General features: G+C 34.4%; 2 non-coding genes and 1 pseudogene across 2 annotated transcripts; all 3 read left to right on the forward strand.

The window, feature by feature from the left end:
- The first annotated feature begins 7,703 nt into the window (after window positions 1–7,703).
- On the forward strand, window positions 7,704–7,805 carry LOC122121635. Its single transcript, XR_006149990.1, has one exon. It is a non-coding gene; the product is annotated as a U6 spliceosomal RNA (small nuclear RNA).
- A 16,368-nt stretch (window positions 7,806–24,173) lies between these two features.
- LOC122121634 lies at window positions 24,174–24,270 on the forward strand (annotated as a pseudogene).
- Window positions 24,271–40,201: 15,931 nt separating this feature from the next.
- On the forward strand, window positions 40,202–40,308 carry LOC122121629. Its single transcript, XR_006149986.1, has one exon. It is a non-coding gene; the product is annotated as a U6 spliceosomal RNA (small nuclear RNA).
- Window positions 40,309–72,089: the final 31,781 nt, after the last annotated feature.

Below are 72,089 nucleotides of genomic sequence, written 5' to 3' on the forward strand. Positions count from 1 at the left end.
GGAAGTTCAGAATTGCTAGTCTGTATCAAGATTAAATAAACCAAGAAACTATGGCTGGGCAATATAATACAAGCCTAGAATTCTAGCACTCAGACTAAGACAGGAGATTAGAGAGTGTAATTACATAGTGATACCTAACCTGGACCAGGTAGTATAATTCAGTCTTAATAAAACAATCAAACAAGAAAGTAATACACAGTCGGAAGTCTGGGCTAATTTTGACACTATGTTTTGAGAAGTCACCTTTCTTATTGAAATGCAACTCATATATAATCCTCAGTTGTGTTTTAAATGCTCTCTTCATTACAGAACATTCCTACATGCAAAATGGCTCATGATTCCAATCCAAAATTTGAAAAGTAAGTAATCATCATTCTGTTGATTCCAAAGAAATGATGAAGGATTACAAAAGCTTAAGCCTGGAGAAATAGCAAAGTTTGTCTAATGTAGGACTGTAGATCTTGCCAAATTAGAATTTAGATTTAAAATATTTTGGTTTTTATGTAATTTTATATTCTATAGGATACTACAAAATTCTTTTTAAGTAGAGGTTTAATTGACAAATTCAAAAATGATTCTTGCACTCTATTTGCTTAAGATATTCTTTCAAGTGAGTTATAATTAGAACTTAGTTAATAGATAACACCAACAGTTCATGTATAAAATGATAATGTGAATAATGTAGACAGAGTTGCCAATAAATATATAATATTAATTTATAAATTTAGAAAAAGAGCAAATTTTTGGACCTGGCCCTATGGCTCAATTGGTAGAGCACTCGATTTGAGCTGAAGAGTGCAGGGAACGCGCCCAAACCCAGAGTTCAAGCCCCATACCGACAAAGATAAAAGAAAAAAAAAGAGAATTTTTTTTTATTTTTGTTGGTCGTGGGGCTTGAACTCTGGGCCTGGGCACTGTCCCTCAGCTCTTCAGCTCAAGGCGAGCACTCTACCACTTGAGCTACAGCACCATTTTTGGTTTTCTGGTGGTTTATTGGAGATAAGAGTCTCATGGTCTCTCCTGCCTGGGCTGGCTTTGAACTGCGATCCTCAGATCTCAGCCTCCTGAGTAGCTAGGATTACAGGCGTGAGCCACCAGCGCCCGGCTAAAAAGAGCAATTTTTTGAGGCTTTGGTATAACATGGTATGAACAGGATAATTGTGTGACATCTTCTTTCTTCTACTTGTATGTAACACAGGAATCAGTTTCCTTAATTATGTACCTCCGTATACAATGAGAAAAAAGCTAGGTTTTGGGCTTGAACTCTGGGCCTGGACACTGTCTCTAAGCCTGTTTATGCTCAAGGCTTGTGCCCTAAAACTTCAACCTCAGTGCAACTTTTGTCTGGTTTTTGCTGAGAAGTTTATTGGAGATAAGAATTTGGGGAACCTTCCTGCCTGGGTAGGCTTTGTATTGTAATCTTCCGATCTTAACATCCTGAATATCTATGATAGTTAAAAAAGTATAAATATAAATAATATTTCCAAGTGTTGTGATCTCAGAAATACCAGTGGGGGAAAAATGATGCAACCCAGTTTATTGTTGTGTTCTTTCCAGAACACAGAGGGCATCACATTAGCAGAGGTGTAGTATATTTTTTCACAATAGAGATAAGCAATTCGTGATGTGAATTAAGGGAATTTTAAGGTGCACAATATAAGTTGAAAACTGTTGGACTATGATGACTTTATGGCATAAATCTTGATTGATGGTCTTAGAAATAATAGCTTGCTCTGATAAACAATTGCTTACTCTTGAAGAATTAATTATTACCGATGCTTCATAGTTTTATTCTCTACCAGAATGTGGCTATTATTCTGTTGACTACTCAATCTGTAACACCCCTTTGGAAACTGCATCTATAACATGCCAACAGGTACTGTTTTGAATCTCTCAGGTATGGAATGGTCAGAATTTGAAAATGAATAGTTAACAGCCATAGGAATTTTGAAGAACAAATACATATATTGTCCTCTTAACAACTTATTTACTTTTAAAAGTTGTGGGTTTCCATAGAATTAAAACTGTTTTCAGTTTTAATATGAGAAAGTACTAAATTTATTCTTTTTTCAAATTATTGGCAAGTATAATGTGAAAATATTGTCTAGTTAGATAGCATTCAAGTTGATTGTCCTCTATTAAAAATGGGTAATTAATTCAAATTAAATGTCAAATAGAATTTATTTTTTAAAAGTTACTACATAAAGAATAATATTTATTATACCAATACAGTGAAATTTTATTTCATGCAGCTTATTTTTTAATTTAATTTTATTTTCAATGTGATGTACAGTGGGGGTACAGTAATTGTAAGGTAGTGAATACATAACTTTTCAAACTTGTTACTCCCACTCTCATTTTTCTGTTTTCCTTCACCCCTTACTTGTGACAAGTTTTAATGTACATTTCCAGCATATTTTCTTATGAGTATTGCTATTACATTGGTTTTTCCTTGGTCGTTTGTCTTGCCATTTTGTTGTTCCTCTTCTCTTCCCGAATTAAGGTAAATATATACACAATACACAGGGTACCCAAATCAAATGCAGCAGGGGATAAACCATAAGGAAAAACACACAGAAAATAGAAATCACATAGTACATTAAAAACAACAACCGCAAATAAAAATCTGTTTCCATATCTTGAAGTTCATTTTGCTCAGCATCAGCATAGATGGTCATATATATGCATAACAAAGCAACTGGAAAATAGTAGTTTCATGGACACTATATCATGAAAAAAACATGTGAACTGTTTTTGATGATAAAGGTAGAATTAGGATTGGTGAATTCGCAATTCTGATAAGGGAATTTTAAAAAGTTTTAAAATTATGACAGGTAAATTTTAATTGTACAAACTTTTTTTTAACAACTTAGCCTATTAAGAAAATTTAAAATTGCCTGGGAAAATAGGCTTTCATGCAAACAAATACATGGAGACTTAGTGGATAGAGAGCAATGTGGGTGAAGGTGCCTCATTTTCATACTAAACAAACAAATCTCAGAAACCTTGCTATAAATCATGTAGGGTCCCTTGAGAATTGTCCTTACCCAGGAAATATACTCTCACTGTGTTAAACAAGGTTGTAGTGGAAGTTAAATTCCAAATTCTTAAAAAAAGACATCAAAATTTTTGAATTGACCTTTAATTACCAAACAGTAATTTCCTGAAAAAGATAATTTGATAAAAATATTTAGGGAGAAAGCGCCCTCCACAATGAAAGAAGGTATTGGGTTTACACTTTTCTGATTGTAATATTTTCCACAATATTTTTGCACGTGAAGCACTGAAACACAGAAAAAAATATGATTGGATAATTCAAACCAATGATTTCACATTTCTAAGTAGCTCACAAAATATGAGATAGTGAAGACTTCTCTTATTACATAAGCCAAAAAGTTTGTGGATCAGAAAAAAATTGAGCAAATTGAAAAGGTAAGAAAATGCGTTCTTTGAAGCCCTAGCTAAGCATATAGGCTTGAGCAGTGGAGGGAGGCCAAAACATTTTTATATACATGTGTTAATATTTTTGCTACCTAAAGTGATTTTTCAGAGCCTATTTGGCTCACTACAATGCAGGACAGATTGAATGAAGACATGAAAATAAATTCCACATCCAAATAAAAGAGAAACCATGAAGATAGAGCAGTGGGGGAGGCCTTATAGTCCGTCAGCTTCACTAGACTTGAAGCCAAGAAGATGTGATTAATTGGAAATCAGGCAAGAGCTAAGAGGAGGACATAGAAGTTGGACATAGAAGTATTATCCATTTTAACAGACTGTCATCCAAGGTATGGGTGATTTAACACTATTCTTCTCCATACATATTTTTGAGCAAATGCAAGACCAAGAGAAAAATAATCTATTGAAATAATTTTGTAAATAACAACTTCACTGTTCGAGATTTGGTATCTAAGGAGAGTCTTAAGAGAAGATAAAAGTGGAGTATTTTCAGTTTCCTCTAAGCATCTTGTTAGCAAATTATAACTTTGAGTTTAGAAGTGATTGAACCAAAAAGTTGAGGAGTACTTATTTTTGTGGGCATTTTAGACATAAGAAGACTTTCAAGGTAAAAGAAAAAAGTATAGCTAAATATTTGTGATTACAGCTTCTTGGACTGGTTTTTGGAGACAAAGTTTTACATTATACTTTGTCCTCATTAACATAGATGTTGGGATTTTGTGGCAACCAAATGCAAGGGGGAAGTTTAATGGACTCACTTGGACAAGTAAACAGCATGATAGACATAAAATGGCCAATAATATTTAGAGAATTAGTTTGACCAATTACTTTGCCAGAACAAAGAAGGAAAGATACAGTTCAAAATCACTTGACTTAAAAGTATGAAAAAAGAGTAGTGAAGAGAGATGAGAGAAAACCTAGAGGACTCTTTTCTCTCCAGTGTAGTAATGGGTTCTTGATCTTGTTTCTTCCATTCTATTCTCACAAGCTATAAACTGTGTCTCAGGACTGGAGTATCCAGTTCAGACAAATAAAACTCGCAGAAGAAAATATTTGCATTAGATGTAGGTGATTTATAACCTTAGGCAATGTATTTAAATTTGTTCAAAATTCTCCCCTAACCCAAACTGCCCAATTTGAACAGCTTTGGTTGCTTTTCCAAAAGACTGCCCTTCACCAACTATTTAAAATTTTGAGAGGTCATATACATACTCTCTAGAGATTTCCTTTTCGTTGTGATTTTTGTGTTTTTGTTGTGTTTTTTTCACTGAATTTCAAAAGGTCATGCAAGTGTGTTACAATTAAATATGTCCATATAATTGTCCAATGCTCCTGAATCAGAGTCACTTCTATCATTCTCAACCAATCCCTTCTCCACGATTTATTTGATTTACCACTTACTTTATCATATGTGTACATTGAGTATTCTAGCTGTACTTGCCCCTTGTTTCATTTTTCATTACTTCTGTATCTTTTCTATTATTCATTTCTTGTTTCAGTTTACTGATAGTCATTCTGTTAAACTATCTGGTAATAGTTTGAAAGGTTTATATACATACCATTGAGTTTCAATTCTGCATATACTTTAATAGATGTCAGCTTATATTTCCATAAATTATTCATCTGCCATAACAATTTGCAAGACTGGAGATGTGAAGCACCTAGACATGATTTTATTCTCATCCATTTGGAAGATTCATCTTAGTCAACAAGAAAGTTTAAAAATGTCTTAGAATGTATTCCTAACTACCAGTTTTTATAAATGGCTTTGTACAATGGTTTGTGATTATTTTATTTTACATGGGATAATATTTTCTACTACCTATAAGTTTGGGAAAAAGAAGAAAATTAAAATTTACTACTATATAGGAATATGATGGAAATAGATGACAGATTTCATGTTTGTCACATCTCTGATGAGTCCCCATATTCAAGACTTAAAGACATATTTCTTACTATGCTAGGCAGATTGAGAAAACATAAAACAACATATGATAAGGCAACTATTCGTGACTTTTTAAAATATATCTTATTATGTGATGAAATATTTTAGTTATTGTTTAGGTTTGACATTTGGGGGGCTGATCTACTTAACACATTTCTGGAAGCCACCTACTGAACAACACAAATGGTGGGTGGTATTATTTCTACACTTTTGTGAGTGGTTGAACCGGTTTGCCATTAGTGCTGGGTAAATAAATCAGCTCTATTGTAACTTGCAGCCTAGACTTGAAAAAGTTGCAATGTCACTAAGCATCATTTACTAGTCAAATGTTATTTTGGCGAATGTGATTTTTAAAAGTTTATTTGAAAAGAAATATATTTTCATGAGATTAAATGTAGGTTATCATTGGTTTGAGAATGACAACATTTTGATACAACAGAACCAAGTTTACTGAAGTACCAGTATTTTGAAGAACTAAGGATCGTCTCAATTAATGTTTTTCTGAATTATATTTGACCTCTAAGTCAAGTTTTTCTAGCCTTGGTAGACTGATTATGGATCTATCGTTCCAGCAACTATTTTTTGGCCTACTTATGCTAGACTGAAATCTTTCATTAATCATTAGTAGAGGGGCATTAAAAATAATTTTGTGACATTTGTGAACTTTTTCACTCATATGGGCTGGTCATCTGTAAATTGAAAGTTTGAATTACTGTACTTTCTCTCAGATTTTGTGATCTCATCTTTCATTTTAAGTTGCCTTGCAGTTCACAATTGCTTACTGCTAATTCATTTGTCATAAAGAAGTGGAGCCCTTAAATATTATAGGAAATGAGAAATTGAGATGGGTCTTCAATTACTTTCTGTTGGCATGTTGCATGGGCTTAGGTGAGAAGTCTTGCCCTCGTTATCTGATAATGTAGATAACTGGGACCTGGGACCCTAGGACCCGTGTGTCTTGCAGAAGAATAATACCTATTAGACGTTATATCAGCAAAATTTGGGTATGATCAGTAGGAATGCTTCAGAAATATGGAGAAAAACATTTTGGGACCAACGAGTTAAAACAATAAACAGAGCAACAGAGTAAAATCCCTTAGAGATTAGAGGAAAACAACATTTTCTTTTACTAGGGGAATTCAGAAGACCAAGTACACTTAGAAGGTATCACAAGTTTATACCAAAGACATTGCACTGATAATTTTTGTGTTCTAATATATATTCTAAGCCTAACTATTTATATTCCAATTTATTTATTGGAATAAATATCCATTTATTTGTCAAATTATCAAATAATTCTGGTAAGATTCACTGTGTGAAATATAAAATCAGCACATATAAATATAAAATATATAACTATATTTAATATAAGAAAATGTTTTGCATTTTTCTGTTGTGGTTACGGTATCAAAGGCTACTCTGTTTTAAAATAATACTCCATTATCTCTATCTCAGTGTTTGGTAGAGTTAGACCTAAAGCTTTACCATTTGTAGATTTACAGCCTAGAGGCAAATGGAAGCATTGTGATTAAAACGTTACCAATTTACGACCTAATGTACAGAAGAAACAAATAGACTTCTCCTGGAGATATGGAAATATTTGGTGATAGAAAGGCAATAGTGTAAGTTCCTGCTTGGTTGGAAGGTCGACAGGCCAGCACATTAGGTAATTATGCATATGAACAATTTTTGTACCTTCTTGGCTTTAGCTACTTTTGAAATGTTAGGCATAATAAACAATTATATTTTGATAAAATACCTTCTAGCCTGAACTGTTCTGTTTGAACTGTTCATGTCTCTATGATCCCTTGTAACTAAGATTAGTTTTGTTCCAGTAAGATAATCTATGCTGTCAAGGTAATATATCCTGGTTGGTCTGTTCCTACAAGGAAGAAGGGTAAAGGGTCAGAGAGACATATGTGCCAGTAAGACCTCATTTGGGAAATTTTAAGCTGCAGAAATTTAGAAGTAGCTCTTAAGCAAGGCTTACTTTGAATCCATTAGCTCCACAAAGCTAACTCAGTTGATAAAGCCATCACCTGTGGACCTAGCTATAAATGCTTCAAAGTATGATCAAAACTAAAATGAAAAACACTTAAAATAGTCATTGACAAAAAAAATTACAAATGTGAGCAATCAACCAAGCAATTTAAGTTTTTTCCAATATACTCAGAATTTTAGAGAAATATGATCAATAGCATTTTTAGGAACAATATGATATTCTTGTTGGAAATAGGCAAACAGGGGTATATGCCTGTATAAAGATTGCATCGTTAATTACTTAAATTTACAGGATACTATATTCTTCAGCAGTACGTCTACACATATTACAACAATAAAGAGATTAAGATGGCACTTGCAAAAAGATGTTATGAAAATTTGTGAAGTATTCCATATTTTTTTCTTCAGATGTAAGAAATGAAAAACTGGAGCTGGGAAGTTGGGTCAGTGGTAGAGCACTTGGCTTGCTTGCCTGAGGCCCTTGGTTCAATTCCTCAGCATCACATAAGAAAAAAGCCGGAAGTGACGCTGTGGCTCAAGTGGTAGAGCACTAGCATTGAGCTGAAGAGCTGAGGGACAGCGCCCAAGCACAGAGTTCAGGCCCCACGAGCGGACCCCCCCCAAAAAGAAAAAGAATTGAAAAACTGTTATTAAAAAATTGATGACAAAAATACAAGTCTAACAATGCACGTAATTAATTGAATTAAAAGTTAGTTTGACATCAGTGTGTTAAATCTACACCTTAGAAAGGCCTTTACATTGCATAACTTTTACAAAACTTTTGAAATTAGATAACATTGTCATTTTATCCCAGAGAAATAGTATAAGGACCTAGGGAAAAAGGAATCTTAAACTGTTTCTATATGGAATGCAATCTGAAAGGACACATTTATTAATGAACCTATGTATTATAAAACAATGTCGAATTCAAAGTATTATATTGAGGTGAGAATGAAATAGATTATGGACATTATACAAACAGAATACAGAATATTTTAAAATATATTTTTTCATACCAGCACCAGAAATATCTTTAATTTCTGTATTACTCATTTCAACAGATAAGTTTAAATTATCTCTGATTAGAAAGTCACAAACTCTGCAGAAATCATTATAGAGATATAGAAACAACTCTTGAATACATTCTGACATCAAAGTCAAGCAATTCACTTGGAAGAATACCATGGAATTCATGAATTTTTAAAGTAAGATATTGTTGTTGGTTTGTATTGTGAAAATATTTTGTATGGACACAAAGATTGACTGACATTTTTGAAATTTAAGAAACATAACCAAACCATTTTTGACTTAGAAGAACAATTTGTACAGCCTTCCACAACTTCAAAGAGGTAGTGATACGTAATTATCCTTTTGTCAATATCAAATGCAGTTTCTTCCAAATTTTTCTTCAGACCTGGGTTGATATAATGGATCAACAGAAGGAGATCCAGCGTATCTTTGGTATTTCTATTCCCAGCAGCAAGATGCAAGGGGGTCAAGAGAACTTTAGTTTCGGCATTGGTATCTGCATCATGATGAAGTAAAAAAGAAGCCACTCTGGTATTATTCCACATATAAGTACTGTGCAGGGGTGTCCTGCCATTCACAGTTATTGCATGAATATCTGCCTTGAGACACCTACTCATGGACAATGTCTACATGTCCACTGTAGGCTTCCCGATAAAGAGGGGTATACTCATCGTCATCCTTCGTATTCACATGAGTGGCCTTTTTGGAAAGTAATCTCCACACTGTAGTAAGCCGATTATTTTCGGCAGCCCAAAGAAGAAATTTGCTTGGATACTTCTCCATTTTTTCTTGCAAATGATAAAGTTCCTCACTTTTTCATCTTGTTCCTTGTCTTCATCAGAATTGCCTAATCAGAGACTTTGAGTACCAGTGGGAATGAGGTGTCCATGTATTTCCCCAATAGTTCACGTTGGTTGAACTGGTCAGAAAAATCCAGAGAATTTTCTGCATCTGTTTTTTTCACCATGATTTATTTTCTCTGTTTCCATTTTTACTATTCTAAATTATTCTAGCTGGAGAGTAGGGAATTGATGGAGAGCAGAGGAAAGATTTTCCTCAGTATTCAAAAGTACAGACTCAAAATGAGGGCCAGTGGTGTCTTCATGTGCAGGTTATTCTAGGAATGAGAAAATAGGAAATAATGCCTTCTATGTAAATGATTTGGGAAATGGCAGAGCAGAAATTGAAATGATGCAACCAAAAATATAAAAGCAAAATAAATTAGGATAATTACGGAACAGTCATATTATCTATGAGAAGCATGAAGGGGAGAGAGGAAGAGAAAGACAGATGTGCAATGACCTACCTGGCCACAAAATCCATCCCTCTTATCAATTTATAAAGCAAATAATTTTATTTTTAAAAAAAGATGGAAATGGAATTTATGTATTTACTTGAAAATAGTAAATATATTTTTAGTAGCCTACATGAAGAGGCATAGCTTTGACCAAATTACAGACAAAAATCCAAATCCTTGATAATTCTAGTAACAGATCTGACTGAAATCATTTGAATTACACTTTTCCTATACAATGAAGGAATAGGTCCAGGTTAGGAAAACAACTAGAGAAGGCAGGCCAATTGTATCTGTGACAAAACTTTGTGGAAAATGGTATTGAACATTACTTACTGGTGATCCATTTACGCTGGAAGTGTGATTCTGAACTATTATTGTTGTTGATTCTGAACTATTGCTTTAATCATTATATTCTCCAAGAAGAAAAGGTGAGATTTAATTGATAGCAAATACTACTAATGCACTTTGACTTCTCATTAAGCACCTTCAATCATCAAAATCACCCGAAGACAGTAGACAGGCCTATTTTTTTAGATGAAAACAAGTGTCTTTTAAAAAAAAAAAAAGAAGAAATTTAAGTATTCCTACAAAGGACTCCTATTTTACTACAGCATTATACATTTTTTCTAATGATGGATAACGATAAATAATGGATTGAGTAGAAAGCACTTAAAGCTCATATGTTCAATATTGAGTTCTCTTATATTATATCATGATATTTTTTCTTTATGGTCTTAAGAAGAAATTTCCTAGCTTAAATTTCTGACAGGACAATGTCATCACTGTACATCTTGCTTCTATATTCTCAGTTTTAAATTACTATCTAAGTATGTGCATTAGATAATTATAGAGGAAAATGTAGAAACCACACTGGTGGCTCATGTCTTTAATCCTAGCTAATCAGAAAGATGAAATCTGAGGATTGTGGTTTAAAACCAAACCAAGTAAAGAAAAAGTCCTTAGATTCTGATTTGAAAGTAACCAGCAAAAGCTAGAAATGGAGCTGTGGTACAAGCAGTAAAATGCTAGCCTTGAAGAAACTAAAACAAAAAAACCAACAAATTGTGGGACAGAGCCAGGCCCTGAGTTCAAGCCTTAGTATTAGCACCAAACAAATGAATTAATGAATTAATTAAAATAAATTAAGTGGTCACATGTGGCGAGGCAAGTAAAATGTAACACCCGTGGTGACGGGATTGTGTACTATTTTGTATTGAGGTAAATTATCATTGGTCCTAATCACTAATATTTAAGTTGAACCTTTTTTTACTAAACCCTGAATTTAGCATGCATGTATATGTGTGTGTACATGTGCCCACATGTGTGTATGTGTATATGTGTGCGTTTGCTATTGCAATATTGCTTGCCAATGTGGACAGGATGAGGCTGAAAAGAGCTAACTGTGTTGCAATGTTCTATTTATCAGTATTCTCTCATGTCATTTCAGTGGAACCACCCTTCAATAACATCATCATAATCGAGGCATTTACAACAATAAGTTAGATAAAAGAGATCACTTTCAGCTCTTATTGTATGTTAGGGAAGAAGATACAAACATAATTAGGTACTAAGTTATCACTGTAAGATGACTGTCAGTACAAAATATGTATTTGACCTCTTAAATTGGTTATACTTTTAACGTATACTCATGGAGTGAGTTTGACCGACTTGACCAAACAGGTATTTCTCTGTGTTTATTCCTGTGAAACACCAAGTGGATAAACTCTTTCCGGATTTCTGTTGAAAACAACTCTCTTTGTAAGATCGTATCTATTCTTTTCTTTTTTTTTTATTTTGAAAATACTGTACATAAGAGTTACAATTTCATGGGCAAGATAATGAGTACATTTCTTATCAAGCATTGTAGCCTCCTAATTTGTTTTCCCTTCCCATCACTTCCCACCCTCCCCCTGCTCCCCCACAATCCTCCCCCCCCACTCACGAAAGTTGTAAAGTTCGTTTTCGACCTAACGACTTGTACATCTCATTGTTGCAATGGGTCCACCTGTACCCCTATTTAAACCATTTGTTTTTCCCTATCCCCTCCACAAATTATACTGACATCAAATACAGTGAAGGCAGGGATTATACTGTGCGGGAGGGACATACAAAGCAACAAAGAAATTATCTTATAAATGTGTTAGAAACAATCGCATGAAAGAAAAAAAAAACCTTTGAATACATATCTTAGGGTTCATTTCCCTAACATCACCTTATCTGACCTTTTGTGCTTGACTCAGACATATACTAGATATTGCAAATAAGGGAAACCATGGGACCTATGTTTCTTTGGGCCTGGCTTACTTCACCTAATATAATTTTTTTCCAAGCCTTTCCATTTCCTATCAAATGGGGCAATCTGTAAACTTGTTCAACCACTTTGGAAAGTAGTATGGAGGATCCTCAAAAGACTCTACATAGAGCTCCCCTATGACGCAGCAATTCCACTTTTTGAATTTACCCAAATGTTTACAAACAAGACCACACTAAAGCTACCAGCACGAATATGTTTATTGCAACATTATTTACTATAGCTAAGATATGGAACCAACCCAGATGCCCCTCAGTAGATGAATGGATCAAGAAAATGTGGTATATATACACAATGGAATTCTATGCCTCCATCAGATCATATCTATTCTCACTAAGATAATGAACCCTGTTTTTTATTAGGTTTGAATATCCCATCATTTTGACTGAAAATCACTATTGTGGATATGCTTATTAGATATACATTTCAAAAACAAAAAAAAAGCATGTGTCACCTCCAGATTGTAGATGCATTTGAAGTTGTTTTGTAAATGCAAAGGGGTCTTCACTAACTGCCTTTTGTGGGAGTAACTTTCATAACTTTAACAAATAATGTTTTCAAATATCTTTTCCAGTATAAATAACATCCCAGAGAGAGTCTTGCAATTTCTCAAAACCCTTTGAATATTTTAGTATTATTTCAGTTCATTGACTATAGAGCTACAGACATTTCTGAAATAAATATTGTTAAAATCTGAAAATGTAAGTGGGTATATAGACTTTTTTATGCATCTTTTTATGAAAACCCAGTTTTTCTGAAACTAAATGAAACAGAATATAAGAACGTAATTTAATTAGGTAAGCTAATTATTAGTGTAGCTTTGTTTTCTATTAATACAGTAATTTGAATGTAGGTGATGTAGTTAAATTATTTCCTTTGTGTCACTGTGCTTCAGTTATTTTTAGAATTTTTCTAGTTGTAAGAGTGAATTTGTAGTATAAATAAAGGTCTTTAAAATGATTAGGATTAATCTTGTGTTTTGTGTCTTACTCCCAAGAAAATACGTTATTTTCAAGTGGGAATAGTTTGTCAATATCATTCTCATTATCATAAGGAATTTAAAAAATGTATTATTATTGTTGTCTTTTTAAACCAATTGTATTCACAAGTTAATTCATGCTTAGGTCTTGGTGTCTATGATTTTTAACCTCTCCTTCCTTACACTAATGATAGGTCAGATTGTATTTTTGAGTATATGAAAGGTAAAATATTTATCTGGGTCAAATGTGATTTTTATATCAGTCTTGCTTTAACAGCATGTTAAAGTAGTACCTTTCTCTCAAAATGTTGGGTATAAAAAGCAATCAAAATACTTCTAATGGTAACCAACTTAGGTGAGGTACAATGTGGAAATGATTGGTCCATAAGAGCTGCAGTGTGTTTCCATCAGGAATTGGGAAGGTCATTCTTTCAGTAAGACTGGTAAACAGATGGGGTAGAATATGATTTCTACTATTTTGAGCTAGCTGGATGCATTGGATCATTATCACCATCCTGCACTATCTACAGGCTAAGATTGGAAGGATTGCAGAATCCAGACCAGCCACGGGAGGAAGCTAGACGAGTTGGTGTGCAATTCTGATGCCATTGAAGATGGGAAGGCTTAAACGACAGATCAGGTGCATGTTCTTGTGGAAAGAGAACCCCTATCCTAAAATTAACCACTGATATGACACCAGCAAGAAAAATATCCCAAGTTGAAATCCTCATAATTTTCCACAACCAAAATAAGTATGTACATTTACATCCAAAAACTTAGTACAATCTGTACTTTGCACTAATATCAGCTTTATCTAATTATCATATGATGTGACAGAATAGTTTCTTTATTAAACGTAAGATATATTTGAAAAACCTAGAAAATTCTTTCTCACTTATTAAGTGCAATCGAATGTCAAATTGCCTCATTTCTTACATATTTGATGACCACTATAAATTCATGTTATGATTATTTTTAATAGTAATATATATATTTATTACTTTATTTGTATCAGTTTTTAAACTTTTTGCTTCTCTGCTGAAGCTAAAATATATTCAACATCAAAGTATACTCCTTGAGGTCTTAGGGCAGTTTTTTACAAAGTTTTTAACAATGGCTTCTAAGAATTCTTAATTGCTATATTATTTGGTTTATTATTAATTTCAATTTCATTTTATTTTAAAGGTAATGTACAGAGGAGTTATAGTTACATAAATAAGGTAATGAGTACATTTCTTATGGAAGGAACATTTTTATCTATTCCATTGATTTTTTTGTACACTCAAACTAAGAACTACTGATGCTTTTACTGTTGCTATTGATCAATGGGTGCTTTTATACCCATGTTAATTTATATTTTCATGATTTTTACACATGTAAATAATTCAGACATGTATATTTTCTTTTAAAATATTTAACATGTGAATATTTAAAAATTATTTTCATAATTTTTATTTGGTTTTGAACTTAAATAAATTTATTTTCTTCTAGTTATATACATAATTTTCCAGGTAGCAAATATTCACTGTATTTTCAAGAAGCACATATTTATTACGAAAGGCTTCATTGTCTGGTCACATTTTGAAAATATTTGTACTTGAATTAAAAAAAAGAATATTTGAGCTGGGCATAATGATTTCTGGCTTCCATTTTCTAGCTGTGCTGGGAAGTGTAAATAGGGTTTGTAATTTGAGAGAGCCTGAGAAACTATGAGACTTTATTATGAAAATATCCAGAGTGAAATGATTAGATAATACCCATCCCTAGCAAGATATAGAGCACCTGATTATTATATTCTAAATCTTGAGTTAAAACACCAGTAACATCAATCTTTTGTCAAAATAAAAGGATACGTGTTTCAAAATGTTCATTATTTAAAATTTATTTGCAAATGTTCTCATGTCTTCTATTTCTTAAGTCTCAGTTTACTTAATCTATAAGAATCCAAGTATATTGTGACTATTTTATTTCTACTAAACTTTTAAAAAGTATGAGCCATATTATGATTTCATATATTAACATACTTTTACTATTTGTGATATGTTCCTGTTTAATACGATAATATCAATATTACAAATGTGTGTATGTGGTGTGTGTGTATGTCTTTTTGTGTTTATGTGTTTGTGTGTGTGTGTGTGTGTGCTTTGTTTGTACTTTGTAATGCTTAGGAGATCACACAATTTTTTCACATGTGCTAGGCCAATGGTTTACCACTGAACTATACTGTATAGTTAGAATCCAAATAGTGTTTTAAATTATGACTTTTAAACTTTCATTTCTAGTGTACTTTTTCAAAATTATATATGATAAAATGTGGTGCATATTCTATCCACATTAGCAATTTTTATTGTTATTTAGAATATTTACACTGCCTTTCCACTTCCAATCTCTTGTGTTTGTTATTGACAAAGGTTATACTTTGCTTCTTTTCTCTCTTTGTTCTTTTTCCTTTTAGAGTTTACCTATTCTTTCTCTTAATTCTTTGGAAATTATCATATTTCTATTACAATTTCTTTACAGGTCTATACAGTGCATTATTTCCTATTTTATTTTTTCCCATTGTCTCTGACTTTCAGTCTAAACTATTAGGTGGATTAAAAAGAAACTTCATTCAGGACAGTTTATTTTTCTCCTTCTCTTCTCTTAAGACTTTCTGATGTTTGAAACACAATACCAATGACATACAGCTCCTATGTGGTCCATCATTCTTTCCCCTCTCACTCACCTCTGCTGTGCAGCTCAAGTTATCATTAAACTTTATTATGCTACAACGTTATCTAAATCTTCACTCATTCCTAAATTAATTTTAGTTGTTACAATAATTCTCTAAAAACATTTTTCTATATATGATATCTGGGATCTTGTGTTTTCACAAGGTGCAAAATATGAGTGATTATCAAACATCTAGATATCTCTGTAGAATATTGGTCCACCTGCTCAATAAACTCGAATGTAAATTCAAGGAATGCAGGTCAGTCAGAAAAATCTTGTAAAATGGTGTAATGAGACTTCATACTAACTTTGAATCTAATGACAATGTTTAGTAGTAATGACAACATATTTCTACTATAAGAACAGATGTATAGAGAATGTAACAGATTTGTCAAAAATAAATTCTTAGTTTTATGGTCAATAGATTTTGAAAAGTATGTCATGACATTATGAAATAAAAATAGAATCTTAAATGGATTTATTGACACTATAGCCTCTTTAGATTTAAAGAATGATCTTAGACTATTACCTCAAAGCTTTGTTTTGTTTTATTTTATTTTTTGTCGGTCATGGGGCTGGAACTCTGGCCTTAGGCGCTAAACTACAGCGTTTAAAACAAATATGTCATTTCTGTTTATTTTGAGGCTTTTTTTTCTGTTTATTTTGAGTTTATACAGAGATAACTCAATCAAAAAGGCGCTTTCAGTTCAAGGGAGTGCCCTACCGCTTAAGCCACAGCACCACTTCTGATTTTCTAGTGGTTTATTGGAGATAAGAGTCTCATGGACTTTCCTGCCTGGGCTGGCATTAAACTGTGATCCTCAGATCTCAGCTGCGTGAGTAGCTAGGATTACAGAGGTGAGCCACAAGCACCCGGCCTACATCAACCTTATACAAAAATTTGATATAAAAATTATTATCAAACTAAATGTGATAGGTAAAAACCAATAAAACATAAATGTAAAAATAATGACATTGGATTAGTAAAGGAGGAGAAGAAGTACACCAAATGCAAGATGCTGTCCACACATATATGTAAATATAAATCCTGTGTTTAAATAATGAATTTATGACTATCGTGGCCCACTCTGGGGATCAATGTCAGATCCTGGGAATGGCCTAACTCCTTAGTTGCTCACAGACTGGTGAATTCACCTTGAACTATTTACCAATTAGTCTCCTTCCATTTGGAGGTGGCAGGACCAGGATTCCAACTGTGGCCTCCAGCTCCCACCACTTAAAACTGATGATAGGGAACTCACCAGTCTGTCCAAGAACATCAGCAAGACCTATGATTAACCAGGCATAAGTGGCTCTCACCAGGCCTCCTTGGTACTTACAAGGCTGTGATAGGAGGGTCATGGTCAAAATCACCCTAGGCAGGAAAGTCCTTGAGACCCCTGTCCAACTTGTGCCAACAAAGCCAGAAGTAGAGCTCTGTGGCTCCAGTGGTAGAGAGCTAGCCACACAGGCCCATACTCCACGACCCTATATCCCCTCTCCTCCCAACCACTGGGACCCGTGCCTCCTCCATGCCCCATGGTCTGGCCCCGGCCCTTCCACAAATGCACCCCAGGGATGGGAGTGGGTGTTGGCCCGAAGATTCCACCCCCATATTTAGCACCCAGTGTCCCAGGAAATGGGGAGATGCAGGGTTGGGTGAGGAATAGGCACAGCAGAGCCCCTGGCCTGGAGTAGTGGGTGCCACACAGTGGCGTATCCGCACCCTTCCTCTCCCTGGTGGGAACATGGTATCTTTAGTCAGAGGTGGGGTGCAGAATGTTCACACCTACCTTCAGGGGTTTTTTCCTTATTACACGGGTGGAGGGTGTTGGATGCAGAAGATAGACCCCCCATGCTGTGTGAGCCTTCGTCTTCTGTGCTGGGTCACCCTTTCACTTGAAGAGGGTCCCAGAAAAGCCCAGTAGGGAGGTGAGGGTGCTGGTGGTCAGAATTCATGGGGAATATCTGGGAGGAACACTCCCCACACACACGCACATACACCCGGCCTGTCCCGCCCTCCTCAGCTGTCAACAGTTCTCATAGGGTGATCATATTTCCCAGCTCTGCCAGCTCTGGCTGATGCTCCCTGTCCATCTGGTCTCCAACAACTCCGGAGAGACACTGCTCTGAGTCTGTGTGTGTGTGTGTGTGTGTGTGTGTGTGTGTGTGTGAGAGAGAGAGAGAGAGAGAGAGAGAGAGAGAGAGAGAGAGGGAGAGGGAGAGAGAGAGAGGCAGAACGAGACAGAGAGAGACACAGAGAGAGAGACACAGAGAGACAGAGAGACAGAGACAGAGAGAAAGACAGAGAGATCACCTTTCTCCTTGTACAGCCCGACTGTGATCAGGTGAGTGATCAGTTAGCAAATTGCAGGTGCTGCATGGAACTCGGGCTGGCTATGAGCCATGATCCTCATGCCTCAGCTTCCTGTGTAGTTAGGAGTATAGGCCTGAGCCACTGGCACCTGCTTAAGTTTAATTCTGACCTTCTTTCTTTCTTTCTCTCTCTCTCTCTCACAGGAACTGATTTGAACGGGTGCTGGAGGAGATGGCCCAGAGTCCTCATGTGGCTAGAACCAAGGTGGCCCTCTCATTCTAGATGTGGGCTGAGGGTCAGGTGCTGTTTCACTTAGTCTGTTGTACCAGCTCCATGAGGTAAGCCCCTCTGTGCCTTGGCTAGACCGTGACAGTTATTCATTGTCCATCTAGCCTTACTCGACTTAGTATTGCATTACATGTACTTTTCTAGCAAAATTTTCTGGCCAATGTTATGATACATAGTTACCGAATGAAAATGTAATGCCATCTTAAGAAAGTCCTTTAGGGCTCTGGGAAAGTGGCTTCATGGTACGGTGATTGCCTAGCATGCATGAAACCCTGAGATCAATGCCTCAGTACCACATAAACAGAAAAAGAAACCATGAAAATGGTGCTGTGCCTCAAGTGGTACAGTGTTAGCCTTGAGAAAAAAAAAAAAAAAGCTGAGGAATTATTCTCTAGCCCTGAGTTTAAGCCCCAGGACTGGCAAAACAACAACAACAACAATAACAACATCAACAGCAACAACAAACATTTAGTTTGTAAATGCAAAATAAATAACCCATACTTGGAATATATAATTGCTCCTTCCATAATAATACCTAACAATAATCCTTAATTCATGTACTTTACCTACATTAGGATAGTGTGTTGAAAAAAAATGCTTTGTTCATTAGGTCATGGTAATTAATGCCAAGAATGTGCTTAGATGTCAGATGAAGATTAATTCTGGAAATTCAAAGATTCCAGGCTTTTGAGTGGTCACTGCTAATCACAATGAGAAGGGTAGTCTATGTGAGATTTGGAAACCTTTTTGGCCAGTCTTGGCACCAAAAGGCAGAGGCTAGTTAACGGTTGTGACAGAACGGAAGGAATAACTACAGAAGAAAAGTATAAGTGATAGTATCTAAGTTATAGCAGAAAGCGTTCTAGAGAGCCATTTTTGGTTATTGAAGAACTCGTTATCAACTAGTCTTATTCCTCATTGCCTTTAGCATTCTAAATCTCTTAAGCTAGTTCTTAACCTTTGTTTGATAACTGTATCTCTTTCTATGCTGTTCTTTCATACCTGATCTCCTTTGCTTTCTAATAATCTGTCTTTCTCTTTCCCTATGAACATTTCCTGATACTAAATACTCCTTCACAGATGGAAGAGGATGCTAATGCAAGGGTCCCATAGCTCATAAGTCATTAATATAACAAAATGGAAAAAGAATATATTTATTGCTACCTCAATTATTCTGAAAAGTTGCAATGCCATATAATTTGAGTCCGATTTCCATTCTTTGTCTAAGTAGTGTCATTAAGTGAACATAAATGCAAATATGAACTGGGTGTTGGTGGCTCATGCCTGTAATTCTAGCTACTCAGCAGGTTGAGACCAGAGGATTGTGGTTCAAATCCAGTCTGTTCAGGAAAGTCCATGAGACACTGATATTCAATTAACCACCAGAAACCAGGAAATAGTGCTGTAGCTAAAGTGGTAGAGTTCTCAATTTGACCTGAAGAGCTGAGGGACAGCACCCAGGGTCAGAGTTCAAGGCCCACAACCAACAAAAAAGTGCAAATATGACTGTAAGTTTCCCCAAAAGTAATGATGGCATCAATACTAATCTTCCCAAGCAGAGAAAAAATGCCAAAATGATTCAGTGCACCTATTTTTGCTGAGTTTTTTAATTTATAGATTCTTTGTTGGACATATTCTCTTCTTTAAAAATTGACAAATATTAGCTTTATAATAAATTTCATCTTTTATTTCTTGGTTCAAGAGAGAAGTCCATACAGTTGAGGTCACTTGGATATCTTGCTATCTTAGTTCAAAGCCAACCCAGACAGAAGAGTCTTTCAAACTCTTATCTATAATGAAACACCAAAAAAATCCAGAAGTGAAGTTTTGGTTCAAACAGTAGAGTACTAACCTTGGAAGCAGGTGGGCAGGAAAGACAACTAATCAGCGACAGGGTCCAGCCTCTGAGTTCAAGCCCCAGAACCAGCACAAACTAAACAAACAAGCAAATAAAACAAACCCCAGGTATTTCTTTGGGACCCTACTTAAAGTTGTACTGGTCTAAGAAGAGTCTGTTTTTGCTGATGATACTCACTGGATCCTGCTTTTTTGGAATCCTTTTTGCTCCAGGGAACTCAGGACCAGACTAAAGGAATTGATAACTGAATCCTACAACAAGAGAATCAGCTCAGGAGTGAAACATCTGTCCATAAGACACTTTAAAACCTCCATATCTTTGTTTCTTTGCAGTAGAACACTATTAAAACAACGTTATTTCCATTTTTTCTATGCTGGCCTTCAAATGGCACATTGTTTCCTTTTGTAATACTCTCAAATAGAACTTTACACACAAGTTTTATATGAGTAAAGAACACACTCAAAACAGTCAATATCCTTCAAGCCTTGTATTCTTTTCTTGTGCAGTAAAAAGGAAAGGAAAAGTTAAATTGAACTTTGTCATTCCTTTATGTTCAATTCCTCTCCTAGGATCAGTTTCCACATCCATTAACAATTACTTTCACTTACTTCCAGTTACAATCTATGGTAATGGGTTCTTGATCATGTTTCTTCCATACTATCTTCATAAACTGTCAAGTGTGGCTCAGGACTGGAGTATCCAGTTCAGACAAATACAACTTGAAGAAAAAAGATAATGTTTTCAGCAGATGTAGGTGATTTATAATATTAGACAATCTACTTAAATCTGTTGAAAATTCTCCAAACTGCCCTCTTTTAAAAGCTTTGTTTGCTTTTCCCAGGGCTGCCCTTCATTAACTGTTTTAAATTTTGAAGGGTCATATTCATACTCTCTAGAGATTGATGTTTGGTTTTGATTTTCGTGTGTTTCTGTTTTGTGCTTTTTTTGTTTTTTTCACTGTATTTCAAAAGGTTGTGCAAGTGTGTTACAATTAAATATATCCATCTAATTGTCCAATGTTCCTGGATGAGAGTCACTCCTTCTATCATTCTCAACCAACCCCTTCTCCAAGATTTATTTGATTTAACACTTCCTTTATCACATGTGTACATTGAGTATTCTAGCTGTATTTGCCCCTTGTTCCATTTTTCTTTTTTTATTGTGAAAATACTGTACAGAAGGGTTACAATTAGATGGGCAAGATAATGAGTACATTCCTTATCAAGCATTGTAGCCTCCTCCTTTGTTTCCCCTTCTTATCCCTTCCTATCCTCCCGCCACCCCCCCAGTCTTCCTCCGCGCCTCACCAAAGCTGCAATGTTTGTTTTTAACATAAGCACTTGTACATCTCCCTTGTTCCATTTTTCATTAATTCTATGTCTTTACTATTATTCCTCTCTGGTTTCAAATTTCTGATAGTCATTCTGTTAAAATGTCTGTTGATACTTTAAAAGGTTTATATACATTCCGTGGTATTTCAATGCTACATATACATGAACTGATGTCAGTTTTTATTTCCACAATTCATTCATCTGCAATAACAATTTGCAAGACTGGAGACATGAAACACCTAGATATGATTTTATTCTCATCCATTTAGAAGATTCACCTTTAGTCAACAAGAAAGTTTAAAAATGGCTTAGAATGTATTCCTAACTACAAATTTTTATAAATGGCTTTGTACTATAGTGTGTGATTATTTAACTTTACATTGGATAATACTTTATTCTACCTATGAGTTTTGGAAAAAGAAAAAGAAAACTAAAATTTACTACTATAGAGAAATGTGATAGAAATAGAAAACAGATTTTGTTTGTCACATCTCTGAAGAGTACCCATATTCAAGACTTAAAGTCATATTTCTTACTATGTTAGGCAGATAGGGAAAACATAAAACAAAATATGATAAGGCAATTATTTGTGACTTTTTAAAATGTACCTTACTAAGTAATGAAATTTACTTTATTAGTTAAAGTTTGGGTTTGGAATATGGGAGGATGATCTATTTAACACAATTCTGGAAGGCACATACTGAACAACACAAATGCTGTGTGGTACTATTTCTACACTTTAATGAATGGTTGAACCTGTTTGACATTAGTGCTGTGTAAATAAATCAATTCTATTTAACTTGCTCTCTACACTTGAAAAATTTGTAATGTCACTAATTATCATCTGCTTGTAAAATGTTATTTTGGCGAATGTGATTTTTAAAAGTTTATTTGAAAAGAAATACATTTTCAAATTAAATGTAGGTTAACATTGGTTTGAGAGTGACATTTTTATACCATAGAACCAAGTTGTACTGAAGTGCCAGTGTTTTGAAGCACTAAGGAGCTTTTCAATTAATGTTTTTCTGAAATACATTTGACCTCTAATCAAGCTTTCTGAAACTTGGTAGAACAATTATAGATCTACCCTTCCAGAAACTATTTTTTAACCAATTTATGCTGGACTGAAATCTTTCATTAATCATTAGAGGAGAGGTATTAAAAATAATCTTATAACACTTTATGATCTTGTTCACTCATATGGGCTGGTCATATGTAAATTGAAAGTTTGAATTACAGTACATTCTTTCAGATTTGTATCTCATCCTTCATTTTAAGTTGCCTTGCATTTCACAATTGCTTACTGCTAATTGCTGCATATCAAGAAATTGGGGCCCTGAAAAAAAGGAAATGAGAAATTGAGATGGGTCTTCAATTACTTTCTGTTGGCATGTTGCATGAGCAGCAGAGTAAAATCCCTTATAGATTAGAGGAAACATTGTTTTTTACCATGTGAATTCAGAAGACCAAGAATACTTAGAAAGTATCACAAGTTTATACTGAAGACATTGCATTGATAATTTTTATATTCTAATATATTTTCTAAACCTAATTATTCATATTCCAATTCTATTTATTGGAATAAATAAATATCAATTTATTTGTCAAATTATCAACAAACGCTAATAAGTTTCACTGTGTGAAGTATAAAATCAGCACATATAAATATAAAATAGATAACTAGGTATAATATAATAAAAAAGGAACATGTTTTGCATTGTTCTGTTGTGGTTAAGGTATCAAAGGCAACTATGTTTTAAAGTAGAATTCTATTATCTCTAACTCAGTGTTTGTTACAGTTAGACCTAACGCTTTACCATTTGTAAATTTAAAGCCTGTAAGCAACAGGAAACATGGTGATTAAAACATTACCAATTTGAGGCCTAATAAGGAGGAGAAACATAGGGACTTGTCCTGCAACTCTGAAAATATTTGATGATAGAAAGGCAGTAGTGAAAGTTCCTGCTTGGTTGGAAGGTAGACAGACCATGACATTAGGTAATCATGCATATGAACAATTTATTCTCCTCCTTGACTTTAGCTACTTTTGAAATGGTAGGTATAATAAACAATTATATTTTGGTAAAATACCTTCTAGTCTGAACAGTTCTGTCTGAAATGTTCATGTCTCTATGATCCCTTCCAACTAAGACTTGTTTTATTCAAGTAAGACAGTCTATGCTGTCAGGGTGAGATATTCTGTTTGGTCTGTTCCTACATGGAAAAAGGGTAAAGGGTCAGATAGACATTTGTGCTGTAAGACCTCATTTGGGAAAATTTCAGCTGCAGAAGTTTAGAAGTAGCTCTTAAGCAAGGCTTACTTGGAATCCATTAGCTCCACAAAGCTAACTCAGTTGGATAAATAAGTACTTGAAACAGCCATCACCTTTAGACCTACCTATAAATTCTTGAAAGTACAATCAAATCCCAAATTAAAAAGACTTAAAATAATGATTGACAAAAATATTGCAAATGTGAGCAATTGACTGAACAATATAATTTTTTCCAGTATTCACAGAATTATAGGGAAATAAGATCAATAGCATTGTTAGGAACAATAAGGTTTCTTTGTTACCAATAGGTACCCGATAATATAAGCCTGTATAAAGATTGCATCATTAACTACTTAAATTTAAAGGATATTACATGCTTTAGCAACACGTATACCCAAATTACAATACAGAGATTAACATGGCTCTTGCTCAAGAATGATATGAAAATTTGCGAAGTATTCCATATTTTTCATTCTTCAGATGCAAGAAATGAAAAACAGTTATTAAAAAGTTGATTACAAAATTACAAATGTAACAATAAATGTAATTAGTATAATTAAATGTTAGTTTGACATCAATGTTTAAAATCTTCACCTTAGAAAGGCCTTTACATAGCATAATCTTTACAAATCTTTTGAAATTAGACAACTTTGTCATTTTCTCCCAAAGAAATAAAATAGTATAAGGACGTATATATAAGTATAAGGAAAAAAAGGAATCTTAAACTGTTTCTATCTGGAATGCAATCTGAAAGGACACACTAAAGAACCTATATATTATAAAACAATATAGAATTCAGAGTATATCTAGGAAGAATAAAATAGATTATGGACGTTATACAAACATAGAATATAGAATATTTTATACTATACTATTTTCAGACAATGACCAGACATACTTTAGTTTCTGTACTACTCATTTCAACATATAAGTTAAATTATTTCTGATTAAAAAATCACCAACTCTGCAGAAATCATTATAGATGTATATAAAACTCTGGAATACATTTTGACATCAAAGGTAGGAAATTCACTTGGACGAATTCCACAGAATCCATGAATTTTTACAGTAAGATATTGCTGTTGCTGGGCGCCAGTGGCTCACTCCTATAATTCTAGTTACTCAGAAGGCTGAGATCTGAGGATCTCGGTTCAAAGCCAGCCCAAGCAGGAAAGTCCGTGAGACTCTTATCTCCATTAAACCACTAGGAAGCTGGAAGTGGAGCTGTGGTTCAAGTGGTAGAGCACTCTCCTTCAGCTGAAGATGGCAGGGATAGCACCCAGGCCTAGAGTTCAAGCCCCAGAACCAACCAAAAAAAGATTTATTTTATTTAGATTGTGAAAATATTTTGTGTGGACACAAAGGATGGTCTGGCAATTTTGAAATTTAAGAAACTTAACCAAACCATTAGGACTGAGGAGAACAATTTGTACAGCCTTCCACAACTTAAAAGAGGTAGTGATACATACTTATCCTTTGGCAACAAGTGTGTTCTTTTACTCTATATCATGGTATTTTTTGTGTATGGCCTTAAGAAGAAATGTACATTACTAACTTGAATTTCTGACAGGACAATATCATCACTGTACATCTTGCTTTTATAATCTAAGTTTTAAATTATTGTCTGAATATGTTCATTAGGTAAACATAAAAGAAAAAATAGAAGCCAAACTAAAGGCTCATGGCTTTAATCCTAGATAATCACAAAGATAAAATCTGAGGATTGAGGTTTGAAACCAGACCAAGAAAAAAAAAGTCCAGGGGCTGCGAAGGTGGCTCAGTGGTAGAGCTGTTGCCGTGCATGCATGAGGCCCTGGGTTAGATTCCCTGGCATCACATAAGAAAAAAGAAAAAAAAAGCCGGAAGTGGCGCTGTGGCTCAAGTTTTAGAGCACTAGCCTTGAGCTGAAGAGCTGAGGGACAGCACACTCCTGAGTTCAGTTCTCACGACCAGACCCCCCCCCCCCCAAACAAAAGAAAGAAAAGGAAAGTCCAGTAGATTCTGATTTGAAAGTAACTAGCAAAAGCTAGAAATGGAGTTGCGGTACAAGCAGTAAAATGTTGTCCTTGAGAAACTAAAACAAAAAAATAACAAATTCTGGGAGCCAGGCACTGAGTTCAAGCCCTAGTATTAGCATCAAAAATGGATTAATTAATTAGTTAATTAATTAAATATAAATAAATTATTTGGTCACATGTGGAGAGGCAGGTAAAATGTAACACCCGTGGTGATTGGATTATGTATTATTTTGTAATTATGCAAGCTATCATGTGTCCTAATCACTAATATTTTTTTGAACTTTTTTTGTACAATAAACCCTGAATTTAGCATTCATGTAATTGTGTGTGTACATGAGCGCACATGTGTGTTTGTGTATATGTATGCGTGTGCTGTTGCAATGTTGCTTGCCAATGTGGACAGTTTGAGGCTGAAAAGAGCTAACTGCGTTGCAATGTTTTCTTTATCAGCGTTCTGTCATTTCATTTCAGTGGTACCATCCTTCTGTACCTTTTATTTGTCAAATAATATCATCATAATCAAACCATTTACAACATTAAATTAGATAAAAGAGACTGCTTTCAACTCTTATTACATGTTAGGTGAGAAGATACAGACATAATTAGTAGTAAGTTATTTCTGTAAGATGATTGTCAGTACAAAATATGAATTTGACCTCTTAAATTGTTTATATATTTAAGATACACTCATGAAGTGAGTTTGACTGACTTGACCAAAAAGTATTACTCTCTGGTTATTCCTGTGAAACACAAGGTGGATAAACTGTTTCCGGATTTCTGTTGAAAATAAGTTACTTAGTAAGATCATACCTATTCTCACTAAGAGATAATCAACCCCATATTACATTTGAATATCCCATCTTATTGACTGAAAATAAGTATTATGGGTATGCTTGTTAGATATTTCTTTCAAAAACAAACAAGCAAAAATCATGTGTCATCTCCAGATTGTGGATGCATTTGAAGTTGATTTGTATATGCAATGGGATCTTCACAAATGGCTCTTTTGTGGGATTAACTATTGCAACCTTAACTAATAAGGCTTTTAAATATCTTTTCCAATATAAATAACGTCCCAGAGAGAGTCTTGCAATTTCTGAAAAGCCTTTGACTGTTTCTGTATTATTTCAGTTCATTGACTGTAGAGCTAAAGACATTTCTAAAATAAATATTGTTAAGATCTGAAAATGGAAGTATATAGGCTTTTTATGCATCATTTTATGAAAACCCAATTTTTATGAATGTAAATGAAATAGAATAAAAGAATGTAAGTGAATTTGGTAAGCTAATTGTTAGTATAACTTTGTTTTCTATTAACACAGTTCTTTGAATGTTGATGATGCAGTTAAATTATTTCCTTTGTGTCTCTGTACTTTAGTTGGTTTTAGAATCTTTATACTTATAAGAGTGAATTGTAGTATAAATAAAGTTCTTTAAAATGATTAGGATTAATCTTGTGTTTTGTGTCCTACTCCCAAGAAAATAAGTAATTTTCAAGTGTTAATAGTTTATCATCATCATTATCATTATCATAAGACATTTTGAAAAAATGCAGTAGTATTGATGTCTTTTTAAACCAATTGTATTCACAAGTTAGCCTTTAATTCATACGTAAGTCTTGGTGTCTATGAGTTTTAACCTCTCATTCCTAACATTAATGATACGTCAAACTGCATTCTGGGGTATATGAAAAGTAAAATATTTATCTGGGTTCAAATGTGATTTTCATATCAGTCTTGCTTTAAGAACATTTTAAAGTAATATATTTCCCTCAAAATGTTGGGTATAAAAAGCAATCAAAATGCTTCTAATGGTAACCAACTTAGGTGAGCTACAATGTGGAAATGATTGGTCCATAAGATCTGCAGTCTATTTCCATCAGGAATTGGACAGGTCATTCTTTTAGTATTACTGTGTTAAACAGAGATGTGGTACGCAGGCAGTGCAGAGTTGAGTCACGGGATAGAATATGATTTCTACTATTTTGAGCGAGAAATCAAGAATGTTATGGTTTAGCAGTTCCTTTCAGCAGGGAGGTATAAATTGATTATGATCATGGAGTTTTCATATTACAGTTACTTATTTTCTTTTCTTTTTTTTTCTTTTTTTGGTCAGTCGTGGGTCTTGAACTCTGGGCTTGGGCACTGTTCCTGTTCTCTTCCACTCAAGGTGAGTGCTCTACCTCTTGAGCCACAATCCCACTTCCGGCTTACTAGTGGTTTATTAGAGATAAGAGTCCAAAGGAGGAGGCTACAATGCTTGATAAGAAATGTACTCACTATCTTGCCCATGTAATTATAACCCCTCTTTACAGTATTTTCACAATAAAAAAAAAAGAAAAAGAAAAAAAAAAGGAGTCTCATGTTCATTTCTGGGTGTGCTGGATTTGAACCATGATCCTCAGATCTCAGCCTCTTGAGTAGGTAGGATTTCAGACGTGAGCCACCAGCACCCACCTTAGTTACCTATTTCCTAACAAAGTTAAAGTGAAATATTATTAGAGTGTGCACAACAATTTTGGGAAATTTTCTTAGAATTAGTAGTCTGAGTGCTGATATTTTAGTCATAAAATAGAATGAGGTTATTTGATATGGTGGGAATGGGCCTCAAGCTAACACTTACCATGTGTGCAATCTTGTACTAGTAATTCCAACTCAGAAGTCTTCAATATCATCATCTTAGAATTAAAAATAGAAGTAGTTCCACTTTATGGGATTATTGTGAGGACTAAATTAGATACCATAGGTAAAGTGCTTGGAAAAAGAAGCAGTATTTAATACTTTCTACCTGTTATTTTATCATGTGATGAATTCTAATATTTTTACTATGATTTTTATATTGTGTCTATTTAGGATATGCAATGTGCTGTATTAATATTCATTGCGTTGTTCACTTTTCTGTCATTTTGAGAAAAACACCTGCAAAGAAAATATCTGAGGAGGAAATTATTATATTGATTCATGGTTTAAGAGCACAAAGTTTAAGAGCAGATATCCCCATTGTTTTTAATTATATTTTATTAAATAGTTGTACGAAGGAATTTCCATTCAGCAAATCAGTTTGTAAGTACAATGGATCTTTACATAACTTTCCCACACCCTTCCAAACCTCACCCCACTTTTTTTTTTTTAGTTTCCTGCTATCTGCATTGAATATTATGCCTTAACTCTCTTCCTCCATAGCTCTCTTCATTCCTTCCCTTTGACTTCCTCTCACATCTTCCAAGTGATAGTTTTCTGGTATTCATTTTATAGGATTAAAAGTTCAATTTTATAAGAAATTACACCTTTTAACTTCTCTGCAAATAGCATGGTTTGGATAATACTGTTGTGTAAACTTGCGTAAAGTTCTAGCTTCCAAATACACAAAAGAAGTGGGTCCTTTGTGTGTCTGGCTCTGACGTAGTTTACTTAACATATTTTTAGATCTATCCATTTCTTCGCAAATGATGTAACAGTCTTCATAATGGATGGGTGCAATCCAATTGTGTATATGTGCCAAACATTCTCCAACCATTCCTCCCCAAAGGACATCTGGGTTGTTTCCATAACTTGGCTATGGTGAATAGTGCAACAGTGAACATATTTGTGAAAGTGATTTTACTGTAACCTTTTGGAAAAATTCATCACTATCTTTCTGGGAGCAATCGTCTAGCCAAGTTTACAGAATAAGCACATCACTCCCTTCATCTCTATCACAAAGTTTTGCAAGTCCTCAAAAACAAATTAACTCCTCCTAATGATCTCAATAAGGTAAAACCACACGGTGCCCATATTTTTTCAAAACATTTTTTCATAATTATTTAGTGAGAACCTGCTATGTACTTTACTAATGTGGGAATGAGGGAAATGACAATAAAGTAAAACATATGTAATTTAATTACCTATTATCATATTTAAAATCTTTTTCAGCTCTAACTCATAGCCTCACTTACTATTATTTTAATCTTTATTTGATTGCTTCATCTCTCCCCTAAATTATAACAGCTGATATAAATATAAAGGCAAAAAGTGTGGTTTGATTTTGACACTCATGTGCGAGGATGCACAATACGAGCAAATAAATGGATTGGAATTAATAATTATTATCCATTTTTTTAAAGTAAAGGTGGTTTCTCCAAACTGATTCTCGCAATACATATTCCATTCAATAAGAAACATGTGACAATTCCCTTTTTTTTGCTCCTCATTAACTTTTGTTTCCATTTTATTTTATATCGAAGGATGATTTCATAAATCTACTATAGATGCAATAGTAGATGTTAAAATATTTCTATCTGTATGCATTGATATATACATACACACATATACAGGACATAATGATAATTTATAACTTCTTAACTGTACAATTTACTAAATTATTAAAAACATAGATGACTTATGCCTGGAATCCTGGTTACTTGGGAAGCTGAGATCTGGTGATCATAGTTTGAAGCCATCCTGGGAAAGAGCCTCTTTTCTCCAAACAACCAACAGAAAATCAGAATTGGAACTGTGGCTCAAAGTAGTAGAGTGGTAGCGTTGAGAGAAAAAATTCAGGGACATTACCCAGGCTCTTAGTCCAAGAACTACAATCTACCTAAAAAAGTCTATTTAATTTATCCCTGGGTAATCGAGTATTTCCATCACCCAAATGTAGATCCATGCTCATTTACAAGGTAACACTGTTATGTCTGGAGTACCACATAACATTATCACTTAAGTAGAAAACATTGCAACCTGGGTTCATTCTATCTCTCTCATGGATTTTTCTCCACTCAAATACTCAAATGTTACAATTATTCCAATTATTTAAAGCCATAGCTTTTTTCTTTAATACCCATAATATTAGCGTTTGAATTGAGTGAATTGTTTCTCCTAAATGGGTGTTCGTATCATTTTGTCATGCTCCCAGACAAAAATTATCCTGATTAATTTTCAGATAGAATCTGGATTCTTACTTGTGTATGATCCTGGGCTCAGTCCACTTGGTGTTATTTTTCCTGGAATTTAGAATAACAGTTGCCTGGAATTGTGTACAGATTGTTCTGCCAGTCTGGACTTTAACCACTATCCTCACAACAGTACACTCCCATATAGTCAGGATTTTCATAAGCTTATCATAGCTGATTTTTAAAATATCTGTGCATTTCCTGCAGGTTCTTGAATACTGAATTAATTTGTGTTTTTTTTGTTGTTGTTTTCTTTCATTTGAAAGTATGTGTTGAGTTGCTCCTCTCTTTTTTTTTTTGTTTCTTCCACTCATGTTCTTACCTAAAGTGCTGAGAAACCAATTGTGCTTTCTCAAGATAGTGAAGGTGAACATTACTTAGTCCAAAGCAATCCAGTAATATTTAAACACCTTCATATCTATGAATGGTGTACATATGCTAAGTGCTGAGAAGAGTCTTTTTATTTTCACAGTTGTCTTTGGCATACACAGACAGATCATGAATTATATGAAGATAATAAAACTACAGATGTTTGCCTGGAGGAGAAAAACCTATTATTAATTGTTTGACAGTGGATTCTTTCTCGTGAAAGAAATATGCTGCTTTATGCAAGATTTCACAAAATCATATTGATAGGAAGAACCTAAACAATCATCTAACACTACAGAGTTGAGGGAGATGAATTGACCTCCTGAATAATTTACTTTTGGGTCAAATAAAAGCATAATGAGTTGTAGTAAATAGGTGCTTAGCTGAATTTGTCAGTTTGTGAACTAGTACAGGTAAATAAAGTACAGCAAGGTAAGAAATAAAAAACTCTGTATTGAAATACATATTTGTGTGTATGTGTGTGTATGCACACTTGTCATGTACACACACGCACATGTGCATGTGCTCATGCATGCATTCATTATTCCTGTGGCTGATAGTGCCTGAGCACTATCCCTAGGATTTTGTGACCAAGGATAGTGCTCTACCACTTGAGCCACTGCTGCACTTCTGGTTTTTTGGAGATAATTGCATGTATTTTCATGATTGGAAAGGCTTTGAACAGTGGTCTTCAGATCTCAGCCTCTCAAGTAGCTAGCTAAGCTGATTCAGCCTCTTAGTAGCTAGTTAAAATTCTGCCTGTCCTGTATGCTTCACTGCTCTTCTATTCTTTTCCTGCGATAATCACAAGCCTAAGTCATATATGTGTCTAATTTCTTTAAAAATACTGTTACTGCTCTGCACCAGAAGTTCCCATCTGTACTCTTAACTACTGAGGAGGCTTGAGAACAGAACCCAGGCCAAATTTTAGTGGCCTTCCTTCTCAATCTATAACTGGGTGCATTGGATCATTTCCACCATCCTGTACTATCCTAGAGACTAAGATTAAAGGACTGCAGGATCCAGGCCAGCCAAGGTAGGAAGCTAGACAAGATGATGTGCAATTCTGATGCTATTGATGATGAGAAGGCTCAAAGAACAGATAAGGTGCATGTTCTTGTGGAAAGGAAACCCCTATATTAAAATTAACCACTGATATGGTGCCATCCTAGCAAGAACAATATTCCAAGTGGAAATCCCCACAATTTATCACAATCAAAATAAGCATATACATTTACATCCAAAAACTTAGTACAATCTGTTCTTTGCTCTAATATCATCTTTATCTCATTATCATATAATGTGACAGAATAGTTTCTTCATTAAACTTGTGATATATTTAAAAGACCTAGAAAATTCTTTTTCACTAATTAAGTGCAAACGAATGGTATATTGCCTCATTTCTTAAATATTTGACTACCACTGAAAATTCATATAATGTTTATTATAGTAATATATTCTGATTTATTACTTTTCTTTGTAAAAGTTTTTAAATTTTTTCTTCTCTGATGAAATTTAAGTATTTAAATATTATCATCGAAGTATATTCTTTGAATACTTGGGGCAGTTTCCTACAACGTTTTTAACCAATATCTTCTAAGAATTTTTAATAGGTGTATTATTTGGTTTATTTTTAATTTCTATTTAATTTTATTGTAAAGGTAATGTACAGAGGGCTTACAGTTACTTAAGTAAGGTAATGAGTACAATTCTTATGGAAGGAACATTGATACCCCCTCATCGATTTTTGTTGTACACTCAAACAACTTCTGATGCTGTTGCTGTTGCTATTGATCAATGGGTACTTTTGCTTCTTTGTTCATGCGGTTTTTATTATAAAAATTTATATACAGAGGGTTTACTTTTACTTAAGTCAACTAAGTGTGCACTTCATTTCATTTTCTAAATGTCAAATTTTGAAAATAATTACTTATTTTCTTTTGTTTCTTTAATATAATTTTTTAAGAGTTGTAGGATTAGTTGATTTACTTTTGCGTGATTTTTACACATGTAAATTATTCAGACACATATATTTTGCTTTTAAAATATTTAATATGTGAATATTTAAAATTGTTTTCCTAATTTTATATGGTTGTTGAATTTAAATAAATCTATGTTCTTATAGTTATAAACACATTGTTCCAGGTAACAAATAGTTACTGTATTTTCAAGAAGCACATACTTTATTAAGAAAGGCTTCATTACCTGGTCACTCTTTTGTAAATATTTGTACTTGAATTAAAAATGTTTGAACTGGGCATGGTGATTTGTGGCTTCCATTTTCTAGCTATGGTAGGAACTGCAAAAAGGGTTTGTAATTCGGGAAAGCCTGAGAAACTAAGAGACCTTTTTATAAAAATATCCGGAGTAAAAGGATTAGCGATATATCCATCCATAGCGGGATATAGAGTGCCTGGATATAATATTCTAAATCTTGAGTTAAAACACCAGTAACATCAATCTTTTGTCAAAAGGATATATGTTTCACAATGTTTATTATTTAAAACTTGTTTGCAAAATTCTCATGTCTTCTATTTCTTAATTTTCAATTTACTTAATCCATCTGAATCCAAGTATATTGTGATTATTTTATTTCTACTAAACTTTTAAATAGTATAAGCAATATTATGATTTCATATATTAACCTAATTTTACTATTTGTGATAATTTCCTCTATTTAATATGATAATATCAATATTCCAAATGTGTGTATGTAGTGTGTATGTGTGTGTGTTTATGTGGTATTTTTGTGTATGTGCTTTCTGTGTACTTTGTAATGCTTGGGAGATCATACCATTGTTTCACATATGCTAGGCCAATGTTTTACCACTGAACTATATCGTATAGTTATAATGCACAAAGTTTTTTAATTATGACTTTTAAATTTTCATTGCTAGTATGTTTTTTCAAAATTATGTATAATAAAATGTGTACTATATTATATTCACGTTAGCAATTTTTAATGTTATTTTATTGTTATTTAGAATATTTCCACTGCCTTTCCTTTTCGATACTCTTGTGTTTGTTATTGATAAAGGTTTTACTTTGCTTATTTTCTCTCTTCATTGTATTTGCCTTCAGAGTTTACCTATTCTTTCTCTTATTTATTAGGAAATTAATTATCATATTCCTATTACAATTTCATTACATTATAAGAGGTCTAAAAATGTTTTACTTTCTATTTTATTTTTCCCACCTTCTCTGATTCTCAGTACACACTATTATGTGTATTCAAAAGAACCTTGATTTAGGTCACTTTGAATATTTTCCTCCTTCTTTTCTCTGAAGTCTTTTTGATTTTTGAAACACAATACCAATGACATACAGCTCCTATGTGGCCCATCATTCTTTCCCCTCTCACTCCCCAATGTCTTACAGCTCAAGTCTTTATCATTCAGATTTTTTAGGCTATAGTCTTATCTAAATCTGAATTCATTCCTAAATTAGTTTTAGTTGCTTGAAGCATTGCCTAAAGACATTTTTCTGTATATAATATCTGGGATCTTGTGTTTCACAAGCTACACAATATGAGTGACTATCAAACATCTAGATATCTCTGTAGAATATTGGTCCACCTGCTCAATAAACTCATATGTAAATTCAAAGAATACAGGTCAGTCAGAACAATCTTGTAAAATGGTGTAGCTTGAGCCCTCATATAAGATTTGAATCTTATTACCATGTTCAGTAGTGAAGACAACATATCTCTACTATAAGAACAGACACATAGAAAAGTGTAACAGATTTATTAGAAATAAATTCTTAGTTTTATGGTCAATAGATTTTGAAAAGGATGCCATGACTTTATGAAATAAAAATAGAATCTTAAATAGGTTTATTGGCACTATTGCCTCCATAGATTTAAAGAATGATTTTAGACTACTACATCAAACCTTATACAAAAATTTAAAATAAAAAGTGATTATCAAACTAAATGTGAGATGTAAAAACCTATAAACATTCATGAAATTAAATCAGTAAAGGTTTCTAAAAATTTGACATGGAAAGTATTAGTTGCTAAAGAAAAGCAATAATAAACTGGTTAATATCAACTGATAACCTTTCATAATTCTATGAAATAAGTGAAAACATATCCAACAGATAGAGGACACGTATTTTTCAATGCTACAATGTTAATACTACAATGGTCCTGAGTCTTAAGTACTTTTACACCTTCTAACACTATATAAGTTTTTCCCTGCAGGATAGCTTTTAAAAAACATATGTAAGTTAATAGTAAATAGGAGGAGCATATGAATTAAGCTCCTCATTAGGATCTAAGAACAAATATAAAAAACTCACTAGTATGATCATCATATAAAAAATGACAAAATATAGTAATGCATTTGTGGAGAAATTGATATACTCCACATATCAGAATGATTTGTATAATACTGCAATCATTTTAAGCAGCAAATTTTCGAGTCTTCAAAAGGTGAAAGAGAATTGGATGATCCAGCCATCACACTTCTATGTATGTATTAAAGAGAAGTAAAATCACTTCTTTGGACTGGGAATGTAGTTCATTGACAGTGCACTTGAATAGCATGTGTGAGACCCTGGAAATAATCCCCCAAAACAAACTTTCAAAAGACACACTATAGAGGATGTACTCTGCAAAAATTCCTGTAACTGAATTTTATATCTATTTTAATGTCTGTTCTAAAATTTACAACATTTCTATTTGAAGAAATGCAAGTTTGTGAAAATTAGGCTTGGAAAACCTGCGATTGTACAATTCACTTCCAAAGCACTAAAATGTATACAGTAAAAGGAGATAATACATTGCATATAAATTATATGAGAGCAAAAATAAAAACTATTGTTAAAAATACTTTACACAAATTGCAGAATATTTGAAAAGATATTTTCGGAGTTGGCTAAAAAAAACTACAGCTTTTAAAAAAAGATGATATTTCTGTTTATTTTTTGGTCTATCGTTTTGAGTTTATGCAGAGATAACTCAATCAAAAAGTGTATGTGATAAATGGAATATCTAGGAATTATGCATCACTTATGAGTAATTGATAACCTTTTCTGGAAGAAACTTTTAGCAAATGACAGAAGACCCAAATCTATGCATCTGCATTTTATGAAAGCCATATGTTACTTGTTCAATCCAATTGCTTTTCTCTACTTTGCTAGGAAGAAAAAGTATTCTCAGGTTAAGAGGCAATAGCAGTGAAAAGAAACAAAATAGACAATCATCTTGATTTATTTGTGAAAATATTAAATAAAACAATTCCACTCAATCGACTCCAAATTTGGTATCTATGAAGATGTTCCTGATTTCCAACATCCATTGAATTTTTGGAATTTTAATTTCTACCAACATATGAAAACTAGAACAAGAAAAAAATTACAGTCTTAGAGCAAACCAGCCTTGGAATAATTTTCTTAATTGTTGTGAAATTACAGAAGAATTGATACTGTTAAGAACATGATCCTTTCCTATGGAAATCAGTTAAAAATGGTTATCACTTATTATAATTCCAATACCAAACAAGAGTAATTTTATATAATCATTAAAATATCATTTCTTACTATTGTAAAATAGAATAAAAGACCAGTCTCAATACATTATCATTTTTCTTAATTTCTAATCATTATCTAAATATCTTAAACAATCTAAATATTCATGTCTTTAACATAGACGTAAATATTCTATACTTTCTTTTTTTTGGGGGGGCTGGGTCCGGTCGTCGGGCCTGAACTCTGGGCCTGGGCGCTGTTCCTCAGCTCTTCAGCTCAAGACTAGTGCTCTACAACTTGAGCCACAGCACCAATTTGGGCTTTTTTCTTTTTGCTAATGTGGTGCTGAGGAATCAAACCCAGGGCCTCATGCATGCAAGGCAAGCTCTCTAGCACTGAGCCACTTTCCCAGCACCAAATATTCTATAATTTTTACTTAACATTTTCCAGGTGCATGTATTCATGCTTCTAAGAAATGTTCATAGCAGTTAAAAGATGTTTTGTGAAATTAATGTGCTATATTTTGTTGTTTTTGTTGTTAGTGTTTGTAATTGTTGGCATTGTCCCTAAGCCTTTTAGTGCTCAAAGCCAGCACTCTACAACTTGAAGCACAGAGCTAATTCCTGTTTTTAGTGGTTAATTGGAGAAAGAATCTAACAAGTACTTTTCTGTCTAGGCTAGTTTCAACAAAATTCTAAGATCTCATTAGCCAGAATAGCTCGAATTATAGGCGTGAGTCACTGGCACTTGTTTTATGTGTTTTTAAATTTTTAATTATGTTTTATGATATTTGTTTCACTATATTGTATACTGTTCTACACATAAATTTAGATATATGTATATATTTCTGATGACAATGATCTCTAAAAATGTATGGTTTTCTTTTTTTTCTTTGATTGGAGCTTTAAAAAAAAAATTGGTAGAATACCGTACAGAGGAGTTACAATTACATGGGCAATATAACGAGTACATTTCTTATCAAGTATTGTTGCCTCCTCTTTGTTTCAACTTCTCATCCCTTCCCATACTCCTTCCACCTCCTTCCACCCAATCCTCCCCCCCACCATAGTTGTAAAGTTTGTTTTTCGAAACAACGACTTGTACATCTCATTGTTGCAATGGGTCCACCTGTATCCCTATTTATAAGATTTGTTTTTGCCCTTTCCCTCCAGAAATTTTACAAACATCAAATACAGTGAAAGCAGGGGGGAGGGACATTCAAATGAACAAAAAATCATCTTATGAATATGTTCTAAGCAATCTCAAGAAAGAAGAAAACATTTGAAGTCGAATCTTATCTCTTAAAACCTACCAGTTTTAAGAGATAAGACGAAGGACAAAATTTCTCTTAGAGACCAATATATCTTCAACATATTTGGTTCTAAGCATTCCGTCTAAGGCAAATTCAACAACTAGTGAAACTTGTGTTGGCTGTAACTATGTGTCTTTCTCCATGTGTTCATGTACACATGGGTATAAGTATGTGTGCATTTGTGTGTATAGTAACATACATGTGTACACATATAAGGGCTTATACACATATATGTATATATAAATAACTATACATTTAAAATATATGTGCACACACTAATATATATATATATATATATATATATGCACACACACACATATATCAGGTGTTTAGTGATTTAACCTACAGTTCCCAGCACATTGTCATTCTCACAAAGTGTACATGATAAACTGCTCTGAGGTTCTGTGGTATATAATGTGTATCACTTTGTACTCATTTCCCCCATTACCTTGTTTCTCATCCCTGTGAACAACTTCAGTCTATTTTCCATAGGACAGCTTTGTTTTCATTACATGTAGTTACTTACTGATAATAAAATAAAAAGGTTGTTTGTAAAAGAAAAAGAACTTTTAGGTCACAGGTTAAAAGTATCATATTCATCCCAATGTTTCCTATGAGATAAAATTTATAATTGTGGTAAAAGAGAAAAGGAATTCCTAGATCTGTTGTTTTGCCATTTAGAATGACAGAGAATAATATCACGTCACTATTATAACTCTTAAAGAATGCAAGGGTAACTGATGGTCCCTATCATGTTCCTACAAAACCAGTGGAACCTGAAAGATAATAGTAGACTAGCAGAAATTCTAAGTAGCAGGCATGCAACATGAAAGAGAAAGAGAGAAAATGAGAGTGAAAGAGAGAGAGAAATATCATAATACTGAAAGTGCATAACAAATAAACAAGAGCTGTATGAGAATACTCATACTGCTATCCTTAGATTCTACATGTACGTTTGAATGTATTTGATGTATGATAACCCATCAACATAAAATATAAAGTAATTTTGATAAAACATAAAAATGACTCAGAACAAATTATAAATGCTAAAACAATCTTCACAGAAGTAAACTCTCAGAGATATTTCATGACTTTGAAAAGAATAAAGTAGCTTTGGTTAATAAAAATTTAGAAATATGACAATTCACAAAAATATAAAATGATATTCATATATTTCATTATATAACCCAAAGTAGAAAACAAATGTTGTTTAGATGATTTTTTAAAACACAGTATCTCAGGTGCTGGGAAGGTGGCGTAGTGGTAGAGTGCTTGCTTTGAATGCATGAGGCCCTGGGTTTGATTACTCAGCACCACATAAGCAGAAAAAGATGGAAGTGATACTGTGCATCAAGTGGTATCGCTTGATAAAATTTTTAATCAATATTTTGTTTTAATTTTGTTCTTTGTAAATTCATGTGCACCTATAAAAAAATGCTGTGACAATCCCATTAACATCCTCAAAGTACCTCTTAATGATGACTTAAAACGTTGTATTATAGTACAAGAAAAAGAATGCTACAAATAAAGAAAACCAATAATTAAATATTAATGATTAATAAAGTAAAAAAAATTACCAGTGTTTCCAGGACTTGAAGTGTATTACATATTAGATTTTTACTATTTTCTCGTATTCCTGTACATTTAAAACTGGCTAAGTTTATGATGTTCAACAAGAGTTTTATAGGCGATGAGTAGGCGATGATTAGTACATATGGCTAATTTTATCGTTTGTACATGGCTTATATCATCATTTGTTCTTCACTAACATAAAAAGTATGGAAGCCCTAAAGTTTTAACAGAAACTGTGTAATTAACAAAGTCTTAACTCTTCATTCTGCTTCTTTAGACAAAGACTTTGCAACTTCTCAGTAAAGTTTCTATAAACTCTGAAATGTATATATTTAGTAGTATATGTCTGCTAATATAAATCTTAAATAGTTTATGGAAAAGTATTTTCACCTGCCAGACTTCATTTTGGCATATATAAGCAAATTCTCAAAATTAAATGTTTAAACAGTAAAACTTTAACAAATCTTTACACTTGCTGCAGTGTTCATTATGGCAGGTGCCTTGTATACAATAATTGAATTCCTCCTCCTACAATTTCTTGAACAACAAATATCTGGAATTATTTTGTTGTGGACAGGTTAATCTTGACTTTATTCTTAATTGTGTGCTTATGGAAGAAATACATGATTCTAAAATTTCACGACAATTCTTTTGAACTTACTTTTTCTTTAATTGTCTAGTTTAAGAAAATCAGTTGCACTTTAGAGATTAAAAAAAAAAACTGTTCTGTGCTCAATTTGGCAGGACATACACTAAAATTGGAACAATATAGACAACATTAGCATGGCAGCAGTGCAAGGATTACAAATGCAAATTACTGAAGCATTCCATTTTTACAACAACAGCTGGAGGCGATGTGGCCAGAAGGGAACCCTACTGCATTATTTGTGGGACTGTAAACTTGTCCAACCACTTTGGAAATTAGTGTGCAGGTTCCTCAAAAGAGTCCATATAGAGCTCTCCTATAACCTAGCAATCCCACTTTTGTGCATTCACCCAAATCACCACACGCAAGACCATATTAAAACTACCAGCACAACTATGTTTATTGCAGCATCATTTAACATAGCTAAGATATGGAACCAAACTCAATTCCCCTCAGTAGATTAATGGATCCAGAAAATGTGTGTGTTTGTGTGTGTGTGTGTGTGTGTGTGTGTGTGTGTGCATGCGTGTGTGTACATGAATTGTATGCCTACATCAGAAAGAATGGCATCACCCAATTTGTTAGGAAATGGAAATACTTGGAAAAAATTATATTAAATGAAGTAAGCCAAGTCTCAAGGAACATATTTCCCATGGTATCCCTTATTTGCAATAATTAATATATGTCTGGGATAAGCAGAAAAGATCATAAGCTATGTGCATAGGACTAGATAAGATGATATTAAGATAAATGAACCCCAAGATAAGAACGTAAGTTGTTTTTTCTTTCTTGCTGTTGTTTCTAATGTATTTATAATGTACAATGTGATTTTTTTTCCTTTTTTTTAATATAATCCTCCCTCATAGTATAACCCTTGTTTTCACTGTATTCAATGTTGGTGCTCCTGCATCTTGTATATTTACTTCGCTAATTTGGGGAGGGAAAGAGAAAAAACAAAATGCTTAGATAGAGATGCAGGTTGACCCATTGTAACAATGAGATGCACAAGACACTATGTTGAAAAACAAACTTCACAATTTAGGAGGGCAGGGGGTAGTGAGGGGTGGAGGGCTTGGGGAGTGTATTGTGGAGGTGTGAGGGAAGGGATGGTGGGAAAAACATTTAAATAAAAAAATAAAATACATGAGAGCAGTAACACAAGAGATGGGAGTGGGGGAAATACTGTACTATACAAAGAAGAGTAGAACAGCTGTGGAGAGCAGTAATTTTGCTTTAACATAGGAGGAATAAACTAGCATACAAATTTTCAGCCTCATGTCAGTCACTAAGAAGAGCGGAAAAATGCACAATCAGTAAACCAATACCGATAAAATAGAACACTAAACAATGAAGAGGAACAGATGACTTGGAACAAGAATAACAAATGACACAATTAGGAAACAAATAACAAGCTGGTAAGTTTTAAAAAATTAACCATACTTCTATCAAATCTTTTTTACCTCATAATTTGTTAGAACTATAACTTAAATCACAGATTAATAGCATATTATTTTAATAATAAGTTACTTATTATTGATTTCATAAGTTTAATGTTTAATATATAATTTAAATTTTAGTATCTATGGCAACGAAGAAAGTGAAATTAAGTTTAATAAGTTTAATAATATATTTCATGAATTGTAAAATTGAGAAACATTAGAATTTAAACAAATAATATATCATTGTTGTTTCAATTCTGTGAATTATGTAATAATTATGTAATAATTCAAAGTGTATTCTTAATGTTAAATAATAAATTATTGCACATGACTCTTGGTATTAGGCAGAAGGGTTCAGCACCGTGGTAAAATTCACACAATACTATACATGAGCATATGACTCCTCTCTAGCTTATATTGTGGAAATTTGATTTCTACATGCATGTTAAATTCCTGTCTAGGTGACAGCTATACAATTATATATGTGAGGAGTATTTCAGATGATACTTAAAAGTCATATTCATTAATTAAATTTTTATTATTTTGTACTAAATAAATATTTATTGACAGACTGAATTTCTGAGTAGATGATGGTGTATGTGTGCCAGATTACATGTATTGAGGATTATTTAATATTTCTGACATTGTTTCTAGAGTTAGATTTAATTTTCCATAAGGGGTTAAGTGTATTACACTGGATATATGAAAGTAAACTGAATGTTTATTCCATTAATCCTTTGCCACTTGTCTAATCCCAATATAAATTATCCATGTGTTTGAAGTAATGAAAATAACAACAGATATAAGCAAGATAAATCAGTCATACTAGACAAGTATTTTCACCTTTATTTTGATAGTTGGTCCTCTTTTACACTACAGAATATTCTTGGGAAAATGTGCTCCAGGCTGACTACAACTGCAGAATATTTTGGTTTGATCTGTCATAAGAGTAGGAAAGAAGGTGAACCTTCCTTCCAAAAATCAGCTCCCAAGGATGTGATCTGTTTTATGGTGGTGACTTGGAAATGAACATTTTTCACAGTTAATCTTTAAAAGCAATCTTGATAGACCATTTCTGTACATGGTTACAAGGATTATTCATGGCTTTTCAAGGATGCCAAATTGCCTCATTTTGAGACAATTAAAACAGGAATTTAGTTAGCTGTTCTTTGTATCTTTAGGAGATAAAACCATTGACTCTAGGCCAGAGAAATCAATGAGGCCCAGAGAAGCTACTACCTTGAATAGTAATCCTAGACATCTAAAAACAAACAAACAAACAGTAAAACCTCCAGTAAGCACAGCCAGTCAGGGCTGCTATCACAGTCTACATGAAGTCAGTCAAAAAAAAAAAAAAAAAAAAAAACAAAAAAACCAGAAGCTGAGAATCAGTTAGCTGATAACTAATATATTTTTATGAGGGAGAATGAAATGAGATTCCAGTGAGAGGGTCAGAAAGACTGATCAGAGAGACTAAAATTGGTCACACGAAGATTGGAAAATAGAATTCCTTGTAGAAGAAATAAATCATACAAAGCCTGTGCATGTAAGTACAAGACAGCAGACCAAATTTCAGAAACGCACAATTTCTTAGAGGTCAGCTTAATGAATTATCCAAGGAAATCTTTCAATTCTTAAAAATTTACCACATGTGGGAGAAGGCCAATTGCTGAAGAGAAAGAAAATGGCATCACTCTGATAGGAGGTCCAATATCACATTAGGAAGCAATCGAGCACAGATTTGTAATAAAAAGAGAAAAAACATTATTCCAAATGAGGGTTTCATTTCTTATGATGTAATAGTTCCTGATTTAGGTGCTAGAGATTACCGTACAATTGATCCAGTCTCACAACTCAGTTAATATTGACTGCAATATTCCCACATGTAGGAAGGAGAAAATTTACAAATGTCTGATGACTGAGTTGAGGGAGAAGTGTTCTAATAGTGATATCTGAAGTTTAAACCCAATATAAGAGACGGATTTTCTTCTTTTATAAAAAAACAAAAAGAACCATTTTTAGCCTGGTGCCAGTGGCTCACAGCTGTAATCGTAGCTACTCAGGAAGCTGAGATCTGAGGACTTCTGTTCAAAGCCAGCCTGGGTAGTAAAGTCCCTGAAATTCTTATCTCCATTTAATCACCAGAAAACCAGAAGTGACACTGTCGCTCAAGATGAAGAGCACTTACCTTGAGTTGAAGAGCTCAAGGTCAGTGCCCAAGTCCACTCTTCAAGCCCCTTGACCAACAACAACAACAAAAATCTCCCTTTTCTTGGACTGCCTACATCTTTTCCTAATATTCAACAAAGAAGGCATTTTATCACCCAGTATATTTAAGTCCTATCCTAGCTACTGCAAATAGAATGATTTGGTATCTTATGTCAAGAGATTCGTATTTGGGGAAACAAATACCAGCAGTAGTAACTTTCTTTCCAGTCCTTGAACTCTGGGTCTGGGCTCTGAACATGATTATGCTAGCAGCTTTAACATGAGCTTGTTTGTTATTTATTGGATTACTGTCCATGAGGAGTATTACTGAGTCATAAGGGAGATCTAGGTTTAGTCTTTTGAGGAATCTCCATACTGCATTCCAGAGAGGTTGAAAAGTTTAATTTCCCACCAACAGTGTAATAGACTTCCCAATTTACTACATCCATGCCAGCATTTGCTATTGTTAGTTTTCTTGATAATGGCCATCCTAAATTAGACGAGGTAGAATTTGTCTTGTTTACTTGTAGATTTGTAGGCACTTTCTTGCTACCCTAAATGAATCAATGAAACCTATATTTCTCTGAGTCTGTATTCCTTTCTCTTAGTATAATTTCCCCAACCTTTCATTTTCCTTAAGACTGGTGAAAAGTCATCCTTTTTGATGAGTGAATAGAATTCCATTTTGTGTGTGTGTGTGTGTGTGTGTTCATGATGCCTATAGGCCCATGAGTTCATTTCTAAGCCTTCTGTTTCATCTGTCATTTTGTAATTCCATATTAAATTTGGATTGCTTTCAAGACTGCGTTGAAGAATATTATTGGGATTTTGATGGGTATTGCAATGTCAATTGTTTGGTGGCAGTATTTTTCCAATGCTCCTGTTTGGAAGAATTAACATCCTTAAAATTGCAATATTGAAAGACTTTCCATTTCCTTTAATCTGCTTCAATTTCCTTTTTTAGATTTTTAATGTTTTCACAGTAGAGTTCCTTCGCATATTTAGTTAAATTAATTAATTCCTAGTTGTATTGTTGTTTCTTTGTTTAGATTTGATTAGATTTTGAGGATAATAAATATGAGTTTGCTTTTTGGATTTCAGCCTCAACCTTCCCATTGTTGGTAACACAGAAAAACTACTGATTCTTGTGGGTTTTACACCCTGCTACATTGCTGAATGTTAGCATAACCTTTACTAATTTGAGGGAGGAACATATAGGTCCCTTTAAATATAGGATCATTTCATCTGCACAAAGGGTTAGATTTACTTCTTTCCTATTTGAATTCCCTTTATGTGTTTCTCTTGCCCTTACCTCTTGCAACATGAAATATATGTTACTACGTTAAAAGAAAGAGAGCAGACTTTTTAACCTATTTGCTACAAGAAAATTAATATTAAGCAGAGCTAATTGAAGTAATTACTTATTTTCTCTTCAGATGGTGAGTATAGTTCTCTTGGATATCTTGGAAGAAAACACTTTACTGGTGCATTACATTGAAATAACTGGCTAAACTTTCTTCTTCAGAAAGGCAAAAGCACATTTCTTTCATATTAGTATTATAAAATCATAAATAGTTGCATGTTGAATTGTTTTCCTCTGTAATTTTGAATTCTATTCTTCATCCATCAGGTATGTAGAGCTTTGAATGACCAATTATTTAAATTCCTATATTGCTTATATTGTGATGTAAATCTTAGGAATATTAATATGGATTTATCTTTGAGTCTCATCGTGAGCTACATTCATATTAAACTTATCCAGTCTCAAGAAAGAAACCTGAGTATTTTACTCTTTTCTATGTTTTATTCAATAAATCTTTTCTTTTTAGAAATATGCTCTCATCTTTAATATTGTTCCAGTAAACATCATGTATTTCTAGTAGTTTTACTGAAATAAATATCAAGTTTGGAACAGAAAGACATACCCCACTCAGCGTTATCACTTTAAAGTAAATCCTTGGGGATTATTTTTATACATAAAAATATAAAAGTGCAGTGAACATGTTTATACACGAATAATATAATGGTTAAGTCAATTAGACACAAGAACTACCACATCAAATCTCAATTTACTTAAAGGCACCAAAATATTTGTGTTCATGAATTTTTAGAAAATGACTAGTCAAAACAAAGTTTATATAATATTTGAAATTTAAAAAATGAAAATTAGACCCAGATTTACTGTCAATATCCTGATTCAAGGAATACATTTACTCAGCAAACCGAGAAACAAAAAATAAGGGATTGTCACATAGAATGAAAGATGTAGAAGCACACTGTCTTTCCTTAAGATGTTAAGCACATGCAAATAGTCTGATTTTTTTCAAAAATACTATAAAAATTCACAAGAGGATTTGAGATCAGAAGTGATACATAAGCAAAGTAACTGGAAAACTGTATATGTAAATTGGGCTTTCAATATAGGATGACAATTTTTCAATAAATGAGCCTATAGAAGATGATTTTGTATCTCCAACACACAGCCAGTATTCTACATTTCCCTACATACTCCCATTCTCTAACCTCAGTTTCTGATCAATATGCTTCTAATTTCATCATGTCAATTGCTACTAAAATAACAAGGTGGGTGTTTTTTTACGTTTCTAGATCCAATAAATTTTAGTATTTTGGAATAGTAATATAAAATCATGAAGTTTGACTTGAATAATAAATTTGGGGATATTGTATTCAGGATACTGTTAATTGGCCTGAAGCAGCCAGGGATCCTATTATGAATACACAGACATACAGTATACTAAGAACAAGGGACCTGATCTCAGGGAAAGATACAGGACCAGGCAAGATCCTAAAGCAAAGAAAAACCATAGGAGCAAACATCAAACCACTATCAATACAAAAGAATGAAACTGATCTCTGATGGGTCTGGGTGGTAGTTCTGTCTTTGTGTGGGAGAGAGAGAGAGAGGGAGGAAGAGAGAGAGAGAGAGAGAGAGAGAGAGAGAGAGAGAGAGAGAGAGAGGGAGAGAGAGAGAGAGAGAGAGAGTGTGTGTGTTTAGAGTGGCTTCCATATTTGCAGTGCATAGAGCATTACTTGTTAGGGAGAAGGTGCTCATATTAGAGCTCTGATACCACTGTCATCACTTTTTATTGTGAAAAACACTTGCTTAAACTCTAATTAAAAAAGGGAAAAGTAAACTAACATTTTACATGATTGTTTTCAGAATTAATTGGTATATTTAAGGCCAAAAGGAGAAACTGGAGCTTAATATGATATATTTGTCCCTTCTGAATATTACACAACAATAGCTGTGATTTCAGGAGTCTCCAGCATTGTCCTCACAGCTGAATTACTAATATGCTTAAGAATATGAAACATATGATAGAGAAATAGATCAGCCAGCAAGCACAAAGAACTAGTGATAAAATCGAACTTTTAAGCAGGTTGCCACATCTTTTAGGAATGTAATTCCTTCGAACGAATTTTAAATTTTGTGGCTTCCCTCTGTGATTAAAAGGTAACAAAATACTATAGAAACAAGAATTCCTGTTCAGCCAAGTAGAAAGTGCTTGTGATCCCATCCTCACGTTGCAAATTTCCATTTCATAAAACTCTCTTTTAGAGTGCTTTCATTTAATACACTTCAGCACCTCATCCTTCCCTGTGGAAGACAGGAAAAAAGATAATTTTGTTTTAATATAATCTTACGTAAATTAGAGTGCACAGACATGATTTGTATAATTACAGAAGTTAGTAATAAATGTAAGTAGGGATCATGTCACAACGAAAAATATAATTAAATTCACATAACAAGTCTAGAAGTCACAGCATTTTGTGCATGAAAACATATATTAGATTAGTTGCAGAATTTCTATTCTGAGATTAACTTTATATTAAAGTATAATACACTTTGCCTAAGGATTGAAACATTTTATTGAAAATATATTTCTTAGAGATAGTTTTTGCTGCATAATTTTAAGAAGAAAATAGTCCTAAAGTAATCATTTTTCTTATTATTTTACGGTTTCCATGTGATTAACTTCCAAATTAGAAATCCAGGTATGATTTAATTTAATATAAACAAAAATATTATTAAGTATAAAGACCTTATACTCTCTACATTCTTCACACTAAGGTCATCAAATATGGTGAGTCTGAATAATTAGTCTCTGTGTGAACTATGTAAATATCACTTACAATGTGAGTGAAATGTTTAGAAAGTAGTATGTATTTTTGTTTAATTGCTCTGAAGAGAAAATAAATGTTATAATCAAAGGCTAAAATGGTTAGATTTAAAATTTAGAATTCAGGAAATGATTTTGACCACACTGGTTATTAGAGCCTTCACAAAAACCTCATGAGAAAATTCATATTGATGAAGCAAATATCCCAGAGGTTAGACATTTACGAATAGAAAAATCCTGTCATTCTGAATATGTAGAGCTACATATCAAACATAGAAAATTTAGCTTTTAAATACCTTAATATATTAATATATTTACTTGCAAGGTAAATATTTGTTCTGAAAGGAGAATTTGAAAAATAAACATAAGTATTCATTTGATAAAAGACAATGTTTAAATATCTCTCATTCAAGAAGCAAGATGTACAGTTTGTTCTTTTTCAAGCCAATTATGTTCTCTAGACTTACCACAAACAGTAGATTCGTAAACCTAAATCATTGCTTTGTAGGGAAATAGAAATTTATTGTCCTAAAAGTCATGACTATAACTTTTTTCTCAAACAATTACTAAGTAACTGTTTTATATTTTTATCATGGAATCATATTTGAGATATTTTTATTGATTAAGTTAACTAATTCATCAATAACAATATATAAGTTATGCATGAACAAAGTTTATCTAACACAAGTACTTTTTTCACAAGTCATATCATGGCTCTGCTGAAGAACACCAGAAAGAATGACATTGCCTCATTTGTTAGGAAATGGAAAGATTTGAAAAAAATTATATTAAGCCAATTAATCCAGGCCCAAAGAAATATAGTTACCAAGGGTCCTCTTATTTACAATTACTAGTATAAGTCTGAGACAAGCAGAAATGGTCAGATAAGTTGATGTTAGGTGAAATGAACCCCAAGATAAGAATTCGAACGCTTTTTTTCTTTCTTGCTATTGTTTATAACATATTTATAAGATGATTTCTTTGTTGCTTTGTATGTCCCTCCCGCATGGTGTAACCCCTGCTTTCACTGTATTTGATGTTGGCATAATTAGTGGAGGGGAAAGGAAAAAACAAATTGTTTAAATAGGGATACAGGTTGAACCATTGCAACAATAAGATGTACAAGACGTTATGTGGAAAACCGAACTTTACAACTTTGGGGGAGGGGGAAGAGGAGAAGTGGGAGATTGGAAGGAATGGGAAGGGGAAATAAAGGAGGAGTCAATAATGCTTTATAAGACGTGTACTCATTACCTTGCCTATGTAATTGTAACCCCTCCGTATGGTATTTTCACTATAAAAAAAGAACCCTATTAGGTAGTGTTATTTATTTCTTAATTTTGAGTTATTTTGTTAATGGTTATTACTTCCCAGAATTGGCAGTTTCATTATGCTCTTTCCATAATATATTTAAAGCATTTGATTATACTTCCTCTATTTACTGTTTCGTACTCCTTCCTCCAAAGAACTTCTGTTTTTCACATAAAATTACATCTTCTATATGCACATATAATTTAATTTGGAAGATTTAAGGTGAAATGCTACTTAGTTCAAGATGTACAGTGGATTAACAGGATGAATAAAAACTTGAATATTTTTGTTAAATTCTGAATTGAGCTATCATTATAGTTATGGTTAGGGTTAGGATGCCAGACAGAATTAGAATGAGGTTAAGAGAAATAGAAAATTTAGGTTCAACACAGGATGACTCATTGCAACAATGATACTCACAAGACACTATGTTGAAAATCAACTTTACACCATGGGGATGGAGGAGTGAGGGAGGTGGGAGAGGGAAGGGATAGTGGGACAACAACAAAGAAGAGGGTAACAATGCTCAACAAGAAATATACTCATTACCTTACGCATATAACTGTAATCCCACTGTAAGTGTCTTTACAATAAAATAAAGTTTTAAAAATGAAAAAATAAAACCTGACATGAAATAGAAAAACACTTTAAAATTTTAGGTTCAAAATGTAAGTAAAATTTAGACCTACATGCCTAGCAAGAATTAGGATAATTTTGAAATAGAGCCTTGCTATTAATATTATGATTCAGTTATATATAGGTTTAGGATTAGGCAAGGTGTTCAAGTTAGAGCTGGGGTAAGGATGAGAAAAATATGTAAGATATTGTATAAAACTGCAACATGTTTTAAGAAGAATGAATGGCATCAAAGTTAGAATGAGAGAAAACCAGTGTCTGTGTTACTTTAAATATTCAGATATAATTTGGTTTAAAGTGTGAGTTTTTTTAATTTCTTGTTAGGATTAGGGAAAGATAAGCTTTAGTTTTCCACTAAGAAGTAGAAACAAAAAATGTTTGATTGAATAAAATCTACATAAGTTTCCTTACATTAACCATTTGGTGTTAATTCAGATTTTTATTAGGATTAGGTTTCTGGTTAAATGGGGTTTAGGATAAAGAAATGGGTTAAACTGGTGGCTCATGCCTATTATCCTAGCTACTCTGGAAGCTGATTTCTGAGGATCACAGCTCAAAACCATCCCAGGTAGGAAAGTCCAGGAGAATGTTATGTCCAATTAACCACGGTAAAACCCAAAAGTGGTGCTGTGGCTCAAGTGGTAAAGTGCACACCTTGAGCTAAGGAACTCAGGGACTGTCCCCATGCCTAGAGCTAAGGGATCATATTGAGGCCCAGAGATCAAGCCTCTCAACCAACAAAAAGAAAAAAAAGGAATTGGCTAAATGTTAAGTATATCCGAATTTATTTCAAGTTCTAGGAATTCAGGAAAAGCTGAGGTAATAGAAGTACAATGTATTTCATAATATCATTATTTGAGATCAATGGGTATAATGATTCCTGCTGTGGAACAAGATAGATTCACAGTGAAGAGTGAGAAAATCACTAGGGTTTAGGAAAACCTGCAATTTACTTCAAGAATTAAATCTCTATTGAATTGAGATTGGAATTTCAGTTAGGATGACACAAAATCAGTATTTTTCATAAATTCAAGAATTAGGATAACATTAGATTCAAAGTTATGGTTAGGATTCCAATCATGTTTAGGGTTAGAGGGAAGGAGAAAAAAATGAGGCTCAAATTGAAGCTAAATTTTAGAATAAACCCGATAAGATTAGAATATTTGTGAACGAAATTAGTGCTATTAATATTAGAATATACTTACAATTAGGCTTCTGGTTATTCTCAATGTTCCAGTTAAGATTAAGTTTAAGGTTAGAAAATGACTAAGATATTGGAAAAAAATTGAAATCTTTGTTTGGAAGGCTTATTTCTATAAAGAGGATGTGAAAATTACTGTACTTCTGTTACTGTTATTATTATTATTGACATAAAATTTCGATTAAGATTAGGTCAATATTTTGTTCTTATTATGATTACTGATATGAAAAAAGGTTTTAGTATAAAATTGAGTTTTCACCAACAAGTAGAAGAAAAAAATGTGAGATTGAATAGTAACTAGAGCATTATCATTATATTTATAATTTCTCAGTGATCATTCTTGTAATGATTAATAAGAGTTTTCCAGCCAGGTTTAGGTTGAGAGTTAGTGTTAAGTAATGAATTAGATGGTAAGTAAATCTGAAACTGTTTTAGGTCACAGGGGTTCCAAAAACGGTAGGATCAATTGAGACAACAGTATTTTTCCTGATAGGAGAATTTGAGGACAAGTAATATAGTGGTTCATATTAGGGAACAAGATCACTTCAAAGGTAGAGTCAGGAAATTTGTGGGAATTAGGGAAAATTTAAACTCATTTCCAGAGTGCAAACTGGAGTATTCATTACAATTAATTAAAACTACAGTTTTTTTCTTAAACATTAGAATTGGACTATCTTTAGGGTAAAAGTTAGTTTTCAGTTCCAGTTGAGCGTAATGTTAGCATTAGGGAAATGGAAAATTTAGGGGTCAAACTGAAAGTAAATCTTCAAATAACAAATCAAGTTAGAATTATGATAAATGTGAAATAAGAAACTGCTAATAATATTAGGATTAGGGTGTGATTAGTGTGAAGGTTAGCCTCAATGTTCCAGTTAGGGTTCGAGTTAGAAAAATGGCAAGATATTGAGTAAACCTACAAACTTTTAAGAAAGATGAGTTAAATCAAAGATAAGATGAATAAAAACTCATGTATTTTTATGGCTTTTAGAATCCTAAGGCAATTAGTTCTAGGGTTAGGGTTATTTTCTAGTACAGGTTAGACAGGGTTAGGGAAAGGAAAGTTTTAAGGTAAAACTGAGTTTTCTTCTAACACTTTCAAATAAAATTATTGTGAAATTTGACAAAAGGTACAGAGTTTTCCTTAGTTTCCTATTTAGTGTTCAATAGGGTTAAATTAAAAGTTAGGTTTTTAGTAAGGTTCAGGTATGTAGTTAGGTTTAGGAAATAGAGTTGATTTTACGTAAACCTCCAACTTCTTTTTGGAGATATAGAAGTAGAGTAATAGTTAAGATCAGTGGAAACTAGGGTATTTTTCATGATATGACGATTTGAGGTTAATGATTCATAATAGGGAACAAGATAAATTCAGATACCAAGTTAGGGTATCTGTAGGATTTGGATCAAACTGCAAATCATTTCAAAGACAATGAGTATCTGTTAGGATGTATCTAAACTCGAGTATTTTCCATTAACTTTAGGATTGGGTTACTATTATCATCAAGGTTACTCTTAGGGTTCTGACAAAGATTAGAGTTAGGATTAGGTAAATGGAAGGTTGAGCATAAAACTGAAGAGTAAATCTGAGAACTACAGGCTGAGGAAGAGTTAGGATGAATGTTAAACACAGGATTGCTATTTACATGAGCATTCAGGTACATTTAGTGTTAGGGTTAGCCTCAATGTTCCCATTAGGGTTAGAATTAAGGTTAGGGTTTGAAAAAATATAATATATGAGGTACCACCACAAACTATTTTAAGAAGGATGTGTTGAACCAAAGTCAGGATGAGTAAAAACCAATGTATTCATATGATGTTTATTTTAATCCATAGGGTTAGGATTACTTTTCTAATTCAGATTAACCTTAGGGTCAGGGAAGGGTAAGATTTGAGGTAAAACTGTTTTCTACTACTAATTATGGGTCAATTATTTGTGAAATTTAATGTAAACTACAATGTTTCCCCTACATTTCCTATCAGAGATCATTTGGGTCAGGTTTAGGGTAAGGTGTCCAGTAAGGTTAGGGATAGGGTTATGGTTAAGTAATAAACTAGAGTGTAGTAAATCTGAAACATTCTTTTGTATACAGGAATTCAGGAAAAGTTAGGCTCAATAGAATCTACAGTATTTTTTGTTATGTATTTTAATATTGTGAGCATTTGAAGTCAATGGTTAAAACTACTCCTAACTGAGAATAAGATAGATTCAGAGTTTGAATCTATGCTGAATCAAAACTCAAGTTCTTTTTATAACATTAGGATTGGGCTACCATTCGCATCAAGGTTATGTTTAAGATTCATGTCTGGGGGTGTTGGTGTTTATGGAAATGGAAAATTTACTGTCAAACTCAAACTCAAACTAAACTTTAGATCTACAAGACAAATAAATTTTCAGATGAATGTGAAGTAGATTTCTGATACTAATATAAAGATTCTGGTGCAATTAGGGTTATAGTGAGTTTCACTGTTTGATTCTGGATTAGGGTTAGGCTCAGAAAAAAGGTTTCGATGTCGGGTTAAAAATAACCAATTTCAACAAATATCAATTCATTCAAAGGTAGGATGAATGAAACGTAATACATTAGGAGGGTTATTAGGGCTAGGTTTAGGTTTGTTTTTCTAGTTCAGGCTAGGTTTTGAGTTGTGGAAGAGGAAGCTTTAGGATAAAACTGAGTTTATTTTTATTAACAGATGTAAAATAAGTGTGAAATATTCTAGAAAGTGTAGTATTTTCCCTACATTTACTTTTCATTGTGTATTAGCCTTAACTTTATAAATTTCGGTTTTAAATTACATGTAGATTTAAAGTTGGAGTTAGGAAATGGATTAATGCTAATGTGAAAGTTATTTTAGGATCTAGGACAGAAAAAGCTACAACCTAGAGAAATCATAGTATTTTTCATGATGTCAACATTCCAGGTCAATTGATAAAATGGTTCATGTTAGGGACCAAGGTAACTTCAGGTCTAGAGTCAGGAAATCTGTAGGACTTAAGGTCAACTGCAACTTATTTCAAGAGTGATAACTAGATTATCTATTAGAATGAATAAAAATTGAGTAGTTTTTATTTACTTTATGAATTGGCTACAATTAGGATGAAGTTTAGGGATAGGTTTCTGGCAGATATTAGGGTGCAGGTTCGAATAATGGAAAATGAAGCATCGATATGAAAATAGAATTTAGAACTACAAGAAACAAAAGACTTTGGACAAGTGTAGAGTATTGGTAGTAATTTTAGGATTTTGGTTTAATTATATTTTGCGTGAGCCTCAGTGTTTTAATTAGGGTTAGAGTGAAGTTTAGAAAAATGGTAGGATACTGCATAAAACTTCAACTTATTATAAGGAGGATGCATTAAATCAAAGTTAGGATGAATGAAAACTATTCTGGTATCATTCCTTTTAGGTGAGGTTTACATTAGTACTGGTTAGGGTTAGGAAAGGGTTACATTAGGATTAAATTGTATTTTCCACTAACAAGTAGAAGAAAAAATAAATGTTATATTGAACAGAAACTTGAGAATTTACTTACATTTTCAATATGGTGTAAATTTGGTAAGGGTAGTGGTAGGTTTCTGGTTTTGTTTAGGAATTGGGTTAGGATGAAAAAATGGGTTGGACAGCTGGTAAATCTGAAACTTACATTAACATCTAAGAGTTCAGGGATAGTTAATATCAATGAAAACTATAAATATACATATGTGTGTGTGTGTGTGGTGTGAGTATGTGTGGTGTGTGTATGTGTGTGTGTGTGTGTGTGTGTGTGTGTGTGTGTGTGTGTGTGTGTGTGTGTTTATGAGAATATGAGGTCCATGGATGTAATGTTCATGTCAGCGAAGAAGATTCTTTCATAATTATGAGTCAGGTAACCTGTAAGATTTGGGGTTAATTCCTTTCAAGAAAGACAAATGGTGTATCACCTAAGATGAATAAAACTCCAAGATTTTTCTTCAACTTTAGGATTAGGCCACCATTAGGAATAGGGCTCAGGTAAGAGTTCTGTGCAGAGATATGGTTAGGGTTAGAAAAATGGAAAAAGGAGGCCTAAACTAAAAGTAAATACACGCCAAGTAAAGGTGAGGAGGAATGTGAAACATACGTTGCAATAATTTGAGGATTCATATATAATTAAATTTAGGTTTAGCCTGAGTGCTCCAGTTGGTGCTAGGGATAGAATTAGAAAAGAGAAACTATGAGGTAAAATGCAACTTACTTTTTTTTATTGTATTTTTTCTATTGTGAAAATATTCTACAGAGGGGTTACAATTACATCGGCAAGATAATGAGTACATATCTTATCAAGCATTGTAGCCTCCTCCTTTGTTTCCCCTTCCCATCCCTTCCCATCCTCCCCACCACCATCCTTCCCAAATCTCCCTGACCCACCCATCAAAGTTGTAAATTTCGTTTTTGACATAACGACTTGTACATCTCTGTTGCAATGGATCCACCTGTATCCCTATTTAAACCATTTGTTTTTCCCCTTCCCCTCCACAAATTATACCGGCATCAAATACAGTGAAAGTAGGGTTTATACTGTGGGGGAGGGACATACAAAGTAACAAAGAAATAATCTTATAAATGTGTTAGAAACAATTGCATGAAAGAAAAAAAAAACCTTTGAATATATCTTAGGGTTCATTTCCCTAACATCACCTTATCTGACCTTTTCTGCTTGACTCAGACATATACTAGATATTGCAAATAAGGGAAACCATGGGACCTATGTTTCTTTGGGCCTAACTTACTTCACTTAATATAATTTTTTCCAAGCCTTTCCATTTCCTAACAAATGGGGCAATGCCATTCTTTCTGATGGAGGCATAGAATTCCATTGTGTATATATACCACATTTTCTTGATCCATTCATCTATTGAGGGGCATCTGGGTTGGTTCCATATCCTAGCTATCGTAAGTAATGCTGCAATAAACATAGTCGTGCTGGTAGTGTGTTCTAGTGCTTTAGAGTGTTCCTGTTTGTAAACATTTGGGTAAATGCCCAAAAGTGGGACTGCTGGGTCATTGGGGAGCTCTATGTGGAGTCTTTTGAGGAACCTCCATACTACTTCCCAAAGTGGTTAATAAGTGGGCTAAAGACTTAAAGAAAAACTTCTCTGAAGAAGAAAGAAGGATGGCCAATAGACACATGAAGAAATGCTCAAACTCCCTAGCCATAAAAGAAATGTAAATCAAAACAACATTGAGATACCACCACACTCAATTTAGAAAGGCTAAAATCAAGAACTCTAATAACATCAGATGCTGGAGGGGATGTGTACAGAAGGGAACCTTACAGCATTGTTGGTGAGAATGCAACTTACTTTTAACAATTATCAATTGAGTCACTGTTAGAATAAAAGAAAATAAGTATGTTTGTGGGACATTTTGCATGCAAGAATAATTCGAGCTAATTAGTTTTAGCTTTCTAGTTTTACTTAAGGGTAGAGTTTTAAAAATGGAAGCTTTAGGGTAATACTGACTGTACTACTTTCAATCAAAATTAAAATAAATGTTAAATTTTATTAAAAAAATAGCAGTGATTTTTTTCCTTTCTTTTTACTTTTACACTTTTGTTTTTAAATTAGGTTAAATTTAGTGTTAGGTTAAAGGTTAGGTTTAGGGATATAGTTAAGTTTAGGAAATCAATTAATGTTAATAAAATTGGAAAAGGTAGGATCAATGGAAACTAGAGTTTTGTTTTTTTCCTGATATCCGCATTTGAGGTTAATGGTTATAATACTTCATATTAGTTTGTGAAATAGCTTCAGATTTTGAGTCAAGAAATATGTAATTTAGAGTGAGAAACTGTTATGTTTCAAGAACTATCCTTTATATCAATTTTAATTATTTACACACATTTAAACTTTCAGAGGTAGATACATAGTTCTTTGATTACTTTTCTTATTGTCACTGTTATTTAACTCTGCCATTACACGAACACTAAAGTATCCTTAAGTTCTTATTCTAGTGATTAGAATATATCATTTAAATAAAAATGAAAACAATCAGTATGAAGACTTGAAAAAGTTAGAGACTTTGTACTCATTGTTCCCTTTCACCATCCTCTATGACTGAACCTCTCTTTCCCTGGTATTTTTCATTCTAGAGAAGAAAATTAAATTAAGTTGGCACTGGTAAATGTATTAACATTTTCTATAATGAAAATCTAGAATGTATCCTTTAACCTACAGTCTTTACTAAACTTGTTCTCTCACCTGCATTATTCAATAAATGATGCTGCTTCCAAAGGAGTTCTTAAGCATAAAATGTAGCTAATGAATAATGTTCATTTTCTCTTCATGTTCGCCTTAACAGGACAGAGAATTCTAGTTAATGACACAATGGTACAGCCATTGGATGAATGTGAAGATGATCTTGGATGAGATCGTGCAGAGGGGCCATGAGATCAATGTCCTGTCATTCTCTACTGCCATTCGTGTGGATTCCAGAAAATCATCCCCTTTTAAATTTGAGATTTTCCAAATGTCTTTGAATACGCAGGTGTTGAAAGTCATTTCAAACAGTAGGTCAATGAATGGACATATGAGTTCCCAAAATACTGTCTGGAAATTTTATTCAATATTGCAAAGCATGTCTAGAGAATTTTCTGATGTTTATGAAATCCTCTGCAAAGACATGTTCTGAACCAAGAAAATTTGAAAAAAATTACACGAAGAAAAGTTTGATGTCCTGCTAGCAGACCCCCTGGTTTCCTGTGGAGAACTGCTGTCTGAGCTACTGAAAATTCCTTTTGTGTACACTCCCTGCTTCTTCCCTGGCAATGAATATGAGAAACAGTTTGGAAGACTTCTGCTTCCACCTTCCTATGTGCCTATTGGACTGTCTGAGATCAGTGATCAAATGTCATTCATGGAGAGGGTAAAGCAGATGATGAATATGATTGTTTTTGATCTGTACTTTCAAACATTTAATGAGAAGAAGTGGAATCAGTTTTATAATGAAGTTTTAGGTAAGCTACCATTTAAATTTTTATGATTTAATCCTAACTTTCTGTTCCTTTGAAGGTGAGCTGAAGTAAATATCAATCTTAAGCACCTGAGGGAAATTCAGATCAACGAAATGAAAGGCTTACATTAGAGGAGGAATTAAAATTCTCTGGCTATCTTCTTTTTAGAAACATTTCCAGAAGGAATAACTCTGCTACTTGAATCACAGACTGGGTTTCCAGAGTATTGTGTATTTTACTATACTTTTATGTCAGGTTAAAGAACAGTATTCCAGGTACCAAATGTTCACAAATATAATCCTTCCTATATGGAAGGTTAACTTCAAATAAGCTCAGTCAGAAAAGTCAGTGAGACTTTTAACTCCAGTGAAACAGCAAAAGGCCAGAAGTAGAGCTGTGGCCCAAGTGTGGTAGCGTGCTAACCTTGAAAAAACAAAAGCTCAGGGATAGAAGGGTTGACATCATCCTAAAAGCAAAGCAATATATCCATTACCTGACTTGTGCAACTGTAACCGCTCCTTACATCAGCTCTATAATAACATTAAAAAAATTGAGTGATTATTAAAAAAACTCAAAAACAACACAGATCCTGATATCAACCCCTAGACATGTACAAAAAGAAAGAAAATGAAGTATAAATCTCATTAATGTCTTAATGAGTACAGCTAGGTAGATTTACTCCCTACAGTTGGTAATTTATCACCAAAACTATGAACAAAAGGAAAATATTCCATCTTTTGTAGCTTACTTTTCTCAGTTATAAAGTATTCATTTACCTATAGTTCTAGGAAGAGCTAGCTATTTACTTATTTACAATTAGTAAATATTGTCTGTCCCCCCAGAGAAAATGCATTAGTGACTGCATCTAATTGTCTCTCTCTCTTTCTCTCTCTCTCTTTTCTTTGAGAGGGGGAGAGTAATATTATCAACTACTTAATATGAAACAAATGCAATAACACAACTCAGAATTTAATTAAGACTCAAAAAATTATTGTTGTGGGAAATAAATCAAGGATCAACACATTTCATGTTAAACTAGAGAAACCTGAGAATACTTTCTTAGAGTATGTGATATTAGTAATTGGTTCTGGACATCCATATGATTCTAACATTTTATTTGATACTTTTATAGCTTTGAGAGAATGTATTTTATATACAGAGTAATGCTTGTGTCATTATAAACAAATATCCCTTATCAAAATATAATATCTACAGGTCTTACCTACATTATTTCACTTATTTCATTAAATCATGTGTTGTAGTCAGGGAAAAGTTTTTCATGATCCTTCCTATCATATTCTTTTCTCCATTCAGGAAGACCCACCTCAATCCTTGACCTCATGGAAGCTAATATATGGCTCATTAGGACTTACTGGGATGTTGATTTCCCTCACCCACTGTTACCAAATTTTAAATTTCTGGAAGAACTCCACTGCAAACCTGCCAAACCTCTGCGTGAGGTAAACCTGTCCCTGTTGGCTTGGTGCTCCCTCTCCCTGTCCCACTTTTCCCTCTGGCTTTTCCTCTCCCTCTCTTTTTCCTTCTTTCTGTACTTCTTAATGGCTTTGCATCCTCTCTCAGGGGTCTCCATCAGCAAAACAGATGTGAGAGAGGGAATGAAGTGTCCTGTTAATTGTGGATTCGTGTATTTCCATTCAACTCTCTATGCTTCATGACTGTCAAGAAAAAGGTAAGATAATGAAAACGATTGGAGTATATGATCAGTTAAATTGAGCCTTCATTGTTGAAGTCATAATGAAGAATGCATTTTCCATGTAAAGATTATTTACTGACTACAATATACGAGAAGAAAATGGTGGCTATCCAGAGAAAGGAAGTAGAAAGAGATTCTGAACACAGATTTTAATTCAATTTGGATTGGGTAACTAGAAAATAAAACTTGTCTGAAAGTGTTTTCAGACAAGAACAGGGCTGAAGTCTCTGCACCTATAGGACAGAAAGGAAGCTTGGGCTGGACTCCTAGACAGAGGGTGCCAGCAAGATAAAATACAGTGGAGCCATGAAACAAGGGTCTGCCTCATTTGTTGCCCTGGAGCAGCAAAACCATAGTACACAGAAAGTGCCTCTGGGCTCTAAATCAAGTTGGGGAAGGCTTGGATTTTGCTGTTGTGTCCAGCTGGGTGGGTTTCTGCTCTGGGTTTAGGTGAGCATAGGGGTCCAGCTGTGCTGCAGGCACAGGGCTGATGATGCCTGTCTGCTGGTTGCAAGCAGGCAGGAGGATTTTCTACCTGGACAGTGAATCCCGACCTTCAGATAGCTGATTTTTAGTAGCAACTGCAGATGTGTGCCACTACTGCCTGGCTCATTTTAGAAGCCATAATTGTTTTCTTTTTTCTATATTTTTAAGTCCAGGACCAGGACTCCCACAAGCCAACCAATGCTTTCACTAACTTAGCCAGGCCTCTCCACCCCCTTAATGCATCTTTTCTTCCAACTTGTCTTTTCCACTTATTTTTTGTTTTGACATTGTTATATTATAATTAATGAATTTATTTATTTTTCTGTTGGTTCTAGCACTTGAACTTAGGGCCTGGCCACTGTATGTGGGTGTTTTTGCTACAGGTTAACACTCTTTGTAACACTTGAGCAATAGCTGAACTTTTTTCTTGTGGGTGTGAGTGTTTGTGCGTGTATGTGTTTTAGACTTTTATTGGAAATAAGAGTCTCATAGAAACTCCTAGCTTTGGCTGGCGGTGGCTCATACTTAAAACACTAGCTATTCAGAAGATGTAATCTGAGGGTCCCAGTTTGAAGTGAGACTGGGCAGGAAAGTTTCTGAGATTCTTAGATTGAATTAACTACCAAAAGACAGAAGTGGAGTTGTGCCTCAAGTGCTAGATTGCTTGTACCAGAGATGCTCAAGGATAGAGCCCAGACCCTGAATTCAAGCTCCAGGAATTCCCCTCTCAAATGAATGCCTTTAGGGCTTAGAAGTGTGACTCAATGTGGTAGAGTGCCTGCTATTGAGCAAAATCATTACATACTGAGTTCAAGAGCAGGACTGTGAAATATAACTGGCCTTAAGCAGAGTCTGAAGTTCATTTCTGTTTCTTTTCATCTGTCTCTTGCTTTCACTACCTCAGGCTTCTCTGCAATTCAAATTCCACTTTAAAAGTTCAGACAAGTGACTTCAAACTCTTCCCGATGAGCATCAATTTAACTCCTAAATGAAACGTATAACTTAACTTATGAGCTAATTAATAAAAGGCACAATTATTAATTTTCTTACAATCAAAGAGAGTCAGAATATTGGGAGCAAACTCAATTTTCTACATGAAAATGTGTCTTAAAATTTTTTCCAACGAGGAAGAAATAATAGTGAACGAGAGTCATTTATTGAAATTAGGGAAGCTGATGCAGCTTTCAAACGTATCCAAACACATAGGAAAGAAACTCAGATATGTTACTGGGAAACAGAAACTCTACTTGCTCTTGCTGGGGAAGTGTGTGTGTGTGTGTGTGTGTGTGTGTGTGTGTGTGTGTGTGTGTATGTTTGTGTGTGTGTGTGTACACCTAGCACAAGTCTTCAACTCAGGCCTTATTCTCTGCAAGGATGGGACTAAATCACTGAGCCACAGGTCTTCTGGCTTCTTAGTAGTTAATTGGAGATGCAGATCTAATGGATTTTTCTGTCTGGATTTAATCTTCTGATCCCCTACTGTTACTGTGGGTACTACCACAATGTGAGAGCCCTTTAAATTGAGAGTAATATGGAAGTCACTTGTGCAAGATGCAAAGTAACCAGTTCATTAATTGGGAGTAACACAAGCTCACATTTAGAGTGCCTTCAAACACATTGTTTCTGATAAGTTTATCTGAAGCCCAGAGCATAATCAAAACCCATTTGCCACAACATGTGTGTAGCATATATTTGATGTATAGAATATGTAAAATGAATTTGATCCTGAATCAGAAGCCATGCTGGGTGTGGTACTTAAAGTATTCACAAATAGATTGTCATTGAAATGACTGGCTGACTAGCATGAGCAACAGAGCATCTGCTTAGTGAGAACAAGGCCCTGATTCCAAGCCCCAGGACCATAAAGAAGTAGAAGAAAGTGAAAGAGGAGGAGAAAGAGATTAAAAATGGAGATGAAGGGGTGAGAGAAGGGAAAAGGAAAAAGAGGAAATGGAGAAAGCAGGAGAAAGAGGAGGAGTATGGAAAAGGGAGAAAAAAGAAGGGAGAAGGAGGGAAAGAATGAGGAAAAGGACCAGAGGGAAGAGGAGGAGAGGAGACTGGAGGAGGAAGAGAAATGCAATATAACAACAAGAATGTTGGAAAATATTTTCCATAAGTGATCTGCATGTGCACGGCAGCATTATTTTTTAATCAGAGAGAGCTAGCCCATTGACAATGTGGGTGAGTACCTGTTGCTAGCTCATTTTATTCTGAAGACAGGCACTGCTCCCCGTTTTTGCATTGAGAAGTTTAGAAGACATCCTGTTCGGTGTTTCACAGATTCACTGCAGGATTTCTTTTTCATGTATCTTACATGGGAAAGTCCTAAATGCAACCTTCATTAATTAAAGAAAATAGAAGCAACATTTATTTGTATTACTGAGCATGAAGAAATCCTGGAGATTTCTGGTTAATTCAGAGGGTCCCAGGCAAAAATATAGAACAAGAGGAAAGTAAAACTCTTTTTAAAAATATAATAAGTTAGCATTGATGTAAAGATTTAGGGGATGTTTTTCCTTTTTACTTGCCAGCTGTTCAGTGCTACAGCAAGGCTGTGCCCTGAATCCTCTTTCAATTCACCATGTGAACCTCCATTTTACTAGTCCTCATCATAACTCTTACAACTGTCCCCTCCTTTCAAACATGTAGCTTTATTCAATTTTCCTGTTCTAGCTTTCATTTTGGTACTAGCATCAGTAATCTTCTTCTAGTATTTGACAATGAAATTCCATTTTTTGATAGAGAGCTCAGTTCATATTGACAAAGGCAGACTAATGAGAATATCATAGAGCATAAAATACAGAATATTATTAATGTGATCATATGCAACTATTCCATAAATTAATATAAGTACACATAAATGTGTATTTTCATATAATTTTTAAAATGTGAAACAGTTGCATATCTATGTCATAAAATTATACAGATCACTAATAGTAGAGAATAAGCTAAACCTATTGTATCATTCCGAATATTCTTTGTAAAATTTTCTTTTTTCATTAATTTTCACCTTTGGCTTTTCTTTTCCTAGCAACCAGTGATATATTGATGTCCCTATAGTTTAGTCAACTCTGAGTAATCTCTTTCATTTCCACCTCTAGTTAGTCCCTCATGTTAAATACCTGAGGTATAACTTGTCCCAATGTGCCTCAATAGGACAGCAGTATCCAAGTCCATGGCTGTGCCCATTCTTCCCTTTATTAGGGAAGGGGATATCAGCAACAGGGGTGTTAGGGATCAGGTGGCTGGAACCATGGTGTTATGAATTATGGGTAGCAGAACAGAGTAGCAGAGACTAGGATACAAGGGAAAGGGAAATTGTGACTGTAATTGCTTAGTTGCAGTGGCAGGAAATTGTGTAGTAGCAACAGCTTTTCAGGGATTGGGGTAGCTAACACAGGTATTGAGACAGATTAGCAGGGACAAGGAAGCAAAGGCAAAGTGAAAGAGTAAAAGCTGTGAGGGATTAGGGTGACACAATCAGGGTAACAAGATCATGGGTGTGCAAACTGGGTAGCCAGTACTACGGTAGAAACAACTGGTATGGTAGACTGATGTGGTGCAGAACTCTGGGTTTGCCTCTCCAGTTTTGACTGTTAGATCTTTAGGGAGCTACTCCTAGCATCTCATTATCAGCATGTTGGGTTCAGGCACGTGCCATCCATAAATGTCTACTCCAAATTGATTGCATTCTTTGACACCGGCTTTGGGATCTTTGCCCTAAGCATCCTGAGAGACCACAATCCACAATGGTGCAGAACAGGCTCCACATAGTTACCTGCACTCAGCTTTTACAAACCTCACTGTTGCTCTCCAACGTCAATTTTCATGGTCACAAGGGATCTGAGGAGTGCTCAGCTAAGAACATAGGTAGCATCTTAAATACACCCCTGCCAATCACTGCTCATGGAGAAATGTACAAACGTGCTGAGGTCAGTCTCTCCATCTCCATTTCTGGTTCACTAGAAAAAACGATGTCACAATTCAACCACCAGACTGCTGCTATGGCAGCAACTGAACCAATCATACATAAGTTAGTGAGGGGATACGTATCAAATATAGTACGGTAAATGCATAAATATATAGGACAGTACACAGGGTTTCCATCAAACAAGTTAGTTTATGTCAGAAATGCCAGACCAATCTTTCCCTAGATCTTCCTGTTCAGAAGGCACGGAGGACTCCTAGATACAACACAGATCTAATGATATGGGTGAATAGGAATGAAGGTTAGTAATGCTTAGTGATCTGAAGTTGTGCTAATGTGTTGTCTTGTCATGGCTTTCATCTAATCAATGCCTTTTCCTGACCTTCACCACATCTCTTTATTTGGCATAAGTGACAGGTGGGAAGATCTAACAAGATCACTTAGAGTTTGGGCCTGGGGTTAAAAACTCCATTTTGTGATCATAAAAATTCCTGAAACTAGATCACTTCCTGAAACCAGATCTAAGGGGCACAAGGAAGTTAGGGTAACAATTAAAAAATTTATAATTTCTTCAAAGTTTAACATCTGATGTCTTCCCTTCCCACCCTTCAGAATCCTATTTCCCAACTGTGTAGACACCCTTACACTCTGTTCTCCTGGAGCGTTTGAGTGTGGGGCATCATCTGCTTCTTTTGTGTACTGCTTTACAAAGGGAGCTTTTTCTCCTAGGCTCAAAATGACTTCAGTGATTGGGCTACTGTACAATAGGCTAAACAGGACTTGGTCATTTGTTCACACTCTTAAGTAGAACAGTCAAGGATACTAAGGACTAATCAGGGCTCACTTGCTGTCAGTGGTATTTCTCTGAGGAATTGCTGTCAATGTTGCCCACAGTGCCTAGGCTAAGGTCTCCCAGAAAGGCTCCAAATGACACCTTCTTGAGTCTCTGAGTTGATCATCATTGAGCAACTATGTTCCACAGTCTGTGAGTCACTCACTTCTGTGGGAATATGCCTATGAGGGTCTAAGAAGAGAATTCCCTGGAAGGAAGGTCCTAGTCTGCCAAACATCTACTAGGGCAATGGAAACCCGCAGTTCGGCGTGCTTAATATCCAATGAACTAACAAGAAAGAAAGACACACTGCCAAACCCTGAAGCAAAGCGTCAGAAGTACTGAGGGGAAGATAGCCCCATGATCAGGAATATAAGTGGAGCTTACAAACCCCTTCAGGCTCTGACTTTCTAGGTTGAAATAAGATAACAGGCAGCTTGAGTTTCTAAGAGCTCATTGCCTAGGCTATATGGCTCTTTCAGAACTTCTTTTCCCTCTTCCTGTGTTCTGATAGTAACAGTTAGTACAGTGCTTCTGTCTGCTAGAGGCAATCTTAAACTTCACATAATGCTAAAAGTCGACAATAGATAGAAGCTGCTATTAAATCAAAAAATAGGAAATAACACACAGTGCTTCCCCTGAATTCCTAGCCCTAAGAAGTTCCCAATTCTGTGTACAGAGTGATCATGGGTGAATGCTAACAACCTCTACTGAATGGTGAACTTTCAACACTTTTCCCAACGGTATCGTCCAGTACAGTAGTTGCCACCTATAATCCTGGATATTAAAACAGAAATGTCTAAGATATTGCATCCCGAAAAAAGAAACTGGGCCAAGGACAGACAACTTATCATTGCTGGAAAAGGAGGAAGACTTAAATAGGAGAATTTTTTCTCTGAGCACAGACATGGGTAGTCATTTCAACAGTTTTCAAATTGTGGCTCATCAGTAGAGACTACCACGTCAAATCTCACTAAAACTAATAATAAGACATATAAAAATAAAAAACCTATTTGTATTTCAGTACTAACATCTTTTTTAAGGTGTGTGTGTGTGTGTGTGTGTGTGTGTGTGTGTGTGTGTGTGGTGTTTGATTTTTTTGTATGGGACAACATTTTTTCTTAATAAAATCACATATTGGCACTACCATGTAGGTTTCCCATTCAAGTCTCATGGTGTTCTAACTGTACCACTTGAAACACACAATTCTGATGGCTAACTGGAGAAAAACATTTAATGAATACGCCAACCTGGGTTGGTTTCAAACTATGATTTTCAGATCTCACTCTCTGGAGTAGGAAAACTATAAGAGTAAGCTTCAATGTTCAGCTCAGTATTTCCAGTATATTATGCAATCTTTCTGAGTCTCAGGTTCTTCCCATCTGGAAAGTGAAAAGATTTACTGTATGGAGCTTAGAATCTGGTGGGAGTTATGACTTGTTGCAGGAAGTATAACTGTTCTGGATGTGTGGACAGAGCCTGACGCTCTCATAAAACTTCTGATATTTATATTTAAATGAATTACAGGAATTCGGAGCAAGAGGTATTTTCTGTTCTTGTTTATCAATTTATGGGCAGGAAGGGATCCACAGAAATTCAAACAGAACAGGGATACAAATACAGCACTGGTTCTCTGTAGATATTATGTTGATAATGAATTATACCGGTTGTGGACAGGGACAGGAGGGAAAAACAGAGAAAGAGCAAAGGAAGTGATGAGACTGTCCAATAAGAAATGAAGTCATTACCTAACTTACAAAATTGTGACCCAAGTGAACACTACCTTAACAATAACAAAAAAATCCAGGTTTATGATTCTCTCCTCCGGTTTTAGTTAGAGGCCCTTAAGACTTAGACCCATCTATGGAGTTTTTAAAGATCAATTTTTATGATAATGTAGTGCCAGAATCTCTTAAGAAATGTTATAAAAAGTTTGCATTCTTAGTAACTGTTTCTGTTTGAGTGCAGATTCTCTATGTTGTTGGCAAAGCTATTTTTTTTAACTTTTTGTTTTCGGTACTTTTTAGGTGTTGAAATCCTTCTTAAAGCTTTGGGATAGAGGTCTACTATGTCTTGGCACCATGCCCCTAGGTAACATGATAATCAACCTTTGAAATTAATCTCCTTGACTATTAGTTTTATTTAATTATTATTTTGTAGGTGGTGGTGAACTCTGGGCCTAGTCACCATTCCTCTGCTCTTCAGCTCAAGGGTAGAGCTCTACCACTTGAGCCACAGCACCCCTTATTTTTCTGCTTACGGGGTGTTGAGCAATCCAACCCAGAGCCTCATGCATGCAAGGTAAGCAGTCTACCACTGAGGCACCTTCCCAGCCACTGAGTGGTATTTTTGTGCATGGGTTTATGCAGCAAATCTATTGAGCAAATATATTCATTTGCCATTAGACATATTCAAAATTATGAATTATCTGATATTTTAATGAATAAAACTCTTCTCATGGTTACCAGGAATTATTTGTCTCCTAATGCCAAAAATCACAAAGACGGGTATTTTAAACTAAAACTACAAAAGAAATTCAAGATCTTGGTGCTAACAAGAGAATTAAAAAGAGAATTCAAAATTGTTTTTCATCATGAATACAGAGCTCAAAGATCTTATAATACTTATTCTAAATGCAAATTAAAGGTTGAAAATCAGCCAGGAAGTAAAATTTATATTGAATGTTAATTTTTAAAGAGGAAAATAACATCCTAGATGGCAGACTAAAGACAAATACCAGAGCCCTGTATGCTCAATAAGAAATAAGAATCTTTTATTAAAAAATTGAGCTGGAAAGTGCGCACCAGGCAAAAACAAGCAGTCACAGCACACCACCAAAAGAGACACACTCTAATGTATATCTCAGAAAAAAGAAACAGTTTCAGACCTACGCTCATCATCTGTATCCATGATTTCAATAATATATGTACACTCCCCTACCCCCTCACAAATGTATGCAACAGCTCAACCTACTCACAAACATCCACTCAACATGAATCAGACCTTCCTGTAATATTTGAAATTTTAAAAGAGTTAAGTATTGTAAATAATTAATAACATATGCATAAGCAATTATTTTTGAATAGCATTCTGCTATGGAAATGAGAGTTCATGATTATTGTAAGTACCCAAAACATCTCTGAATCTGGAAAGAATTAAACAAGAGACAATCCAAATTTTGAGACTATATTTCTACCAGCTCTTCTGCAAAGGCTTAATGAAATGATACTTACAAGATTAAAAAATTATGTACTATATTAATACAATGAAAAATGGGTAAGTAAAGTGAAAGACACTGATCAGAGAGACCTATGCTGCCTCCAGCTCTCAGCCAGCTGCACACATTGGCAACGTTGATGCTACCTAAGCCACGGGGTTGTCTTCCCCAGAACAGTGGCCTTACTGGGGTTGGAGTTGGGGGGGGGGGTAGGGAGAGGAGGGTAGGACATGGGGGAGGCTTGTTAGGAGAGGAAGGAGGGGGAAGGTCAGTGGCTCAGGCAGCAGCCACCCCTATGGTGGCTAGGTTCTGGGGAGTGTCTGTGAGGTGGGATGGTTGGGGCATATCCCCTGGGGCCTGGCAGCCTTGTGAGCAAAGGAAGGATTCTCAAGTCCTGCCAAGCAGAAAATGAGAAATGAGACAATCGGTGGATGAAGAATTTTAAAAAACAAAGGCAGGGACTTGGAGGCAAACTGTAGGGGCATTGAGGGTGGAGGCAACAGGACTCAAGCTGCAGTGATGCTTCTCCCAATACCCCTGGAAGTGTGTGAGGGCCAACTCCGCCGCCACGGACTCAGCCTGCAACTTATCTTGCACTGGGCACCAGGACTGTCCAGCAGAGCCTCGGCCTGCCCCATAGAGCAGTGGCTGGGAGGCCATGCACAGGGAGGATGAGGAAACATGCCTGACTGGCACTGTTCCAGCCCAGCCAAGAAGAGGGCCTCCGGGGAAGTTCCAGCTGTAGGTCAGGACTGGTGCCATGGACAAGACTGGGTGGGTCCTCCGGGGACCAACATGGTGGCTGTCAAGTGTGGGCTGGGAACTTCCTTAGCTTGCCCTAGGTGTCTCCACAGAAAGGCCCATGCACTCCTGTTCCTCTCCCACCTTCTGGATTCCAGCTGTCCTCCTGCCTCCAGCCACATCCAACTACAGAGTCAACGGCACACCACTGAGTGTCCATTACGAAGATGCTTAAAGGGCATCCCAAGCCTGATTCACCATGCATGTGTGGCTCACGTGTGCCATCCTCCAGGCAAAGCATACCCCCATTTTAACTTGGCCACCCATGCCTAGGGGACCATGAACTGCATTCTTACACAGAAAGCCAGGATTCTAAGGAATCCTTTCCCTCCTCATGCTCAAGTGTGGGGTGGCTGTGGAGCCAACTTCACTATCAAGTTTAATTATCTGAAAGGAATAGGATACAGCTGCCACTGGGGTTCTCTGTGTACATGAGGTGTGTGTGTGTGTGTGTGTGTGTGTGTGTGTGTGTGTGTGTGTGTATGTCTATGTGGCGTGAGAGAGTCAGACAGCTGAGGTCTGGGGTAAAACACTTCTTCCCTTCAGCATTGAGTTTTGGTATCTAGTGGTTTTCCCCCCTCCACCAATTCTGAGTCAATGTAATAAAATTTTCCTTCTGTATACTTTTATCCCTTGATCTACTTAATGTTCACATTCCTATGATCTGCTTGCGAACTTCAACATTTGCTTCATGAAGGTAGTGCCTTTTAAAAAATCTTTTATGAAGTACTTTGATCTCTTTAAATGCAATTTTTACTTAGCCCAACTGTTGGGGTCTAGGCTGTGACTGTTAATTCTGAGATTATCTTAGAGCTAATTGAGATATTATACTTTCAATCTACTTTTCTAGTGAAAGAAGTTCAGCATCTTTATTGAAATACTTACCTGGGTGTAAACAAACACAAAAACAGTGTTATAAATGTACAATCACTTGCCAGGCACCAGTGGCTCTCGCCTGTAATCCTACCTACTCAGAGGCTGAGATCTGAGGATCGCTGTTAAAATCCAGCCCAGGCAGGAAAGTTCTGGAGACTCTTATCTCCAATAAACCACTAGAAAACCAGAGGTGGCGCTGTGGCTCAAGCGGTAGAGTGCTCGCCTTGAGCTGAAGATCTGAGGGACAGCGCCCAAGCCCAGAGTTCAAGCCCCACGACAGATCAAAAATAAAAAAATTAAAAAAATATGATCACTTGACTTTAGTAAATTGTGCACCACTGTAATGATTATTTTTGCTAATGTTAATAGTTGGAAATGGAAAAAAATCACAAATTAAAAAACTTAAAAATAGATCAAATAGTAACACTGATCAGTAATGAAGTACAAATGTAAATGTTTAATAAATAAATGAAATATTTGAAATTCTTATCCACATAAGAAATACATATCAAAATGTCACTGAGATCCCATGTTACACATCAGAATAGTTATAACTACTCTAACAAATAAAAACAAATGCTGAAGAGGTTGAAATAAATCAGGAACTGAATTTAGTTGTGTGACATTTAAACTAGCGCAACCCATATGGAGGTTAGAATGGAAGTTTACACAATACCAAAAAAAGAAAACAACATATATTTTAATGGCCTTTACAGTAACTTGGATACATATTGAAGGAATATGATTTAACATGAACATCCATGTTCATGGTTGCAGTATTCATACCAACCCAGATCTGCAATCAAGCTACATGCACCAGTAAGAAGGAATAAAGAAAATGTGCTATTCATAGCTATAAACATATTCTGGATATAATAGAAGTTAATGCTTCCACTGTTTCATTGCAAAGTATTTTTGATATACACTTAATACTAATTTCAATGGGTTTTATGGCATTGTATTTTTACTTCTGTGAGGAACATCCCTATTGATTTTCAGAGCAGTTACAACAGGTTAAAGATATCCTATAATATGTGAATGTTAGAACAAAATTTAAATATATGAGTGAACACATACAGGAACATCATATATAGTTATAATTTGAAGCAAATTAAGAAGCAACAATTGTGAAAAAATAATGCTGGAACTTAAAAACAAATTATCTTGAAAAGTTGAACGAAGAAGATGTAAAATAAGATTCATCAAAAGCTGTTGAATGATAGAAGATGGATGAAGGTTAGAAAAAACATTCATCTGCATGGTCAATTTGAATGAAGTATATGTATATATGGTGTACACTGATGAAACTCATTCCAAAACATAAAATAAACTTAAAATGTTTATGAGAAGACAAAACAGGGTCTGTCTTTGTATATGTAATAGCAGGAATTTACAGGATGTTCAGAATTGTGAATGAGAGAGAATATGGCCAAAATTGTAGATGTGATTGAAGTTGCAAAATGCACCTATGTTTTTGTGGGAAAGAAGGAAAGAAGATGAAGAAAACATGTGGGGTACTGATTGAGATATATTTTCAGAAATACAGACAAGGAAAAATACGAAAAATATGCAACTAATTAATGTTAATTTAACAAAACATTTTGCTCAATTTTAAAAAATGAAACTATTCAATACTTAATAGCATCAAATAAATAGGCTATGGAAGAAAATGAGACATGGACAGATTTTCCCCAAAATTTGTTTTATTTCATAACAAATGGATTAAAGTAAAATGTAATTACATCTGAAAATGATAACACTTTCAAATGTCATTGATAGAATCTAGCAAAGAAAAGGAACTGAGAAGTAGAGAGTAAAAACAATCTGTGTTATAGATGAATATACTCAGTAGAAATTTGTGATGAAAGAGTGTGCTGTCTTTTCCTCATCAACATAGATCTAGGACACCTACCTTTTGACAGAACACTTGTAGTCAGAGCAGTAGAGTTATTAGTTTAAGCAGTAATTTATTACATTTATTCCCTAATCTTATGATATGATTTCTGAATGATGTGAGTGATCCTACAGGATTTTCTGATCTCATTTTCACCGAGTTTCTAATTCCTCCACCTGCCCATGATTTTTCTGCTACTCTTATTTTTCCTTGTTTCTGAACTTAACTCGTGTGATCTATTGGTTCATGAGAAAGAGCTGGAGACATGTGAGGATGGCCTGGATTCTGCACTAATTTCCACTCCAGCTTAGATGATCTAGTG

The sequence above is a fragment of the Dipodomys spectabilis genome, unplaced genomic scaffold (genome assembly GCF_019054845.1).
Source record: "Dipodomys spectabilis isolate Male_0828 unplaced genomic scaffold, ASM1905484v1 ptg000191l, whole genome shotgun sequence".
Taxonomy (NCBI): Eukaryota; Metazoa; Chordata; class Mammalia; order Rodentia; family Heteromyidae; genus Dipodomys; species Dipodomys spectabilis.